This window comes from Pithys albifrons, chromosome 2, assembly GCF_047495875.1.
Source record: "Pithys albifrons albifrons isolate INPA30051 chromosome 2, PitAlb_v1, whole genome shotgun sequence".
NCBI classification, from domain to species: Eukaryota; Metazoa; Chordata; class Aves; order Passeriformes; family Thamnophilidae; genus Pithys; species Pithys albifrons.
The window spans coordinates 68,331,431-68,395,255 of record NC_092459.1 but is presented as its reverse complement, the minus strand read 5'-3'; the positions used below and the strand labels follow the sequence as shown (position 1 = coordinate 68,395,255).

At 40.8% G+C, this 63,825-nt stretch overlaps 2 protein-coding genes across 4 annotated transcripts; both read left to right on the top strand.

The window, feature by feature from the left end:
• Window positions 1–7,345: 7,345 nt before the first annotated feature.
• WTAP (WT1 associated protein) lies at window positions 7,346–34,290 on the top strand. Of its 3 annotated transcripts, none has more exons than XR_011697157.1 (8): window positions 7,346–7,608; window positions 11,558–11,595; window positions 11,678–11,733; window positions 18,268–18,326; window positions 19,947–20,074; window positions 26,139–26,317; window positions 26,530–26,874; window positions 31,049–31,138. XR_011697157.1 is itself a non-coding variant. In XM_071549393.1 (8 exons), the coding sequence occupies exons 2-8, from the start codon at window positions 11,566–11,568 to the stop codon at window positions 33,639–33,641; spliced, it is 1,191 nt and encodes a 396-aa protein (XP_071405494.1). In that variant the 5' UTR covers window positions 7,348–7,608; window positions 11,558–11,565; the 3' UTR covers window positions 33,642–34,290. The 3 variants fall into 3 exon arrangements, 1 of the variants encoding a protein (XP_071405494.1); XM_071549393.1 differs by lacking the exon at window positions 26,530–26,874 and adding an exon at window positions 33,058–34,290 and having other exon boundaries at window positions 7,348–7,608; window positions 31,049–31,203; XR_011697158.1 differs by having other exon boundaries at window positions 7,347–7,608; window positions 26,139–26,874.
• Window positions 34,291–37,553: 3,263 nt separating this feature from the next.
• SOD2 (superoxide dismutase 2) lies at window positions 37,554–45,109 on the top strand. Its single transcript, XM_071549392.1, has 5 exons — window positions 37,554–37,645; window positions 38,990–39,192; window positions 42,960–43,076; window positions 43,676–43,855; window positions 44,865–45,109. The coding sequence occupies exons 1-5, from the start codon at window positions 37,617–37,619 to the stop codon at window positions 45,008–45,010; spliced, it is 675 nt and encodes a 224-aa protein (XP_071405493.1). The 5' UTR covers window positions 37,554–37,616; the 3' UTR covers window positions 45,011–45,109.
• The last annotated feature ends 18,716 nt before the right edge of the window (window positions 45,110–63,825 follow it).

The following is a 63,825-nucleotide window of genomic DNA, read 5'->3' as shown; positions in this document are numbered from 1 at the left end:
TAAGTAATACATGTGTATATATATGTGTGTATTTTTATATGTATATATATATGTATAAAACGCATGTGTGTGTGTATATATATTTATATACACGTGTCTATAGGTATGCATATATATATACACACGTGTGTATAGATATGCAAATAGATAGATAGATAGATAGATAGATAGATAGATAGATAGATAGATAGATATGCATGGAGATATAGATATACAAGCTGCACCTGTCTGACCTGCCCAGAGGCAAGTAGGGAGCTGCTCCCAGGTGAAAGCCGAGGCAGCAGGGAAGGATGTGGTGCTGGCAGGAGCTCCTGGCATCCAGGGAGCTGCAAGGAGAAGAAGGGGCTGCATCAGGGCTCATTGGTAAGCAGTTAATAGATCTACTATACATGCAAAACTCAGGAATCTATCATTTTAAGCAATACAGAATGATTGTTTTAGAAAAATATTGTATAGTTCCTGAGCAACCCTGTATGACTGAAGGTAGCCACTGCATGTTTTCAAAATTCATTAGAAAGTGAGTAATATAGACATATAAGGGCAGGTCACATACTGCAATGTCATTCTTAATGCAACATTTGGCTGATTACAACTCAAAGTTGTCAATGCAAATTCAAAATCAATGAGATGAGCTCAGATGAGCACTAAATGTTAGCAGGTATTCAAAGTCCAGAACCAACAATACACCTGAAGAAAATCTGGCAAACAGCATTTGCTTATATTTAAAACTTTACAAATATCACCATAAATACTCAACCGGACAAAATCTGAGGCTTCAGCCCTTTTCCTCCCCCCATTTCACTAGCAGAGAGAAAGAGTTCTACTGTGAAGCAGCCCAGGCACTGCAGGCCAGCTCACCCCAGCAAGACCTGCTGCACCTTTGCCCTCATCCCCAAACAGCAGAACTATTTTGTAACTTGACCCTAGTGACGAACCAGGCTGTGCTTTGGGCCACCCTAAAACAACAGAGATGAATTTTATCTTGGTATGTTAGTCAGATTTGCAGTATCCTATTTAACTCTGCTTGGATGGTGTCCAGGATTGAGATCGAAACGGATAAGAGGAGCATGTAACGGAACAAAATAACGTAACAATTGCACAAAGGCAAATAATTATGAAACATGGATGGTAGAGATCAAAGTTAAGTTATTTAAATGCAATAAAACTCCTCTACTAAATGTGACTAGGCAGCTCTGCTTTTAAATTCAGTGTAGTTAATGAGCAGCATAATATATAATAGCAAACTACTGTCCTATGCTGGTACATTTTGCTGTTTCTTGGAAAACTAAGCGCTGGGAAACTAAGTCTGTATAATTAGGACATCAATTCAGAACAGAATGCTTACTTGTTATCTGTGAAAGAGTACTGCTACGTTGCACAAAGTTTATTTACTACCTTGCTGTAAACACAATGAAATTTCTGTGAAATACTCAGAGTGCAAATATTTTGGCATTTTTATTTGGTAATAGTGGCTCAGTCTTATTAGAAATAGGCTAAACTTTGGATAATTTCAGTGTTTACAGATTTACTCTTCTGCTAAATAATTTTTTTCTAAATTTCACCTTTACAAAGATCAATTTTGCTGCCAAAATGTGAAACCCTTGCTTTTTACCATAAATCTGACACTCTGCTGGTGAATATTTAAAAACAGTTTTGTTGGGGAGGTGAATTTGATAAAAAATAAGCTGCACCTTTTACAGGAACAAAAAGACAAATAACAATTACTTTAAATTAATAAATCTTGATATGAGATAATTCTATAACTTTTATAAAAAATTAATTTTACCATTTTCCTGTAATAGTAAATTCTCTAGTCTTTAAAACCTTATCAACAAATAACGGCGCCACTATCTGCTTAGGGCACTCAGGCTTGCAGGACACCTTTAGTACCTTAAGGCCCTTTCTCATGTCTAGAAAAACAATTCATTCTTTTTCCAGATTTTCTTAGCAGTGGACTGCCACTCAGTTTTCCATGGTTAGGTTCGGCACATAAGGATACCTCAAAGAACACACTGTTTTCCCACTGGACATGAGATCTACATTTTCTAAAATCTCCAATCTGGTTGCCTGTGTCCTTGCAAATCAAGTTCCTGATAGGCAAAAAATGTCCTTGGTGGTGTTAAAAGCAAGCTGTGTTTTCCTTTAATCTATTTTTGTCATGGAAAGCTCATAATCTAATGGGTGTTTAATTAAAAGATGCTGTCTTCTCCTCAGACAGGAAAACATTTACACTATTAAAACTATCTGGGCCTTTCTATGGTAAAAAAAAGTATAGTAAACATATTGGTTTATATCCTTAGCAACTATACGCACACCTGTACTCCAGATGCAAGCTGCAGTATTTATCAAGGCTCTGGAGTTCACTCACTGGTGTGGTCAAGCCTCTAAGAGGAACAAAATTCCTGACTGCTGTGTAGAACACACCAATTCACAGGTGTGTGGGAGCATTGCAAGTGCTGCCATCTGGGAGACAAGAGCTGCAAGTCAAACTGGGTCTGTGCAGCTGTACATCATCGTACTGCTGATTTTATATGCCTTCCTGGGGTCACACAGACACACACACACAAGACACACACAGGCACAGATGCACACGCACACACACAGACACACAAATTAATAAAACATACTGGCAATCAAAACAGAAATCCTTGTGAGAGGTTTCTGAAGAAGTTTAGTTACTTCTTGGTATAAACATGTAAGAAAAAATGTGATAATTGCACTAAGACCTTTAAAAGCATGTTATCAGGGGATATAAAGACAGCATTATGCCTGCAGCAGGAAGCTTGTCTAAGAGATGGGGAGTTCACCGATGTCAAATTTGGGCTTTCTGATACCCATATCTTTAGCACGTAGTTTCCCAAAGGACCTGTCTGCATCACTTTCTTCTCAGTGCACCAATCGTACATTTTATCTTTCCCCCACACCTGTAGGCTACAGCAGCCTTTTCCAGTGTGCCCAAGAGCTCATTCTCTGCTCTAGCAGATGCACTGCAGTTTTGCTTTGCTCTGTCTCCTCTCCTTGCAAGTCAAGGACAGCCTTTGTAAGAGCCAATTGGCCTTTCCTTAGCTTCTGACACTTCAAAGTACTTTAAAATGCTGAGAAATGTACATACAGTACTCCAAATGTGAGGTTTTTACTTTTGAAAAATGCTTTATGTAACTTTTCCCTTAATTCCTTGATTTCCTGACCTGCAGACTAATTTTTATGGGCGTTTCACACAAGGAAGTGGTTCCCTCAGAGCCTGCCTTTCCCAAGCTATGGCGTGTCACCTGCCTCTGCCCACGGTGTGGGAACAGCCCGGCATGCTCCTGTGGAGAGTCTGAGGCTGCTGCACACTCAGGGCCGCATATCGTTCCCCCTGTGGCCATCACTGGGGGCTGGGGAGCAGCCCATGTGGAGGTATAATGGAATGTGGGCAGAAAAATGAGCCAAAAAAAAGAAGGGACAAACAGCATCCCTCTGAGCTAAGAAGTGTTGTGGTGTTTGCGCGCTTCCAACTAGCTTCTGTCTGTAACTAAAGTGTGAAGAAGAAACCCAGAACCAAGCAGGTGAAACCAAGGAGCAGTCCGATTAATGTGATTAACTTAACGAGCAACACACTGTCACTTGAGGAACCTAAAACCCAGCTAGCTGTCCTGCCCATGCACTTGTAATCTTGTTCCTATTCTATCTTGTCATTATAGGTGAATGAATGTATGAATTTTGCTTTTGTTTTGCTGCTTGTACAGGTCATGACTATGTCCTCTCATCTGAGGGCTGGTAATGCTGCTGAGGGTTATGTACCACCAATTACTTGAAAACTTGACAAATTAGAGGACTGGGCAAATCACCAGCTATATGGAATTCAATAAGGGAAAGTGCCGGATTCTGCACCAGGGATGGGACAGCCCTGGCTCTTTGTACAGAATGGGGAATGAGATGCTGGAAAGCAGTGCTGCGGAAAGGGACCTGGAGGTCCTGGTCAGTAGCAAGTTGAACATGAGTCAGCAGTGCTCTGACAGCCAGGAGGGCCAACCGTGTCCTGGGGGGCATCAGGCACAGCATCACCAGCCAGTCGAGGGAGGGGATTGTCCTGCTCTGCTCTGCACTGGTGTGGCCTCACCTTGGATATTGTGTGCAGTTTTGGGCATCACAATGTAAAGAAGACATTAAACACTTAGAGAGCATCCAAAGAAGGGCAATGAGGATGTTGAAGGGCCTTGAGGGGAAGCCGTATGAGGAGCAGCTGAGGGCACTTGGTCTGTTCAGCCTGGAGAAGAGGAGGCTGAGGGGAGACCTCATTGCAGTTACAACTTCTTTGTGAGGGGAAGAGGAGGGGCAGGCACTGATCTCTTCACTGTGGTGACCAGTGACAGAACCTGAGGGAACGTCCTGAAGTTGTGTCAGGGAAGTTTTAGATTGGATATTAGAAGAATGTTCTTCCCCCAGAGGGTGGTTGGGCACTGGAACAGGCTCCCCAGGGAAGTGGTCACAGCACCAAGCCTGATAGAGTTCAAGAAGTGTTTGGACAATGCTCTCAGGCAGATGGTGTGACTCTTGGGGATGGTCCTATGCAGGGCTAAGAGAGACTTGATGATCCTTGTGGGTCTCTTTCAACTCAACATAATCTGTAACTCTGTGAAAAGCAAATTTACTCCGGTTACCAAGCTGTAAACATAACCCAATGCAGGTGTCAATATGTTTGTTCCAGTAGCACTAAAAAGTCCCAGGTTAGTTCTCAGCATTATGTGAGGCACAAACAGAACAAAAGAGTATTTCAGTTAAATGTTCTCTTCCCAAATGTATCAGTGGACTAGTTACCAAATCTCTGCCCTTATTTTCCTAAATGAAAATAATAGGTGTAGCCTGATAATACATATTTTGATTTGAAGGTACAGAAGGAAGCCAGCCCAGAATATAAAGCTCTCAAGGCTGATTCCACTATTTCTCTTGCTCAGCGAGTATATTTCCCACAAATGCAATCTACACTTGTAAAAATAAATTTAAAAGAACTACATGCTGACAAGGGGTAAAAAGTGCAGGAACATTTTCTACATGCTTGTGAACACAAACAATGGTGGAAGGTTTACCATCCCACACCTTGCAATGTATCTGACCCAGGTCTTCATCTGTACTACTAAAAAGACACAAAGGAGGCTTTGTTTGTAAACGTAACAAAAAGTAGCTAATCTCCAGACAAAATATTGGAAATCTTGTGTTTAAATTACTACTGATACACAGAAAATATTGGGTAATTTATATACAGAATACACAGAATAGAAGGAGCCCCCAAGTGTATCCCTGCATATATTTTACGCAGAAAAAGCGTCAATTTCTTGTCCTGCATGGCTTATATGCATTTTTCGTATTGTAATGTTTATATTTGCACACAGGGAAATCCAGTCCATTTGCTCCATTAAAGTTCCTATTAAGGCCTACTAATATTTTAGCATCTCTTCCATGCCACCATATCTCCTGTGATGGTTTCATCTGTTAATTGTTATCTTGAACAATTCAAATACCTGCAAGGAAAGGAGATGCAGGGGCAGGTTGCACAGAATATTGTGAGTTGGAAGGGATCTGCAAGGATCATCAGAAGTCCAAGTCTTATGTGAATGGCCCATACAGGGATTGAACCAACAAGCCTTGGTGTTGTTAGTACCATGCTCTAACCAACTGAGCTAATCTCAGTTAACTGAGATGACTGTGCAGTCATCACAGTGTATCCTTTGACTAGAAAAAAGAGGTAAGACTTAAAAGGAATTTATTCAGGTCTTTTTACCTCGTGGTCACCTTACCACCTTACCTGTGGTAGCTATGTCAAATCACTTGTAGCATGACTTGGGTTTCTAAACAGTTTAAGTTCTCACTGAAATATCAATGTATTCACACACACATATCTGGATGCCAGGAAATGTACATTGGATTCTATTCTGGAGTGACTGTATTCTCTCTGCTACCAGCAATTCCTGGAGTATCATCAGCAGCGATGTAGCGAGTGACAACCAATTTCACCTGCGTACCTCAGGATACAGACTGATTTAGGCTGCAGCAGCTTTATGACTTTGCCGGCAAAAGGGAGAAGTATTTACCTGTCCTAATAGCATTGCTTGAGAAATCACGGAGAGGAAGTGTGAGAAACAGAGTCTCAATCTCGTAGGTTTTCAATTAAAGTTTATCATATGATAAATGCAATTTCAGCATGCTGGGTTTGATGGACACAAGCATTGCTCGCCCTCGCACCCCGAACACAGTGTAACTATAACATTTATTTAGTCTCTACATGCATATTAATTCGACTCATTCATAAACATTCTAAGTACATTGTTAAGCAGTTTAACATATACTATTATAGCTATGTCACTTTTACTACCCTAGTGATAACCCCACCATAAATTCTGTTCCCCTTAGATGTGGGAAAGTTTTAACTCTTCAACCTTCCTGTTACAATTCCTGTGGTCCTTGACAAAGTTATAGAAAATAAAGTGATTTAACACTATCCTGTTTATCTCTCCATGTGGGTGTAAGTTGGAATTTTTGTTTAATTGGCTGGCCATATGTTTTTTCTCATGTCACTATAGGAGCCACAATAACCCATTCTTTTTTACCGACACGAATTACACTCATACTTACCACAGTAAGTCAGAAAGATAAACTTTAAAATAGACTCTAAAGTAGCAACTCAGTACTAAACTGCAATGAAGGGCGACCAGTGTGCTTGACTGTTTATTATTCCCAAACTCGGTAACTGATGTTTAATTCCTTTGGAAGCAGCTGGCATTTAAGTCCTTTATTAGCTCATTAACGCCTGACGAGATGGCGGGCAGGCACAGCCCCGGCGCCCATCTTGCAGTTTAGTTAAACTGCTACGCGAGGTTGCCCTTCCCAGTGCTCCCCCGTTCCCCGCCAGCCTTCGCGGCCGGCTTTGCCAGGCGGCTTTGCCAGGCGGCCGCGGGTTCCCGGGCTGCATTGGCGGGCTTGGCTCGCTCCGTCCCGCGGGGCAACAGCGCCCCCGCCGGCAGGAGGCCGCGCGGCTCCCTGGGGAGGGCCTGGGCGGGCGGGCGCAGCGCGGCCCTCTCGGCTCACGGGCTTTACATCGGCGCTCTGAGCACCGCCGGGCGCCGCCACACGAGATCGGCTGCCAGGCGGGGCGGGCGGCGCTTCCCCACGGCCGGGCCGGCCCGGGCCGGGCTCCCCGCGCCACAGCCACAGCCACAGCCCCAGCCCCAGCCCCAGCCCCAGCCCCAGCCCGCGCCACAGCCCCAGCCCCGGCCCCGGCCCCGGCCCCGGCCCCGCTGCGGCGCCTCCCGCCGCCGCCGCTGCCACCGCCCCGCGCTGGGTGCGCGCGCAGCTGCCGCCCGCGGGGCGGGGCGGGCGCTCATTTCCTCCCTGGGCGCCATTTTGTAGCGCAGAGAACCCGCAAATAAAGAGCGGGCGGGAGCGGCGTGCGGGGTAGCCCGGGCAGAGCGGCCTGGCTCGGCGGTCCTGGCTGCGGAGCGGCGGCGCCCGCGGAGCCGGCGACGGCAGGCGCAGAGCCGGCGGCGTTTCGCCACGCGTCGATGTGAGGAGGAGCGCGGCCTAGGCAAGCGGCGTGCGGGGGGCGCGGGGCCTCCGCGCCGCAGGCGGGAGGTGAGTGAGTGGCCGCGCCAGCGCTCCGCCCCGGCCCCGGCGGGACAGACGGACGGATCGGGCACCCCGTGGGCCCTGGGCGCCGAACTCCCGGCGGCGCCCCCGTACTTGAGCTCGACCGCGAGGGGAGGAGCGGAAGCATTTAGAGCCATTTTGTGTGAGGCCCCGAGCGCGGCCTGGCTGCGCGGCCGCGATCCTCGTCCCGCCCCTGCCTTCGGCAGTCGCCGCGCCCTCCGGCTGCGGGAGACGCGCTTGGCGCTTCCCTCGTTCAAGGCGAGCGAGGGCGGCGGGGCGGGCAGTGCCGCGAACGGGGGCGGTGGCAGCGGGGTCTGTCAGACACCTGCGCCTCCCCTGCCGGGGAGGGCGGCTGGATCCCCGCTGCTGCCGAGGCCAGCGGGAGGGTGGGCCAGTTGGTGTTACTGTGAGGCTTTCCTTTTTAAACATAAAAAGGAAAAGACTGAGCGTCTTGTAGAAGCCCACGAAGATGAATGGGGGTCTCGAGCATCTCTCTTATGAGGAGGAACTGTGGGAGGTGGGCCTGTTTAGTCTAGAGAGGACTGAGAGGGGATCTCATTAGTGCATATAAATATCTCAAAGCCAGGTGTCAAAAGAGGACGGTGCCAGATTCTTCAGTGGTGCCCAGTGACGGGACAAGGAGCAATGACTATAAGCTAAAAACAGAAGAAGCTCCACCTCAACAAGAGGAAGAACTTTAAACTGACAGTGGCAGAGCACTGGAACGGGGTGCTCAGGGAGGTTGTGGAGTCTCTCTCTGGACACATTCCTGTGTCACCTGCTCTAGGTGACTCTGCCTTGGCAGGAAGGTTGGACTGGATGATCTCCAGAGGTCCCTTCCAACCCTAACAATTCTGTTTCTATGAATTCTCTGTCATAGATATATGTATACACACATACAGGCTTTGGGAGCCAAAAGCCCATACTGGGGCTTTCCCCACAGAACTCTTTTTTTCATATTGTTAAAATAACTCAGTTACTTGAGGTATAGCTAGTAAAGCATCATACCTGATATTATTCGATTACTTTTGATCTTTAAATCCTGTGTATTCTAAACGTCATAGGAAAAAGTGTGCAGGCTCGTACCAGAGTTCTTAAAATTAAAATGCACTTCCCCATTTTGTATCTTTTTGTGTTGAAACTGCCCTAAAAGCCTAAAACATTGTGAGATTTCGTAAAAAGTCTGTTATTGTCTATGACGATGTTTTTTAAAGTATGGAGCGTGCTTTGATGTTGCTTGTTGCTAGGAGAAGATACAGAGGGAGCAGTGTGTGGCAGCCACCATTTCTGCAAAATCATGGAAGTACTTAGGATAGTACAGTTAAGTTGGTCATAATATAAATCACAGAATGTAATCGTATTAATTCCAGTCAGTTATGCAGGAATGTTGTTTACACTGATTGTTTTTATTGTAAAAAGTAGCACTTAATGATGCTCTTGGAAGATATTTCCGTAGGTGAGAGATCACCTCTTTCAGAGGAGAGCTGAGCGACAAGAAGCACCTCTTGATGCACAGTGATTGAAAAGTTACTGTATTACATTCAAAGAGTGAACATTTCTATTGCAGTGTTGTTGTCTGTAACATACAAATTCACCTGTTTATTAACAGAAAACGAAGGCAAATCACTGTGGCAAGTGCTGTAGTCAGCCTGATGCTTCTAATGTTTCTGAAAAACACTGAGCACAGTGATAGCAATGTCTAGCAGTAATAAACGTGTAAGCTTCTGGTGAGTTACTGTAGGGGCCCAGAAAGCTGTTTCAGGGAAGCAGTGAGGTGAAATACATATGTACAGAAAGAGTACTAAGTGTTTACTTGTAGATAGTAATCAACCTAAGTGTTCCACAGTAACCTATAGAATATTTTTGCCACAGTGTTTTTAGTTTTTTAGTGTGCAGCTCTATCTCTGTTAGTAATGCTAGATAGTAACTTCTATAATATGATGGCCAGTAACTTCAGTCTTCACTTTTATACTCTTGTCTGAAAGCAAAGAGATGGTTTTGTAACTGGTGATGTGCCGGGCATAGAGGTTGGAGTAGCTTGGTCTGGTGCTGCTGTGGAGAGCTCAGTGCTGGAATTCTGTGTGAAGTCTGGAGATACAGAGTAGATACCTGTAGATGGAGCATCAGCCATTGATTTCTTGCAGTCATGACTGACAGATGTTTGTAACTGTAGTGTGCTGCATCATGGTTCACCAGCCAAGTCTTTGGGGAACCTCACCATTTTTGATATTTGTGTGCTCCTGGTACTTTTTGAGGAACACACACACATAACGACCTGACATAATCTGTGCAATTTAAGCAATGTTAGCTGAAGTTGTGTGGAACATCTGAAAAGCACGTTTCTCTCCGTTGGGAACTTAACACTTGCTGAGATCTTCAAGACTACTTCCAAACTCCAAAGGACTTAAAGATTTTAAATATCTTTAGAAAAAATACAGTGGGAGAGGTAAGGTCTAAATACAGGGTAGCAAGCATTCCCTCTGTGATCTCCAGTCACTCTGTATAAGCTGGGCTCTGGCAATTTGTGTTAATAGCCTCTTATGCTTTTATTTTTTATTTAAGGTATGTTTTTGGTAAAGCAATCTCAAATACGGAACTGCAGCCAGAAGTTCAAGCAAAATGCTTGATTAACTTGTGTGCAGGAGGGAAGGGGCGGGAGTGCAGGGAAACTTCTTAGTGTAGGCAAGCACTTAAGTGCCTGTGTGTTACTAAGCCTAGCAACAGGAAGCTGCCATTCATTAGTGAGATTCTTCTACTGAATGTTCTCCTGTGGGTTCTAATGTCAGTATTTATTATAGGACCGTGTGTGTTGGTGGTTTTGTTTGTTGTTAACTTGGGCCTTGTTTGGTACGATACTGTGTAGTTGTCGATGGTTAGTGCAGATTCAAGAGGCTTTACTTCATTGGCAGGTATTTGCTTGTCCTAGCAACAGTTTTAGGATTTGTCTTATTTGGCATAGTTAGTTCCTTGGGTGTCATTGTGAAAATACTACGGTAATGTGTGAAAGTCTTTGTGAAAACAAAATATTTACTACTTAAGAGGATTGCTTCTTTGAAGCAAAGTGTTCGCAGCCAAGGAGTTGATATGTCCTTTCTCTGGTGTATGTGCATTGTAGCAGCTTTACAAGTTTGTTGACTCTTAATATGATATGCAACTTTACTGTTGTAAAGCATGTTGCAGAGATGCGTGACTAGCAAATCTTGGATTTATTGTTATTTGTATACTTATAAGATTTGCAAACTCAGTGATTTTTATATAATTGTAGTTGTTGAGAATACTATGTATAGTATTATCCTTCTGAGATACAGAAATGTCCCGTAACTCAGGGCAATGGGAATGTTTAACCTGGCATGATGTAGGCCTGTTGTGCTGCATGTGCACAAGAGGAATTGAATTTGATAGTGTATCCAAGCCATTTATTTTACATCTTACCTTTCCTAAAGTATTTAAAAATAACATTACTTAGTGTTTATTAAAATCTTATTCTAAGTACTTGGAGAAACATGTTACTTTGACATAACTCAAACGTTAGTGGTAATGATTCTCTTTCATTCCAGATTGATTCTAAAGTAGTAGAAATTGCTTTCCTCGGACCCTGATTATCCTTTAACTTGTAAAATGCTAAATAGATGTAGAGACATAGGAAATGTCTGTGTGATATCAGGTTATGTGGTTTTACTCAGTCGGCTTTTTAGGCATAAATACAAATTTTTGGTTAACTTAAAGAAAATGCATCTATGTATCTAGATTACAGCAGCAAACTTCTGTTGTTTATACTCTGGCTCTGCATTGCGTGGAACAAATATTTCAGTAGTCTAATATTGCAAATTAAAAAATTTAAGGCTTAGAAGTACAAACTTCTGACTTGTTCAGTATTTTTTGTACTCTAGAAACTACGCTGAATAAAACTCCTTATTTTTTTCTCTCCCTTCAGAGTTCACAATGACGAATGAAGAACCTCTCCCAAAGAAGGTATGTGTAAGATTACCTATGACTTCACTGTCCCAGGTAATCATGACAGCTTGACAAGTTATGCTTTTCCTTTGCTCCATAGGTTCGCCTTAGTGAAGCAGACTTTAAGGTTTTACCTAGAGATGAGCTCATCCTAAGGTAAAGTAAAAAGTGTTTTTTTCCATCTTAACTTTTTAATGAACTTGTAAGATGTGTGAATTTACTCTTCAGTTGTTTTTCAGCATCCTTGTTCTGAAAAACTGTTTTGTCCGTTTCATGGTACGTCTCTTCTGTAAAGTTCTCATATTGTCTCAAATACTTTTATTTGTAATTTGGGACAGAACCTTTTTTCCAAAGAGGTAAAATCCTGAATAATATTTTGTAATACATGAACAGGAGTGGTTTTTTTTTTCACTTGTATCTGTAGAAGATACAATTGCTTACATTCCTTGCTAGATAGCAGGTTATTTTGAACATCAAGAAAATGTCAACTCCTTACTCCTACAGCAGGTTTATATTTTCTTTAGTCCATGCTTTCATTTTCTCAGCATGTTCAGATATTCACAGTAAAATGTTACAACGAAGTTTTCATTGCCCGGAACTTGCATAAGGAAGAGCCTGGCCATCTTGTTCACCTTTTGGAAATATAAGCGTCACCATGGAAACAGTAATAGACAGTCTTGTTGCACAGATCACCTGCCTAGAGAAGCTGACCCAAGCCACTTATCTCTGTGTGCCTGAATTTCTTGATTTGTAAACAAGGAGTTAACTAAACTAGACATCTGTGGGTCATCTCTTTATCTTCTGGAACAGTTTGTGCATCTTGGTGAAATTTAGTTCTTGACTTTTTGTGCATTGTAAGTTGTTGGCATTGCTAGGGTGTCAAGGTCAGTTTTGCTCTTTCATAGAACAAAGACTAAATTGTGTTGAAGTGTGGGGATACATGGGCAACACATTGTATAGGGTGATCATCTACTCTCCTTCCTTTCTGGGTAAACTATCCTGTCAGCTCCTTTTGGGTGGCAGTTCTTCCCAGGGAATAAACAGTCTAGCTCCTTAAGTTTAAAATTGGTTTATGGCTTACTCTGAGTATGTAGTCTGGGTAGTAAAGAGTAATGTATTTAAACAGCAAGGAAAAATCATTCTCTGATAAGTGGTTTTGGCCTTGTGATCCTTTTTTTATAGCAATTTCTGTACTTGAGGTTATCCCTGGGAATAGTGAAACTCCTAAGTCAAAGTAAGCTATGCCCTTACTTCCAGCTATAAAATCCATGCAAAAGTACCAAAGCCCAGGTCCTGTGCCACCTGCCTGCTGATAGTGGGAGAACAAAGGCTCTCTGTTGTAATAAGGTTCTGTAACTTGCAATGATTAGTTTCAACTGTAGAAGATGTGAGTTCCCAGCATATATTCAGGTGAGAATGTGATGAAGTACGCCTAGGAGGTAAAGCCTGTCAGCAGCTAAGCTGTGCTAATGAAGAGGCTGAAGGAAATTTGCCAATGACAGCTGTGTTGCTGTTGAATGGTCTTCTTAGCATATAGAAAAAGTGACTTATGCTCTCAAAAAGGGCATTGATGGATTTAAGAAGAATAACTGCTATACCCGAAAGTGGACATTTAAATGCGTTTTTAGCTGTGTCTGCTCTGTTAGTTTGCATTGAGCAGTCCTCTGCAAACACTGTCCTTGTTTGTATGGAGTGCATATTATAGATTTATAGCAAGTTCATCTCTAATTGTGATTTCACATAAAACTAGCAATTATTACAGTGGCTGTAATTTGTAGGTTAGAATAAAATTATATTGCTATTATACATATCATATTTTAGTCAATGGCATCTCAATTAGTTTGAGACAGAAAAGCAAGTGTTGACTGTTAGTGTCTGAAGATTTGCAGTGTATTTTTTTGGTCCATACTTTGGTGAGGCAAATGCTTTTTAAGACAGGCATGTGTCACACCTTTTGGCCTTTCAGGTTGCAGCAACATCATTGTTGCTGTACAATTGCAGTGATAAAACATACATAGAAAAGATTAATGTTTTTTGTCAGTTTCTGTGCTATGAATAGCAATTTCACTGCTCTTTGCCATGAAGTACGTAATTCAGTTTTGCTCACTTTAACTTTTGTTGACTAAGCATGAGGAGGATCATCACAGACCCTTTAGATCTGGCCTTCTGGAAATTTCTGCTTGTCTCACAACTTGTTGCTGTGGACTCATCTTCATCTTTCCCCTCTTTAATGCAGCTTGACCGTGTAGGAGCTTCTGAGGGAAAGAAGAGCCAGGAACACTATAACAAAATACTCTGTGCCTTAGCCAAAATTCTCGTCAGTGTTGCTCAGGTCCTTTAGCCCAGTGGTTAGTCAGAAAGACACTGAAGCACCCCAGTTTACACAAGCAGTTCTGAGGAAATACAGTGCTTTGACTGAACTTCAGTCAACAGGCACTCAGAGGCAGCCCCTTTCGGAACAGCCTGGGGGCACTGCTGTGTGCACCTTACCCCCAAGTGCTTTTTATCATGAACCCCAAAGCTCAGCATAAAAAGTGGGTACTCTAAGAAAAAGTGGTATTTAAGACTCAACAGCTTCAAATTACAACGTCTGCTTAAAATTTTTAGAAAAGGAAGGGAATTAAGTAATTGATGTAATGCTGCTCAGTTACCTTCCAGTTCTTGTGAGACTGTAAGTGACCCCTTGAATGTAAATTGGATTCAGGACTGTCCTCCCAGTTCTGTGAGTGCATTTGCAAGTAGCATTTTTGAGACTCTATAGATTGTCAGTATCAAACCATCAGATTACTGACATAAATTACTGAACAGATCAAGAAGCCAGGATTGAGTGAAAATCAAACTGATGGGAGAGAGAAAGCTGGCTGTTAGCCTTTGTCTTTTTTGCCCACTCAAGTTCACTGATGAGCTGCCTTAGTCCATGACAGATATATTGGAAGGGTTAACAAGAGGCAGGGAGGGCAAGGCAACTCTCACGTTTACTTAAACCAGTGCATCTCTTAGTCCTCCTCTTTGCATGTGTAATCTATTTATTTTTTCGTATCTTGGAAAGAAAGGCTTCAGGCTTAAGGTCTGGCCAGCAAGTTTCTACAAATCACTGGTTTATTTAAAGAAGCTTTTGTGCAAATTTTTAAATAGTTTAACTGAAAACTGGATTTTGATGTCCATGTAAGTGTTGTTTTTACCTGTGTCTATTAAATAAATTAATGCAGCTACATGTAGATGAAATCTGGTAAAAGGATATATCATCCTCAAGTAAGGAGAAAAAATTTCCCATAGGGAAATGCTTTCCTCTTGTAGTTAAAGCTATACTAGTAGTAATCGTCACATTTCAATTCCAGCATAATTTGTGGGAGGGGCAGAATATTTCTGCTTGTAGTACTGTTTTTTTTTTTTAACATATTTCTACTTTAGATTAGAAATGAACTTTAGTGTATTTAGGGACAAAGTCTTTTCACAGGAGAGCCTATAAAGTGAGATAGCTGGAAAAGTATGTAATTTTTAGAAATGCTATTTGTATGAAGACTTCCTTAATTTATTCTGTCTTCTGAGGAAATTTTCTGGTTTTATGCAGAGAATTGCAGTATTTCTGGATACAGGTTTTGTTAGTTTCTAGCTGGATCTGAAATAAAGACCTGCTATGTCATATGTGAATTGACTTTGTCTAACAATTTCCTGATAGTGGAGCCTGATGGAGACTTCAGATCATACTTGCTTTTTTTGCCCTTTTTTCAAATGGCATTGCAGGTTTTTTCATAACTTACAGCTCTGAACTCTTGGTTTATACTAGAGCTGTACTTGGTAGCTGGGATTTCTAGGTGATACTACATCCACTGCTAGGTTAGTCTCAGTTTTTGCTGTCTAGTTTCAACATGGCTTGGCATCACTGAGCAAGAGCATCATTGCAACGTTCCACAAACTTGCCGTCTTTGTCACCCCTTTCAGCCTCTCTGTGAAACCTTGGCATGCGAGATTCGTGTAATGCTAATGCAGGCTCCCTTCAGCCACGCATGTCAGCAGCTGGGAGGCCACAGAACTGAAAAAAATCAAAGAAGCAAAACTGTTGTGCGTGGAGATTCAGCTGTATGATGCCAGACCAAAACTGTACATCTGGAAATACTGCCCTTTCATTGTTCAGGTTTTCTGTGACAACTGTTCATTAATAGAACAGTGTTAGAGACCCAAGTACCATTCATACAGTCATTGGAGACCTGGAAATACAGAGTTTCCACCTGTCCTGTTTGAGCTACTGTCATCTGGTCTGCTCTACCTGTGTAGACAAAAGAATCAGAGAAGAAGGAATGAAGAGGTAAGTGTTAGGAGTTAACAGGGCTGGAGCACTGAAAATACTGTTAGTGATCTTCAGTATCTTCATCTTTTTTTTGAAACTACTTATAGTGTCAAAGTTCCTTGTTTTCCTTTTTATTTTCATTAGTATTAACTTTAGAAGCTACAACTTTAACTTCAGCTTTTCAAGGATCATAATTCTACTGTGCTACTGCTATAAACAAGGGAGAACAATCAGTGAAATAAGCTGGAAAGACTATATTTAGTAAAACAGATTATTTAGGGAACTGAAAGGCACAAGAAAGGATGGAAAGAAATTTGTTGGTCGCACTAACAGCAGTTTAATCAAGCAAAAGCAAAGGCTGCGTGTGGAAGCAAAGCGTAAAAACCAGGATTGATTCTCTGCTTGGCAGAGAATTGATTCTATGTCTGGCCTCTTCCTGGGAAGTGGGGCTTCATACACACCCTCCTGATCAGACATCCTGTGGAGAACGGCACTTTGGTCAGACTGGGTCTGGCTGTGTTCCCTCCCAAGATCTTGCACATCCCCAGCCCACTGGTGAGTGGCGAGCGTTGGTGAAACAGCCCTGATGTTGTATGAGCACTTCTGAGAAGTGGCCAAAACACAGGTGTGTTACCAGTACCTTTTAGCTACCACTGCAGAGCACAGCACTGTGAGAGCTGCTGTGGGGAAAACTAACTGCACCTCAGCCAGATCCAATAAAAGCTGCTGGAACTGCAGGTTGTCACCAGGTTTTAGACATGCCATGTCTGAAGAGTGACATGAGTCACATGAGTGTTTTCTAAAAGAATTTGCAGGCATAAAAACCCTTAAAATCCATGATGTGATGTAGTGCCATTTGGGTTTTCTTTTACAGGATTTTGGCTGTTGACTTAGAGTTATTATCTCTAGCATTCTTCGTGACCAGAGGCTACATGATTTGTTTGTGGGTGGGTATTTGAGGGCTTCTCCTCTTTTTTTTCAGGTAGTGGTCTGTCAACACAATCTGACTTGTGTTTCAGGTCCTTGTTTACTTGCTCTTTGTATCTCTCCTGTTACGGGAATGTGTGTGTGTCACGATTTTTTCTAGTTTGGGGCTGTGGAGTGTAACATGGAAAGCAAGTACTCCAGTATATTTGAGAACAGACTATTCAATGCATACAATTCTTCTATGCAAAATGAGGTTATTTTTTTCTGAGTCAGCTGTTAGTAGACCTTTCCAGTTTTGCTTTTGGGGGATTGAAATCTCCTGAACTGACATGGAATTTTTAGTGGTCAAATGGTGAAACTTCTTAGCATGGTAAGTAGGAATACAGCTCAGCTGCTCTCCTCTGCAGAGCGTAAGAGAGTTAATTCGTGCTGTTTTTGGGTTTGCTTGAAGGAAATCTTGTGCTTCCTTTTGCTTTTCCCAGTGGTGTGATCTCAGTTGCTGTTACAGATGACTTTTTTTTTTGAGAGTAAATGGTCAAAAATTACCTAGAATTAGATTTTGCAGTTTCAGTTGCGTTAATGGTGTAGGTTAGAGTTCAGATAGAGCAGTTATGATGAGTCTGGCACAAAATAGCTGTTAGGGAGAAAGGGCATTTGGGAGAAGGGAACAGAAATCTGTAGTAGTAGGCTGTTAGATGAATTTGCTTGATGTGGAATTGTACCATCATGACAAACACACACAGTGAAGTGTGGGGGACTTTAAAAACAAAACAAATCCCAAACCACCACCCTGTGAACTTTGTTCATAAGGCACTTCATGCTTAACTTTACTGCAGACTTTATTTGCTACCAGTTTAATGGTTTGTATCAGATGCAATGCTTTTAAGAGTGATGTTTTTTGGGCGAATTGCCTAAATAACATACCTTCAAGGAGTTGTTAAACTGTTTATCTTCTGGGTGATGAATATAATCAGAGAATGATCTTGATTTGAATGACCTGTTACAACTGCTTAACCTGGACTGCCATTTCTAGTGTATTATAATACACTTCTGCTTGTTGTGTTCAGTTGGTAAGAGACTTAATGTTGTATTTGTATCACAGTTTCTGTTACATGATTTTGTCTGAATTGTTCTGCGATGAGAATGAGATGCATATTGGGTACTTTACAAAGATTACAATTAGGGTTTGATCCCATTGTTTGTCTAAAATATTACAGTAACTTTTAATTTGTCAATTTTAAATGTTGTAATGCACAGCTACCTTTTAATTCTTTTGAGGTGCAAAGTGGATTAACCATTTCCATTATTAAAAGCCTCTTTTAAAACTGGAATTGTCTTTTATGCAATGATCTGATTCCCTCTTGACATTTTCTGGTTATGGTATCAGTGTATATTTGAAAGCTTAGGCATGAGATGTCTTGATTTAATAAATTGAGCTTCAGAAAACTTTTTCTTTTTCTGTTTACATGCAATAGGTGGAAACAGTATGAAGCGTACGTGCAAGCTCTGGAGGGCAAGTACACAGACCTTAATTGTAAGTCAGCCAATTTTCAAAATGGTACAAGTTACCTGAATGTTTGTATAAAGCTGAGTGGTCAAGTAATATCTGTGCTTTTTAAAAGTGCAAGAAATAGGAGGTGGTTATTATGTCAGTTACTTGTCAGAATAAAAGCCACTGTTTTTTCTAATGTAAGTTTTCAGCTGCTCCCAATTTTCTCATCAACTTATCTTCTGTTGAAAATTTATCACAGCATCTAAAAGTATTTTTGCATAACCCCATAAACAGGTGTATTTTCAGAACTACACCATTAGAAATGAAACCTCATATACCGAAATACTCCATGAATGTCTGTGGTTTTAGTAGTCTTACAGGATTGTAAGATTGGGAGGGGGAATAGTTTTTAAAGGTAGATGTCTGAAATGAGTCCCCAAGTAATATTTGATCTGATTGGGTGAATTTGATTGTCATTATTACATGGTTGTTAAAACTTGGTCTTTTGGAAGAGAATAGGGGGAAAAGCATCCTACACTGAAATGAGAAAATATGAATAAATTCTGGGCGTGACTGGATAGCCAATCCTTACATCACCTTTAAAAATTCTGTTGGCAGCTAGACAGAGTACGTTTCCTGTTTTCCACTCACCTTTTCAGTTTAAATACTTTAGGTATAGCACCATTAAGTTTGAAGGGTACTTTTCTGTCAGTCCAAAGAGGTGTCCTCTGTTTTTGCTGTAGTTACATCATTCTTTTATTGTCATCCTGTAATGTTTGAGTTCTGGAGATACTTCAGATACAGCAAATGGAAGCAGTTGATTTCATTCACGTCTCAAACTATCTTAACGTAGACAAGTTGTTTCAACATTCCCAGTTTTTTTTTATTTTGGGAACAATGCAGGCCGTAGTAATCACTATTATTGAATTATCTGCAAAGAATTATTGAGAAATAATTGTCACGATGCAAATGTTCTTAGTGCCATTTACACCTGATTAATTAGAAAAAAATAAATGGTTCAGACTTCTCGTTGTTTTATGCCTGACAGGTAGTAGAGTGAATGTATACAGTTGGTATTGGGTTGCTTGCATGTGTTCTTGTTTGAGTAGTTTGGAAACGAGCTGTCTCTTCTCCTGTTTTGTATATAAGTTTTCCTAAACGTTCATGGATCAGAAGAATTCCAGTTGTGACTGAACTGCCATTCCCGAAGTTCTTGAATGTCATTTTCTCATGGAGTGTTGAGACCAGTTTGAGGATTGTTCACAAATGGCTGTTTTACAGACTCTGGATTGCTTTTTGCCAGAGTACAGACTTCCCTCCTCTACTGCACTTCCAACTTGCCAAGTTTCAAACTGCAAGTTGTAGTAATAGTTAATCAAGCAGGTTAAAAGTTATTTCCCATGTAAACACCTTCAAAATTGTAGTAAGTCTTAAGGAAGGACCAGAAAAGTGGGTTTAAAGCCCTCTGTTTTAAAGATTTTCTGATACTTAATAATTTTAGTATTTTGATTTTTATTTATGCTTGTTTTATGGTTTTTACAGTCATGCTTATTTATGACTTCTGCTTATGAATTTGGTTTTTAGATTCTTTTAGTGGTCTTTTAAAACCTTTTCACGACAGGATACTATAAAATGTACTTTTCGTGTTGTTGCTTGTATTAGCTAATGATGTGACGGGGTTGAGAGAATCTGAAGAGAAGCTGAAACAACAGCAGCAAGAGTCTGCCCGAAGAGAAAATATTCTGGTGATGAGGCTGGCAACTAAGGAACAGGAGATGCAAGAGTGTACTGTAAGTATTTATAAAGAATAAAGGTATTCAAACTGTTGCAGGAATATTAGCTTTTGAGCAGTACTCATGTGGCTGTCCTTCTTGTGTGTCTATCATGCTTTCTGTGTTCAAAGAAATGGCAGGGCACTTAAGCTGTCATTGAATTAGTAAAGATCGCTGCTTACAGTTTGAGGGCATTTAATATTAGTTATTTCAGTTGATTTTTCAGCAGCAGTTGTGATTTGAGTAACTCTTACTTCAAACCAAGCTAATTCTTACATGTGCCATGCTTGCTTCTAGCATTTACCAACTCTGCATATGTACCAAATGTTACTCTGACTGCTATTGGAGTCAGGAGCAAATTGAAGCATAAGGATAAGATTGAGTTTACTGGATTTCATTTAGAAGGTTTTAGGCTGATTTTTACATTAGATTTGTGTAACAGGTATCTGTAAGCCTTTGTATCTGTTGGATTAGGTAGGTGGAAGAGTTACTTTTGAAATTAGGCAGATCTGCTCCTTGGTTTCTAATGTTTGTTCTAAATACATTTTTTTGTTGATTCTCTCCCTTATTTCTGGGCATCTTCTGTGACGTTTTCTTCTGAATTAAGTTTTGCTTTCTTGAAATTATCTTCTTTTGATCTGGTTTTGGTTTACCTCCTTAAAATAATTTTCATCTGCTTGAACAGGGCTGTTCCTGAGGGAAGATTATAAAAAACTTCTCATTGCTTTTAATACACCTTTCAGAACTTCTCTTACGAGAAATACAAGCTCTGTCAAACTAATAACTAGTATTTAAGCTTTCCTCTGTTTGTCTTTCTTTTTTCCTGAAGGCTTTCAGAGCTATCAGGTATAGTAGTATGCCACTTAACTCTGGACACAGTATTTTCACTGCTCTTAAGACCCTAAGATCACTTCAGTTCATAGTAAGTAGTGTTAAAAACAGGAAGAAAAAAAAGAGGGTAGAGCTTACTTTCACAGTGGCAAAAAATCCCAGAATCAGTGAGGCTGGAAGAGACCTTCAGTTTGTCTAATGCAGCCTGCCTGCGCAGAACAGGGTCCCTGGGACCAGGTTACTCAGGACTGTACACCATTGGGTTTTGAGCATCTCCTAAAATGGATGACACTTTTGGTCACACTCAAGGGTGACTTGTTGGCACAGCAAAATGTGTTTTCTTATGTCTAAGTGGAATTTTCTGCACATCAGTTTGTGCTCATGGCGTTCTGTGCTTTTGATGGGCACCACTGGCTCTGCTGCTCCCCCATCAGGTATTTATGCACATTGGTAAGATCTCTCTGAGCCTTCTCTTCATGTTGAGCAGTCCTAACACTCTCACAGCCTCTGCTTGTATGTCACATGTTCCAACCCCTTAATCATCCTCAGGGTCCTTCATTGGCCTCACCCAAATATGTCTGTCTCTCTTGTACTGGGGAGTCCAGAACTGGACTCAGCACTGCCCGTGCCTCACCAGTGCCGAGGGCAGAGAAAGAATCACCTCCCTCGAGCTGTTGGCAGCACACATTGCTAATGAACATCTTTTCTGTTCTGCAACACTTACGTAGTAGTAAGACTACCGTATTGATCCTACTTGTTAGTTTTACTGATAAATTCTGCTATAACAGTGGTTTTTTATTCTTTTGGACTCCTGAGCATATAGCTAAAACAATAAATACTAACAAAAAATAAATATCTCTATAAAAAAAAGTAATGTAAGTTTTTCACTAAAACCAAACTTGTGTTTACCTTTCTTCCTATATCTAAAACAGTGTGTTAAAAGTATTAAATGCTGTGAATTTTGACAAAATCCTGAAGACTTAGAGGATTTTTGGCTTCACTTAGGTAGTTAGATGTTTATAGCTGCAGTCTTTCCAGAACATTTGTTTAGAAGACCTTCTGAAGTGCTTTTACTTTCAGTGTACTTTAAAAAGAACAAAGGGGAGGGGAACAACCTACCAAAAAGAAACAAAAAACAGACATATGGCCACACAATCACGCACCTTACATTTTTTCCTGCTGTTGACTTATGAATTATAACATCAAGGATGTAACCTCCACAGTGTATGGAGGTAGGAAGATGCATCCTTGAAGAGGTTTAAAAGCTGTAATGGAGACACGGCACCTTTAGGTGTTTTCAGGTTTAAATGCACATAGTTTGAAGAAGATCTGAAGGACTACTTGGCTTTGTATTACTAGAGAGTATTTTTTCCAGTGAAGTGACACTAGGAAAATAGACCGTGTTGGATGAATTGCTAAGCTATAGGCTAAATCATTTAAGAGACAAACTATTCATATGATGCTATTTGACATGTCTAATCTTTAATTCACAAAATAGCTTTCTCTATTTTTAGCATAGTTAACAATTCTTTATAATCCATATTTACCTGTACATTAAACCAGTTGCAGTGCTGTTTTTGAAGGTATTAGCTGAGCGCGTAAGTCCATTCGTTCTTGTGCTCTGTGCTGAGTCCAGCATATGGATTTCTTCAGAGCCAGCACGTTAATAAGAGTCTGAGACTGGAGCTGCGAAGTTAACTCTGCAGAGTTTAGGGTGGCTGATTAAGGGCTACATGAATTTCAGGTGTTTAACACCTCATGTGCCCTGTGGGCAGCAGCAGCCTTGAGCTGCCTTCCTCTTAGCAGGAACAATGTCCTAAAAGAGGTTGCTGCTGTTAGAGAAGCCTGGGTAAGGTCTTGGCTGTGGTTCATACATAAAGCTGTATTACTAGCAGAGGTGGTGATGAAGTTACTGCTACTTCAGGGAAAGGCCTTAGCCCCCTTCCAGGCTACTGCACAGTTACTGTAGGTACTGTAGCAGATAGACATTTGGAAATACTTTCTTCTCAGATACGTTTTCCATGGAAGAGATAACAATGAATGGAACTTCCTGTGGGTGCAGTTGGATCGTAGCACCTAGTTAATTATTACTCTTGTGGTTTAGGTTAAAGCTCTGTTGTGCTTTTTCTCTTCTTAGTTAAGCAATATTTTCCCCTCCTGCTCCTTCCTTATAAGGATATATAGTTGTACTTAGATTTTTGTTAAGCACCTGTGTTCTGTTTTGTTAAATTCTTAATGTTGGAGAGTCTGTACTTTGTGGTGTCTTTAGATGACTTTAGCTGAAAGGATGCAGCTGTTTTCAAGAATATGTGAGAACCAGAGAGATTGACACAAAACCCCACACAGCCTGATGTCCTCTGTGTAGACTATTTCCAGTGTTGTTCTGTCTTGGGTTAGAACTGAGAGAAAACTGATAACAAGGTTTTTATTCTGTTTGTGAAAATTATCCCTACTTGTCCATCTGATGGGCTTTTGAAAAATACTGGCTTATGTGTGTTTTCATGTTTGGGAATGTGAACAGTCAGTAGGCATTTCAGGGGTTAGAGCCCATTTCAAGGGCATCCTCTGGGGTCTGGCACTGGACATGACTATGCCTGTACGTTCAGCTGTAGCCTGTCCTGACTGCAGGCAAACCCTCCTGCTCCCTAACCCTTACTACCTGGAATATCAACAGGAGGCGACTGGTACCAGAAAGTGGTTACAGGGAGCAGGAATGTGAGGTTTGGACTGGCTAAGCAGGAAGATGAATGGAATTAGGAAATAGGCAGAAGAGAGGTTTGGGCTTCCTCTGAGAGCAGGTAATAATTGGGACTAGGTTGCTAGGTCTCTATGGATGGCAAGTTTGGCAGATGAGAACTCTGGAGTTAAAACTGGAGAAAACACTTGTGCATGGATGGAAAAAAATGAGTTTGAAAGCTGGAAGAACAAATGGTCTTTAAGTTTGGTGAGAGAATGAACAAGGGTGGTTCATCTTAATAAGTTCTTTCTACATGACTGTTTTAGGAATGATGGTTGATTTGGAGCCCATGTAGGTGCCATCTTCTGGGCCCAGGAGTGTGGGATGGGGAGACTCCAGTGAGACTGTCAGCTGACACTGGATAGCATGAGCTGGGGCTTCTGCAGTGTTTTAATGCATTTCTGGCATAAGTGAGGAGCAGTGGCAGCAATTCTGTGTGCGGTCAGTCGAAGGAGTCTTGTAGTTCTAAGGCTGGCAGCGGAAGAGGGAGGGACCTGGGCATAGGTAAGACAAGGAAAATGGCCTTTTTTGCCCCCTCAGTGATGCCTCTCTAAAACCAGGTTGGGAACAATATTGCTGTATTATAATTATATTTCTGAAATATGTTGCCAGTGAACTCATGTATGTGCAGCTTTTTCACCCTCTATTAGGTATGGCTATCACAAAGAATTGATAGGTTATTCAAATATTTTAGTAGTGGAAGAATCAGAAAGCTGAGTGGATAGGAAAGAGACATCAATAACAATAAATAAAATAGATCTTTATTCAGTGAGCAACATATTTTGCAAAGGACTCCTGGGGATAAAATGCCATCCAAGAAATGTTAGGATAACCTTAATTTGGACTACCTGTTTCTATGTAATGTTTGTAGGTGGGTTCTTGAGTTGCTTTATTTCCTGGAAGTATTTATATGTAGTGCTTTATTCCCCTTATGTTTCTTTTTAGACACATGAAAGTTCATCTGTTTAAAATATGATTTCAGGTTTAAGTAGCTAAATATTTTTATTTTGATAATAACAATGTGTCAGTGGAAATACTCAAGTTTTTTCAGTACCTTTGAAATCACTTTTTTGAAATAAAATCCGAGACTGGTTGCTACTTAGCAATACATGAACTAAAACATATGTTATCCTCAGTCTAGAAGTGACTGAGATTGCTACTGCATATTGAACATAAATAGGATCTTTTGTACTTTCTCTTCCACCATTGCTGTGTAAAGACCCCATAACAGAGTAACTGTATATACAGGGAAAGTGGTTAAACTGTCAGTGCTTTTGGCTGTGCTGTGTGTCCCAAGTAAAGCAAAGTGTGGAGGGACACACTTGCCCTTTGCTGCCCTTTGGCCAGGGAAATTCTGTTGCAAGACTGTGCAGCAGGAAGCAAAACACCTGACTTTCAGTTAATGTGTTTGAACATCATGAATTTTGTTCACCCTTTGCTGATGAATAAACAAATGTGTGATCCAGGGAGCATAATAAATAGATTTTAGAATTAACACACTGTAGGCTGCTTGTGATATTGGTGGTGACCTGGACTCTAAACACTTACTGATAGTACGATTTAAGATAAGTCTTTTGTGATGGGATTAAAATTAAGAAACTTTGAAAACAAGTTATGCCTATTTTAATACATGCAAGTTTGGACTAATACTGTATTTAAAAGAAAACCTCTCCATTACTACTTCTGAAATCTTGGCTATATAAAATTTATTTATTTTAATGTTCTAAATATATGAAATAGTAAACTTTTGGTTTGTGGTTGTTGCAAGAGAATAAAATCCAACCAAAATCTGTTTTAATTGCTGTTTCTAATTTTATGTTTCTTAGTTATTTTGTTCAAAAATTCCCAATCCTGCATCCTGAGTGACTGTTGCATTTGCAGAAAACCTTAGACGTTTGTAAAAACCTTTTTATTACTTGCTTATAAATATTTCATGTCAATTTTAGCTGTAACCTTCCTTAATAACTTTCACTGAACTGAAGTGGAAATTAACTCTTTTAAACACATAATTCTTTCTGTATGCTTTTTGTTGACCCCAAAGGAGTGCAGCCTGAGATTAGCTCAGTTGGTTAGAACTTGGTTGTAACCAAGGTCATGGTCATGGGTTCAATCCCCTATGTGGGCCATTGACTTAAGAGTTGGACTCGATGATCCTTGTGGGTCCCTTACAGCTCAGAATTGTTTGTGATTCTGATTCTGTGAAAAGAAGGGGAGCATTCTAAGGTTCCAGATACTACTTTGACAAATGTAAACTGGTATATTGAAAATCTTGGCTGTAGAGGGGGATTTGCCCTGGGAAGTTACGGATGGGGGATTGGGTGAACATGCACATTGATAGGGTGCCAAGGTCATTTTTAGTAATTTTTATCCTGCATTTTTTAGATTATGGTGTTGAGAGAAGGCAGGCTACCTTGATGTTATTCTTGGAGTAGCTATTTTCATTTGCATCTAAGTGACTTTGAATTTTTATTTGATGCTGTATAAATAACGGTCCTTTTTCCTTGTTTTATGCAGAATCAGATTCAGTACCTCAAGCAAGTCCAGCAGCCGAGTGTTGCCCAACTACGATCAACAATGGTGGACCCAGCCATCAACTTGTTTTTCCTAAAAATGAAAGGTGAACTGGAACAGACTAAAGACAAACTGGAACAAGCCCAAAATGAACTGAGTGCCTGGAAATTTACGCCTGATAGGTAAACAAAACAAATACTCCCCAGTCAAGACTTCCCTGACAGTCCCACTACGAGAATGCTATGGTGGGACAGCCAAGTACTCGTTTCCACACCAAGACTCAGACGTTTTGAGGCAAAGGCCACATTCTTATACTGTCCAGCTTGTAATACTTAATGTAAAACTTACCAGATGAACCTTGTGTTTCAGCTTTTTTTCTCCCCCTTTGCTTCAGAGGCCTGACAGCGTCGGACTATTCTGAAGAAATGGCCATCTTCGAAAAAAATCTTTTCTAGAACATGTAGACATTTGCAAAATTGTTCTATTTGAAGAAAATAGAGGGAGAAACAGAAGTCTTAAGTCTGTGGCACACTGTGTCTACAGACAGTTTGGAAGAGAGAGAACCTAGAGATCATAAATCATGAATTGAACATGTAAAATTTCTGTAAAATGTAGAAGTGGAATATGCTTCGCTCTTAACCTTGAGCCTAGTGACTTAGAGACACTGTAAGTCAGTTTTGCCAATAAGACTGTGGACTTCCTGCTTGTTCACTGAACTGCTGGGTCAAAACTCAATGAGGTGAATTTTGCGTTAAAGAGTTTACTTGCTAACCAGTTTTGAATAGCCACAAGAGTGCTATTTGCTATCACAACAGTGATAGTGTATGCATTTGACTGTTTAGCCTTTGGCTCTCTAGCACTTGACACAGCTTTAAGTCACTGTTGCTAAATAATGAACTGTTTTCTGGATGGTTGGTAATACTGTGGACGTCTCAAAATTAGGACTGTACGGAAATGCACATTTTATCTAATTGCAGATTTAAAATTGTTGGAAGCAGTACATATATTTGGTCACAACTGGCATGTATAAGGAAAACTGGTTGTGATAAGTATTTCTACTGCATGTTTTCATGCAGAAATGAGAATTTTGATCTTCCACACTAAGAACTGATCTGAAATGCTGAATACAGAAGGCACATGATGGCAGCTGTCTTCAGTATTGATGGGGTGTTTTATTCTGTTGTACATCTGGGGTTTTTTTGTATTGCGCTTCTATATAAAATGTGCCTTGAAATAGTTGTAATTTATAGTTCAAGGAACACTCCTGGTTATACTGTTGTATGTGAAACTCCTGGGATGAACGAGAATTGAACAGGTTGTTATTTCTGCATTGTCTCGTTCTCTGAAAACAAAGTCAGTATTTTAAAAAACAAAAAAAATGCCTGCATTTTTCTTGGTGGAATCAGTGAAGGAGTCTTTGCTACTCTATTGATGCCTCTGTTCTGTTGTCCCAAGTTACTTGTAAGTAGCAGTCTGGGACAGTTGGGAGTGCACGGCTGAGGTGTGTAAAGCAAAATGTAGCTTCGATATAGCATTTGTGTGTTTGGTTTTTTCCTTAGAAAATAGAGTTCCATTTAGCCATCTGTGGTTTCGATTTTTTTAAAACAGTTGGGCAATATTTTATGACTCAGTCTGATCCTAGAAAATTCAGTTTTAAAGTAAAAAAAAACATTCAGCTGTCACAGAAGGTGATGTATTCTAACTGTTCTGATGATTTTTATTAAGATGCCACTACATAATTTTGACTCAGAAGTATCTTTTACTGTTTGTGCTTCATTGATTAATATGGGATCAAAGCATAGTATACTTACTCAGGGTTATTTTTTTGCATGAGTAATGAGTTAACAGCAAAAGAAAAATTACACAAAAATTTTACCTTTTAAAAAGTGATACATCTGGAATGATTTTGCTATAGCAGTACCTAAGATTTTAATGATCTAGCATCAAACCAGAGGTAAGACTTACATTAATAAATTGTTCATGTGTTACCAAGCCATTTGTAAAGCTCACTACGATGGGTTGAAAGAGGCATGCCATGCATACGGCTTGTTTAACTTGGAATTGAGAAAATTACTTAATACTTATAGATACAGGTTGATTGGTTTCCTAAGTTCTCAGGCTCTAAATAGGTATTTACCACTGAGGAGAGACAAGTAATTTTTCACTTCCTTTCAAACCAAAATATCAAAAGAAAATAGTATTTCTGTAGCTACAACATACCCTAATTTGCATCATATAGTTTTGAGTCAGTGATGTGAATGTGCGTAATTCATACATGCTCTGGCTGGAATATAGAAAGTTAGTTATTTTCTGGTAAATAATTGAGGTTGTCTTCATTTACTGGGTTAAGATTTCACTGGTTTTTATTTCTGGAAAGGTAAAAAAAAAAGATGACTCATGTAAAATACTTAAAGGTTTCTTCAATCTCCTTGCATCTTGCCCCCCTCCTTAATTGCTTTAATTGTCCACCGTTAAATACAGCTTCTCTTAATTCATGGCATCTGACCTAGTTTTTTAAAAAGGCAATGGTCCTATTCAGAACCTGAACTGATGTTCTTAGTGTGGGTAACGTGTTGTAACTGCAGCCCTAAGCAGAGCCAGTTCTGGACCTTAACTGTAGGTAAGGCATAATTATTGCTGGTGTCTGGAGGGGAAAATAAAAGGGCATGTAATCAAGGGAATGGCTGTGCTGAGCCATTTCAGCCATCATTAAACAGAGTATACACTTGGAATAAAAATTGGTAGTAAAGTCATTTGCAGTAAACTTAGTACAACAAACTGCAGTCTTCTGAAATTTAACCACTTATATTCTTACAGGTTTTGTTGCATGTATGTTCAAGAGGATTTGTGAAAACAATGCTGAATTTAGTTTTACAGCTAATAGCATTTATTTTAATAGTTACTGGATTTTGTGTTCTTGAATGTGTTTTCTTTTTTGTAAATTGCAAGGGGAGGTTACTTGGTGCCCCACTAGTTCTGAACATCTGGAAAAATTTTGATGGGGAGAAATAGCATTATAGGTAACTATGCAAATTTCTATACAGGTAATAAATATTTTACATTTTGGCAGGAATTAACATGAAGAAGTTGATGGGATTCTAAAATTGTCCCAGTTCCAAGGTGTAACTGGTACTTGCTAATTTTACAGTTGACATTGGTTTGTGAAGAGAAAAGCACTAAATGACTTAAGCATTGTAAACTTTTTCTACTTGTAGTGGTGATGAATACAGGAACAGGAATTTGCAAATGGCTAAAAATCATGTCTGCCTAATAACTTTTGGGATCTGTCACATTGGTTATCTCCAAAGTGGTCCTGCCTTACACAGAATGAACATCTCTAAGGAAACTTGCATCTTAAGTGTGCGACTTGGACTGTATTAGGTCAGCACAATTTAAACTTCAAGGAGCTGGCATTGGACATCACATCAAGAAAGAAAACAGGCTGCTGCCTTTAGCAGAGTTTCAGGCCTCCAGGACTTTACACAGCCAGATTCCTTCTGGAGCAGCCCATCTGAAAGATTTGGGAAAGTCAGTCGGAAAATGTTAAATGGGGCATAGTTGGCAGAGCTTAAAAGTTGTCTAAGGCTTGGATGCTCATAAGGTAGTTGATAAGGAAATTGTTTTAAGTTCTTTTGGTTGGGTGTTTTTGTTGCAGGAGAGAACTGTGGCTGTGACTGTAGCAGAAATTTCCTGTTCTACTACTTTAATCCTCAATTTTTTTTCAATATTTGTCACTTGTTTAAAAGCAAATGAAAATTTAAATGACCTTCTTGGTCTTGTAAAGTAATGCAAGTCTTGCCATTGAATTCACAGTGTTCAAGTTTGGGTTGTTTATTGGCAGAGCTTACATTTCTTTAGAAGAGGGGACAGCTTCATTATGGTGCTGAGCATGTTAAAAGGAGATCTGTTTGAGAATGGTATCCTAACTTGGCAGACTAGGAGTCCTAAAGGACTTTTTTTTTCTTTTATAGAGTCAGCTGTATTGCCTATATATTAATTTGCATACTACTTCCTATAATGCTTTACAATGTGATTTTTATCATGAAGATTAAAGATGTGTCATGTTACCAATTTAGTAAAGAAAATCTTGTCAGTTGAAAATAATTTTTTCTGCCTGTTTTACATTTCTTTCAGAAAGTGAACATCCTAATAATGATCATTATTTATGATATGAAATCTGTCATTCACACGGAAGTGGATAAATACTCCTTCCTTAATGTCCTGCCAGTGTTGAGCTACTTTTTCATTCCTCCTCACCATACAAGATGTACTTAAGAAATGCTAACTAGAGAAATCATGAAACAGACTATGCACATAACTGTCCAGCATGAAAGTTCAGTTGAAAAATAGACATCTAATGTTTTAAATGAGTATCTGGACAGCATTCAAAAGAATATTTAAGCCTCTTAAAAATGGAGGTCACAAGGAAAAATTAACATGGGATTTATTATTTCCCCCAAGCAACTTTCTTTTCTTCACCCAAATTTAATTATTAAATTTTATCAGTACAGTAAATGGGGAAGGTTTTTGCTTATGTCATTTTTATACAGTACTTGGTCTTTTGAATTGCAAAGCACATCTTTAATCAAATACGTACCTCTATTGAGAACTAGCACAATATTGTGCATACTGATAATCCAGATGTTGGTATCACAGAACAATATGCTTATTCATATTTTCAGTACTAAAACTTGCCTTCCACTTTATGGGACAGCGGCAGAAGATCAAGTGGCGTTGGAACAGCACGTGGTAACTATAGGGAGACTTTCTGCTATGACAATTATGTTGAGGCATAATGTTCCTTGAATTGTGACATGCAGAAATTGCATCTCCTTTTTGTCTGTAATTGTGATTGAGGAAGATTACTGAAGGTTTTGTATTCATGTTGTGATAGATGGCTCTTTCCTTTGCAGCCAAACAGGGAAAAAGTTAATGGCGAAGTGTCGAATGCTTATCCAGGAGAATCAAGAGCTTGGAAGGCAGCTGTCCCAAGGACGTATTGCACAGCTTGAGGCAGAGTTGGCTTTGCAGAAGAAATATAGTGAGGAACTTAAAAGCAGTCAGGATGGTAAGGGATTTTTTTAAAGAAAATGGAAGTTGCCTTCTACTTCTGCTAGTTTAATTTCCTGATGATACTCATAATGTAAAACCATCTTTGACAGAATGAAAGGGCAGTATCAAGTGAAATAGGACAATTTTAAGTCTTCACTGATAGGCTTAATTAAAGGCAAACAAAATCCTTAACTTTTGGGGAACTGGTGGGATTTGCAGTCCAGTAATGCAGCATTTGAAACTGAGATTTTTGTGCTGTAGGTCTTGCTGTTTAATAGAATGTTTAGATTGCATGCATTGTTGCTGAATTGACAAGGTGAAAGCTGATAAAACTACATGAAGCCCAGGCATGCACTGGGAACAGAAAGCTTCTTGTTAATTCTGACTCCTTTTGAATTTACTTTAAAAAAATCAGTAACTTTCTAACAATGTGTAAGAATTTTTTTTTCCTTAGGCAACTTAAGATGAGTGAGAATAACTCTTCATTATGTTCACAGTCTAAATTTTACAGCACTGTAAACCTAAATTGAAATTCCATATAAACTCTGACCTCTTGCATAAATTAAATGACGGGGAAAATGCAGATTAAAAGTCTTGTCTTGAGCTGTTCATAGGATCAGTGGTTCTTAATAGAATGTTAGTTGGTTATCTGAAGTTTTGGGATACAACCTGTTTAGACATCACATAAACCTAAATATCTTTTTGTTTGCTTGTTTTACATCTGAAATCTGTAAGATAGCATAGACTTGGATTTGACAGTAGATGTAACTCTGAGATATTCTTTACTTTTAAGGATAGATCTTCCCCTGGTCAGTTTCATGTTTTTGAGAAAGAAGCAATATAAAATTAGAATTGTTAAGGTAAATGTTTCAGTAATGTAATTTTGTTTGAATAGTTACCCTTTTGCTTTGTAACTACTATTCTGATAATGTACTTCATTAATTGAGTACATAATTGATGCAAGTGTAGACATTCTTTAAATGTAGGCATTCTTGAATGCAGGAATCTCCAGAATTGAGATGTGTTCCTCCACACATATTGCTTCTTCCCTATGAGTCAAGATGACAATAATCCTGCAAGAACAGTTTTCCTAATGATTGTTTTCCGTAGCACACACGAATTTTTACAATATTTAACAGTTTGCATTTTATTTGCTCTGTCATATTGGTAATGCAGAATGGAAGACTGAGGGAGTCAGTATTTCTTTTACTGTTTTGAGGTCAGATTCATTTTGCTCCACAATGCAGTCCTAATTGTAAAAACCTTTTTCTGGCACATAAATATTAAAACATCCAGTGGAATTATTTAACAGCCTTGTTGGTAAAAAAGTATTTTTGTGTCCTGTTTTGAAGGATCGAAAGATCCTTAAACAGAGAAATAACTGAAACTTCCTTGAAATATAAAAACTTTTTTGTGTGTGTTGTGGTTACTGAATAGGCTTTTGCAGTTATCTGCAAATAATTTGCAGTTATTCAGATCTGTTACATATGGATGTGATTCATTGTCCTTTTTTTACTTTTGCAGTATTTCTGCTAAGGTTTTATACTTGAGTAAAAGTGGATACACTAGGACCTACTTGCAAAATACCAGTTATTGGAATTGAACTTTTTTATAAGTATCTTCTTACCCAGAAATTAATTTTTCTCACGTATTTTGAATAACAGTATAGAAAATAAGCAGATAAGACAATTAAGCATTTTCTCCTTCAGAGGCAGAGTATCAAAATCAGTGCATACCTGATGGCTGAAAAAGTACTTCTTGAAAAATATCAGCATAAAATACTGAGTTACAGGATTTTAATTTCTTGTCTGAAATTCAAGCTATATATGGGCTATTAAGTGTTTGCAACAAATGTGTTTTCTTTACGTAGAATTGAATGACTTCATCATCCAGCTTGATGAGGAGGTAGAGGGTATGCAGAGTACCATTCTAGTTCTTCAGCAGCAGTTGAAGGAGACCCGCCAGCAGCTGTCCCAGTACCAGCAGCAGCAGTCCCAGGCCTCCAGCGCAGGCACCAGCAGGACTCCATCTTCTGAGCCTACGGAGCAGGGAGAGGCTGTGGGCAAAGACTGCAGCCGCCTGGCAAATGGACCAAGCAATGGCAGCTCCTCCCACCAGCGGACCTCTGGGCCTGGATTTTATAGGGAGGGTAGCAGCACAGAAGATGACTTCCCGGCTTCTCCAGGGAATGGTAATAAGCTGTCCAACCACTCTGAAGATAGAACTGGTAGAGGAAGTGGTAGCTACATAAACCAGCTCAGTACTGGGTATGAAAGTGTAGACTCTCCCACTGGCAGTGAAAACTCTCTCACTCACCACTCAAATGACACAGACTCCAATCATGATCCTCAAGAGGAGAAAACAGTGAGCATGAAAGGTAACAGAACTGTGGGTTCTCGTCATGTCCAGAATGGTTTGGACTCCAGTGTAAATGTGCAGGGTTCAGTTTTGTAACATTTTTCTGCAAAATTTTTATACAGTGTCATTGAAATTGGGAGAGGATACTGTCCAGAAGCCGTTTAAATTAGTGCATACTTGTCACAATTTTGCCTTTTTGTGGGTTTCTTTTTGCTTCAATACCTCTGCCACTTTGGAAATTTTAACAGTTAATTACGTTGAATGTTGCTAAAAGAACGTTTGTGTAGCTCAAGTTATTTTTATATGAGTTAATGTGAAGTTGAAATGGAAATTATTTCCATAAAGTATAACATAAATGATGTCTGTACAAATCTGTGTATATCTAGAACCTGTGCTGTGTAAGGGCATTCTTACTCATACTGTTATACTTACACCACCTTCAAAATTTGTCATAATAGCTGTGGGTTTATGACTGCCAAGTTTGCCCAGTACAGTAGTTTTATCACTAAAAAGAGGGACTTGCTGAAGGAGTCCCGTAGTAGTTTCAGTGTTAATTACAGTTTTTCCCACCATACATCTGTGCATTTTCTCCTTAGGTGACCGAATGTTTATGAATTGTGTGCATAGTTACTCAGTTTTTAAGAACTGTTGTATCCTGTTGATGCATATTGCTCTGTGACTCCAATATTATCTTACCTGTACTGACCAAACCTAAATAAAACCTTTTAATAATGTAATTTCCTCATTGTTCTGCATTGGCTTACGTGTCTTATTTTTATGCAGTGTATTTACAGTACTGGCTTTTTTATTTGATTTTGTTTCTGTGTCATCTGATACAGCGTGTGCCACATATACGAAGTTACAGATGTGTAGGAATACTCATTTCAGGACAGCCTGATAGTGCTTGTTCTGCAGGTTGTCTCCTTAATGGCAGAAAACGGGAATGGGGGAAAGGAAACTTGATGAAAATAAATTTTAGAGTTGGAATTTGAGATTAATAAGGATTAAAAAAACCAAACCAAAAAAGGCAACCACAAAATCTAAAAGGATCTAACAGGTAAATATACAAATTAAAGTGCAAAAAATTAACATGTTGGTAATTCAGCCTTTTAAAACAACTGTCTGAGGAAACAGATTTCTTAACATGTACAGACAATGTAAAAATTACCTTTATTGTTCAGTAGTAATGAGCTGTGAACATATCAGAACCTGGATTTCTGATGATTTTCTGTCTACTAGTTTAGTGATGGTGGCACATAAGCAAGGAGATTAAAAAGCACTGGGGTTTAAGCACTGTTCAAAGGTAACACAAAAGTACTTAGCGGTACATTTTAAGGTAGACTTAAGTCCAGTTTCAACATTTTTTCTTCTTGAGAATCTTGTAGTTACCAGGTAACTAATAACATTATTGCATATGTAGCCACTGAAATAATAGGAAATAGCCTATTGCTTTGCAATTCACTGTGGAAGCAGTGAGACTTATTTGAAAGCAGTATTTCTCCAAAGTTCTAGAGCATATTTCAATTTGTTAATTTTACAGTTAGAATAAATTCCTAATTATAAAAGGGCTTCTGTGGTAGCATTTTCAAGGGGCATATAACAATTAGCACCTGCACCAATACTGTTCAAGACAAATGTAATTAAAATGCTACCAGCTACTGGTGTCTTAGAGGCATGCAAGTCCATGTACTGCTGTTTTAATTTTACAGGGCTCACATCAGTGTTTTAAAACCACATTGTAATTGTCACTGGAAGTGTAAATTCCATTGGTGTTACCTGGTTACTTTTTGAGTGTTACTTCAGTCCTCATTGCCTGAAAAGCAGCAGTTAATAGTTGAATGCATGAAAGGGAAATTACAAATACCTACACAAAACTATAGGCATTTGGAATTTCTAATTCAAAGAAAGCTCTGGTGGTGATTTGTATTTGATCTTAGTATTGTATTCCTTGCATATCTGTAGCATGTACATCCTGGAACCTGTACATGGCAGAATAGAATATTTTTAAGAAGCTTTAAATGCTCATAGCAGATTATAATAATGGCTTTATCTCATCAGATAGGTTGTAAATAGCCTTGTGAGGAAATCTGATAATTAAAAAAATGCATAGCTTTCAAGTGATGATGACTTGCTACTTAAACCTGCAGTTAGTATAGGACATTCATGTTTTAAAACCTCATATAAAGATGATTTTAAAGAATGTGTGGTACCTAATTATTAAATAGTAAAAAAAAAAGCTAAATAGCTTAAAAAAACAGAAAGATAAATGACACTCTTAGACTAGAAGTCAGCTTTACTTGTTGAAGAAAAACAATTTTAAGGTAAGCCATTCCCCTTGTTATCCTCTGCTTAGCGGGTCTCTTCTAAATGCTTGGGTTAGGGGGTGCTTTGTTTGATTTCCCATTTCCCCAATGAAAGCAACCAGCAACTGCACCAGATAATAATAAAATGCATCATATAATTTACTTGCTTTTATGGAACTCTTCCTACAAGCAGTAGTTAACTGCAGTGTAATATTATGTATGCAAATGCTAAAGCCTGTAATAGTCACATTAGTGCCTCAATGTCAGTGCCTATAATGTGACATTTCATAATTATGAATGTAGTTGGTTAATTTTCACAAACAATGACATTTCATTGGTCACCAATAAATAAAACATCCCTCTTAAAAATTAGGTAGTGCCTGTATCTTGCAAGCTGTTTGTACTTTGAGCATTCATGGCAGAAAAAACACTTAATTTTGGACAATTGACCTTTTATCTTGGCTACTGATAAAGCAGGAATTTTTACTCTTTGGATTTTTGCAAATTACCACTGGCTGATCAGAGAAATTAAATGACTGTGGGTTTGTAGGGTGCCTCAGGAAGCGGGGGCATGGATACACTACTGCACTGAGATTCCTGGTGGGGGTCTTTCCAGGTGGATTTCCTAGGAAATTGGCGAGATGTGGTTATTTATTTTGCAGCAACATTGTTCAGGTGTAACCCCCACTGAATTTTTGTAACTTGAGGTTTTTAGTCTGGTAAATGTGTAGTAAGATCTTAGAATATACATGTTTATTTAAAAAGACAAAGTGCAAAGATTGAAGGTTTTGGGGGTAGCAAAGATGACTTCCATACAGTTTAAATTTTACCTGATGTTTGTCTTGTCTGCAGAGTGCCCCCTAACTTGGGGGATAAGCTCTCCTCACTGTTCTCTCCGGGGAACCAAGGTTTAATTGGACTGTGAACTGATTTGCACTAACCCTACCGATTATTTCAGCTGATGGATTTAAGGTACTTGAATGGAGGCTTTTCATGAGCTGCTACGGGGGTAAAGAACAGAAATAAACCAACAACCGTATGTATGGCCAGACTTCGCAAATGAAGATTTGGGCAGGGCTCTCCCCACGTGCCCTTCCAGCCTGCGCAGTGGATTTTTTAGGTGAGGCACAGTTTGCACTGAACTGGCCCCACCCTTTAAGTCCTGAGGTCCATCTGCCACGGCCGAACGAGCTTGGACAGTGACAGTGAAGTCCTCGGGACTGTCACAGCACCCGGTACTAACCGGGGCTGACCCTGCTGAGCATCCGAGATGTGACAGGATGGGATGGCAGGGAGGCATTGAACTGCCAGGGGACGGTCCCACTGAGACTGGGAACTCAGGTCCTTGGGATTCAGAGTCCAGAGTGCTCTCCATTAGTACGGGACCGTAAGTCGTGGATAAAATAGCTGAGAAGGTATGTTAGTGCGGCTGGTTCTGCCCCTGAACTGCGATAAACGTGTCTTTGCCAGGCGGGTTTGCAAATCTTAGCGGGGCGCTGCCCTCGGGTGTCAGCAGCCCTCAATGGGCACAGGCGCCCTGCGCGCCTCCTGCTGTTGCGCGGGGGCCCTGGGCAGGCTCGCCGTGCCTGAGCTTTAAGATAAGGGCTCTAAGCAGCGGTTCTGCCGATAGCGATGTTTATTTACGGGCCGGTGTTTCCGCGCCGTGGAAAGCGCGGTGTGTGGGGCGGGGCCGCGGCGGCCGCGGGGCCGCTGGGGCGGGCGGGAACGCGGCTGCGCCCTGCGAGTCGCGCCCGGCTCCGGCGCCGCCATGTTGTGCCGCTTCGCCTCTGCGCGCAGGTGAGAGCCGCGGGCGGGCAGCGCCTCTGGGGCACAGCCTGTGGGGCACAGCCTGTGGGGCGGCCGCGCCGCCCTCGGCCTCCGCCGCCCAGCCGCGGGGGAGAGGGAAAAGCGGCGGAGGAGGCGGCGGGAGGGTCCTCTCCTCGCCCCACGGTATCCCCCCGCGCCATTTCGCGCGGAGGAGGTCGCGCCGCCGCCGCCTGCCCAACCGGCCCGGGCGGGGGCTGCTGGCCCTCGGCCTTGCGATCCCCGCCTTGGGTTCTGCGCTCGCCCTCTGTCCACAGGCCCTGGTGGGCCGGCATGGTGCTCCAGACCCTCTCCTCTTTGCTGCCCGGAGCCTGTCGCAGAGCCACACACCGCCGCTCTCCGCGGACCCGCGGGGTTTGCCCGTGTTGTGTCCCACGGTTGTGTCAAGGTCACCAGCGATACGGCGAAGGGCCTCAGGAGCAGACCGGCCCAGGCAGTCAGCAATAGGACAAGGGGGCACGGGCTTAAGCTCTGCCAGGGGAAATTTAAGTTGGATGTCAGAGAAAAAAAATTCTTTACAGAAAGAGTAATCAGGCATTGGAATGGCCTGCTCAGAGAGGTGGTGGATTCCCCATCCCTGGAGGTTTCTAAACTGAGATTGGACGTGGCGCTGAGTGCCATGATCTAGTAAACGGACTGGAGCTGGACCAAGGGTTGGACTTGATGATCTTGGAGGTCTTTTCCAACCCAATCGATTCTGTGATGCCTTTCGTCGTGGCCCCTTGACATGTCTCATGACAAGTGGGAAGTGTTAAAATGGGGAAGGGTAGCACAGGCTGCGTGGTTTGCTGCCCCGTCTGGGTTCCCTGTGCCCGCCCTGCGGACAGGGGGGCGCATGTTGTCGATGTTAATGCTTGACAGGTTCAGTCCTGGAAATGCGGTGACTTTGCAGGGTTTTTTAACCGTTATTTCCAAGTGCAGGGACCTTGTGGATAGCGAGGGAAGGGCACTTCAGTGACATCTTTGCTTCTATTTTTAATCAATAAAGATAAGGCAAAGGTTTGAATGTCAGCGTGTTACTACTGTCTTTCCAATCCTATCCCTGCTTTTCACTCTCTTGCATGTTTGGGAGGGTGTGTGAGTCTTTGCAGTGGTCTGAGGTCTTGTGCAAAGCCCCATCTTTTGAGTCAATTCATCTTTGCATCTAAGCTACAGAGTATGCTTGCTTTGAGCCCTTGAAAAATGGAAATTTGACTTCTTTACCTAGGATATTACTCCAGTACTTAAAGCAGCTAATCATAACAGTGATGGTTTCAGTCTGTTTCACTGATAATGCCCAAGTCTTACTGTTCCCCTCTGGTATTTTTTCTCTTTCAGAAGCAGCGCTAAGTTGGTAGCACCATTGGGTTGCTTGGTTTCTAGGCAAAAGCACACTCTTCCTGACTTGCCATATGACTATGCTGCTCTGGAACCTCATATTAATGCAGAGATCATGCAGCTGCACCACAGCAAACATCATGCTGCCTACGTGAACAACCTGAATGTTGCAGAGGAGAAATACAAAGAGGCACTGGCAAAAGGTTTGTATATCCGCAGTCAACAGGTGAGAGGGAAGTTTATTGGCACAGATGATACAGGAGAGAAAACAAAGGGAAGTAGTTCCTTTTAAAAGTTTTAGATTATGTAATCGAAGTGCTGTTAGGTAAAGTCTTTCATTGTAAGCTTCAGTGGTGCTGATATTTGGAAATGAAATGTAACTAAAAAGTGTTAATTCTGTTCTCTGTAGTAATGTAAAACTAGAAGAAATGTATTGATTTTTGTGGGTTTAGTCCATATTTACATTAGTAACTTGAACCAAAGAAAGTTTGAATCAGTAGGAAATTACAGTAATTTTACTGAACAAGTACTTTGTAATAAAAAGTTAGTAGCAAAGTTACGTAATGTGAAGTTTGTGTGCCTTGATGGTTTTCACATCAGGTGCTCTACTTAGTCTTGGTAAATAATTTTAGTTGCCTGCAAGTGGAGTAAGATGTTAATATACCTAACACACAATGAAGAGACCTGAATTTAAGTATCAGTTATGTTACTGGGTCATATTAAGGGGTCATCATGTAGTTTGCAAGTCTGTGTGAGACACTAAAATATGCAGCAAGCCATCATGCAACTTTGTAGTTGTAGCAGAGCTACACTGAAACACGAGATGGTTCTTTATTCCAAAACTTCGTTCAGTTGGATTGATGAAAATGTCTGAAATAACATATATATCTTTTTAAGAAGGGTGAATATTTTTTTCCCCTGTTGTGTTGATCTTCCTAAGGGATGTCAGTTTGCCTCAATGAAGTGATTACTGTGTAGGTTCACTTCTGTCTGCTTGCCAGGTGACTTCACAGTGTAATTTAACTGCTGGGGCTCAGGTGAAAGTGAGAGTTGTCAATATCTGTGTAAGTTGAATCTTGCATCCCTTGATAATTAATTGCCAGTGTCCTCGAATGGAGAATAGAGATTTTCAAGTGCCTAAGCAAGCCTAAAAATAACTTGTGCAGTCTAAATTAATGAACTAATGTGATTCAGTTAAGACTCAGGAGATGAAGATTGACTGCTGTCTTGCCCTGCCATTGGTGGTTCCAGGGCAGGTGTATGACCCTGAGATTACCTCAGCTGGTTAAAACTTGGTTGTAATAATGCCAAGGTCATGGGTTCAATCCCCTCTGTGGGCCATTGTCTCAGGAGTTGGACTTGATGATCCTCGTGGGTCCCTTCCAACTCAGAATAGTCTGTGATTCTGTGATTCTATTCTGGAGATTTAATTAGTGCAAGCATAACTGGGGAGGGAACCTGAGCCATAAGAAGACAGTGTGTCTGCTGCTGCTACTGATGCTGGTCGAATGACCAAGACTTCAGCCTCTAGTGGAGGCAGAATTTCTGGTTATCAGAAACATCTGCAGTGTTGTGGATCCTTTGAGATATTTTTAAATCCTGGGTTTTGATAGTATCTTATCACTTAGTGTTGAAATGTTCTACATAGAGGTAGAGATGAATTTTCCATAAGGATTTTGCAGGGATTATTTATTGGTGGTGGTCATGCACATCAAAGCAGATAAATACTTAACTGAGAGTGTATGATTTTTCTTTGCTTTTGTTTTTTTTTCTCCTTTAATTGGTATCTCAGTATACTGTGTGCAGTATTTTGGCCCTCATTAGAAAAATTTCTAAAACCAGCCTTTAGGAAAGGGCAAAGTCTGAACTGCCATCTCATTCTGTCAGTATTGTCATTCTTTTAAAACTGAGCATGATCAAAAATGATGCCGCACTCTCTATCAGTGTCTGGTTACATACCACATCTGATCATCATCTTAATAGCTCTTCTCGACAACAGAAACTTTTTCAGCAACAGAAAGTGAAGTATTCTTCAGATTATCTTTAACATGTTCTTCACCTATCTATATCTGCATAGAAAACTCAAGTAAAAGCTGTCCTGGTGGCTCATGTTGTCAGCTTACTTGAAAATGAGTATGTGCTTCTGTGATAGGGTGCAATACAGGACTTTGTTTCAGCATAAACTAGTTCTGATTACTGGTCCATCAAAATGTGAGATTTGCTAATTGAAGGATATTCACGTGAAACCTGGTGAAAATTTTTGACTACCACAGTTTCCCTGCTCTTCTCTGACCATCAAGTGACCTGTGCTGCACCATTGCAAGGAAACAAATGAAAAAGGGAAAAAAGAAAAGAAAAAGCTGATCTGACTACTCTCCTAAGCACCTCTAAGCAAGCTTTCTGTCTTGGTTTACTGAATTGTCCATGAACCAGTTGTCCATTGGTGTACCAATAAATTCCAGTATACTTTCACTGTAACTTAGGGGCACATTACTTTTTATTTTAATACTGGTTTTTCTTTTCCCAGTGCAAAGTTCAGCAGCACAAATACTGTTTTAAGGGCAATGTTCAAATGCCATCTATGGTTCCCAGTGGCCCTGAGGAGCAAGTTGTTCTAAGGAATGTTGAAAGAAAGAGTGAACACATTAAAGACATTTTAAGTTTGTTTTTTTTCTGGCTTACAATATGTCGTATGCTCTGGATGAACTTGAAAGTGTCATTTAGGCCTGCAAAATTCACAGAAAATGTCCCAAAGATGCCATTTGAATGGCCACAAGAGATCACAGAATCAGACTGAGTTGGAAGGGACCCACAAGGATCATCAAGTCCAACTCTTAGGTCAATGGCCCACACAGGGGATTGAACCCATGACCTTGGCATTATTACAACCAAGTGTTAACCAACTGAGCTGATCTCACGTCTTGATATCTGAATTCAGCGTTTTTGCAAACTGCATTGAATGCTTTGTTTCAGTCCTGTACCCATCTGTAGTTTGTGAAGGGTACGAGGAGAAGTTGATAACATGGAATCCTGAATTAAAACTTCAGTATCAGGTGTGCTACTGCTTTGAGGCTTGGCTTCATGTCTGTGTTGAGGTCACTCATTTGTTGCTATAGGAAGAGTTCTACCACTCATTTCTGAAAAAGTGTGGAGGAAACAGCTGCCCTCTGATTGGTTATGAAAGGATGTATTGAAATGGTGAAAAAAGCTCTAAAAACCTTTGAAAAGCTCCACTGCTTTTAAAAACCAAAATACATTCAAAACACTTGTGTTGAAGGGGTGCAACACTTTTTAGAGGCACAGGGCACCAGTGAATTCCTTAAGGAATATAGCATTTTTTGGAGGGTGAGAAAGTACAGAGCTGTCTGATCTTGATTTCAGATGCAGGGTTCTGTTGTGTGGAGTAAATGATGTAGGTCACTCTTCCTGCAAGTACCTGGCCTCAAAAAAAACCAACCAACCCAAAATGAAACAAAAGATAGGCAGGAGAAGAACATTTTGTTTGTGCTAACTGTGTTCATTGACTTTCTTGTTTTTGCCCTGTAAATTGCTTTAAGAAGTTTAAAAATTCTTTGTTTGCAGGTCAGTGAGCTGATGGGTGAGTCGTGATTATGTCTTGTGTTGATACTGATCAGTTTTCAGTGCTGGGTCCTCAAAGAGTTCTCTGCCTGTATTACTTGCTCTTTATGCTCCTGTAGACTGGCAGTAGGTCTTTTGTGTGTGGTATGGTCTGCCTGCTTCATAGTTGCAATATTGGCAGATCACCTATTACACCATAAGAAAAGATCAAAGGTAAAGAAATCTTTAATACAGTTTCTGTGACTATCTAAAATAGGAATAACAGTCAAAAACCTTATGTTTTCCAAAAATATTTTACGGGCTAGTGGGAGGATTTTGGAGATAAGCAGAGGCCTTGTGGTGATGATAATGGTTTTATTTATCTATGTATTTTTATATTCTACACCTTTAGGTGATGTTACAACTCAGGTGTCACTTCAGCCTGCACTGAAGTTCAACGGTGGGGGTCATATCAATCACACCATCTTCTGGACAAACCTTTCTCCTAATGGAGGAGGGGAGCCTAAAGGTTAGTGCTTGCTACAGTGGTGTATTGCATCAGTTTTAATTAACAAGTAGAATTGATGATCTTTTGCTTTGAAAGAGTCTAAAGGATCTTTATTTTTCAGAGTTAGTTCACCTTTCTGTGTGACAGTTACTACAATTCTGAGGAATTCAAGGGTTTTTTTGGATGAAAGCGAAGAGTATAAACAGCTATCCCTATGCAGAGTATCTTTAATTTCTAAAGCTGATTACGTATACACTGCAAAATACTTGGTTATTGCTATATATTGTCCTTACCGTTTTTATAAGAGAAAATAGTTTTGCAAAGCTGTGCTAAGTAAATTGCCACAGGTACTTGGTTCACAGAAAGGGAAGAAATGTGCTGCAGACCCACCCAGCTTAGTGGCTGAAGTTGTGGTCCAGTTTGAACAGGGTTAGGTTAGCAGATAAAGCCTAAAGAAAGAAATCCCCTTGAGGAGGTTAAGAGTGCTGACTGTCTGCAAGTGACCTGCAATTAAAGGTAAAGGCCCTATAAAACAGATCTCAAGAAGGCTGTTACGATAAACTTGAGGGGTTTTGAATGATGTTTATATGCCTTTGATCTTTCTGTACTTTTTTTAAAAGGAGAATTGATGGAAGCCATCAAGCGTGACTTTGGTTCCTTTGCAAACTTCAAGGAGAAGCTGACAGCCCTGTCAGTTGGTGTTCAAGGATCAGGCTGGGGGTGGCTTGGCTATAACAAAGAGCAGGGGCGCCTACAAATAGCAGCTTGTGCAAATCAAGACCCTTTGCAAGGAACAACAGGTCAGATTTCTGTCCTTTCCCGTCTGATTCTGTTCTTGGTAGATTTCACAGGCAGGTGTATGGGATCTGAAAAGGGGTTTGTGGACAATGCAGAGAAGAAATTGCTGGATAAATAGGTCTGGAAAACAAAGTAGCTCTACCAATAGAAGGGAAAACACTTGCACTTCTAGAATAGCATTTGTAAAGCAGGACTTAAAAACACTGAAGAGCACAGGGTTAAAAGTCTCTCTAGTCCAAGGGAAAATAGATGACTACATTGTGAAAGTCTTTGTTGCTTAGCCAATAATTTTAATTTAGGCTTCTTTGGGTAATTTTTGAGTAACTGGAGTAACTTGCCTGTATCAAACAAGATTAAGCCTCCTGCCTTCATAATTTTTTGTCTCTGGCAGAGGAGATATTCACAGAACCATCAGTGTAGCCAAACAACAGGAGAGGGGAAGTTGTACCTAATAACTTGTTATATGTAGGCTGGGTTATATAAATGGATGCTTATAATTCGCTTCCTCAATATTGGCAAAGAGTAATGTGTGTCAATTAAATCATCCTAGGATGTGGATAAATCTTACAGCTAGGCAAGCATGATAGTACTGGCACTGATCGCCTTTGAAGATATTTTTACTTGCTTAGAGAGACATGAAAGTGGTAGTGGCAGGTTGGACACCCTTCACGGAGGGAAGAGGTTATGACTAGTGAGAATCCTACCTGCTTGCATAACTGTGCAAAAGATACAAACCTTTCAAAATTACTTCATCTGGTTTCAGCGATTTCTTCAAGGCAGTTGTAGAATATTTATAGATGTGTTTACCTGAATCAGCTCTTTCAGTTTATCAGTATGTGTGTGAGCACACTGTTCTGTAAAAGTTGCAGTAAACACCCGTGTGCTGCAGAGCTCTTTGTCTTCCTGCAGAGTAAGACTCAGAAATTGGGTACAGCTTGGGAATGCAACATAACACTTTACATATAAAGTGTATTTTGTTAGATATGCAAAATTTATTCTCTTTTTTCACAGGTCTCATTCCTTTGCTAGGAATTGATGTATGGGAACATGCTTATTATCTTCAGTATAAAAATGTTCGACCTGATTATTTGAAGGCCATCTGGAACGTGATCAACTGGGAAAATGTATCTTCAAGATATGCAACTTGCAAAAAGTAGAGTGGAATTCTTGCACAGACTACTAAAATGTCACAACTTCTACTCTGATACCACTCTTGTAGTAGTGCCTGTGGCTTACAAATGAATTGTTCTACTGCAGAAAACACTTCACTCATCCAACAAAAGCATTTCATAATCAAGCAAAGTGTTCGCTTGTTTAATTCAGTGAGGTATTTACTTAGAGTTTTGAAGCTTTAAGCTGTTGTGCAACAAAGGGAGACACTTTATCTTTTCCATCGCGTATAAAACCATAGGTCACTTTGCTGAAGCTTAATGAGGTAATGGATTTCCTTGTTGTACTAAAATACCTAAGTGGAAATATGTGTTGATGTTGCTATAAACAAATAAATCTCAAAAGAAGAATCTTCTGTAACTTCTAGAAGAGACTCTTTTTTTATTAATAGCTGGTCTAGTTACTGATGTAAAAATGATTGGAAGAGAAAAAATGCCTTTTGTACATGGTTGTATTACAGGCTTACAGATTGAAAATGTCGATGAAAGGGGAAAGGTGTTGCTGTGCCTGCCTGTATTGACTGTATTCAGTCATCCTACCCCTTCCTACATCTCTTACATGAGCTCTTCATGTATCACACTGGTGCACAAGCTTTTGATGTGTTACCTTGGGCAAGGGCTCACAGTACTGTGTCAGGGGAAGTTGTTTACACAGGACCGCAATGACAATGTGGGATACTTATTCATACTAACTCCTCAAGTATATCATAGAACATCCTTTAACTGAAGAGACTAATTACATGCATATATCAAGTATGAGTTGTCTCTGCACAGCTGTGTTCATGGAGAAGTAATGAAGTACTGTCTGGTGTTGGAGCTTGCCCAGGTGGTCTTGAAAAATATAAGAAATGGTTGACACACGTTTACCATGGTGTCTGCTTGAAGGTGAAGAAAACAGCGGAGGTTTTTGTCTGTTCCTTATTGAAGTCTGTATGATACGGTGAAATATCACCTAGCAGGGATTGAAAAACAAACTAGTGGAGTGCTGCTCCTCATAGTGATTGCTGAGGCTTTGTTATTGAGTGCCATAAAGTGTATGCATCTTCTTGGCACTGCATGCTCTAAAAGAACGGAGAGGTAAACATCCTTCCAGGCTGGTGCTGTGGAAAGGAGGAGTTGCAGAATTGCATCCTGACAGTCCCTTGGGCCTACTTTGTCAGTCCTTGCTTTGCTGTGTCGCTGCTCAGGATACTGTGTTTTTTGACACAGTTAATTTGTGTGTAGGCCACAGGATGTTAAAATAAGAACTCTGAATAAAGAGGGGAATGGAATGAAGTGCAGTACCTAACTGAAATCCTGAAAAGTGATTGTGTTATGAGTCAGAAGAACAGGGTGCATCAGGGTGGTCACATAAGCAAGAAATACTTGCCAGTGGCAAAGCTGCTGCACACAGGGACACTGATTTGCAGGTTGCAGATTTTGGCAGCTGAAGTTCTTTTCAGAAACAGATGCAGTCAGGTCTGAAAGGGCAGTATGCTGCTGTGAAATGCAAGTGCACATCTGTGATTTTTTGCCAACCTTCAAAAAGATATTTAGAGGCTAACGTGAGTCCCAAAGCATGTTGTCTCAATCTGCATTAGAACAGATTAATTCAAGGTCACCTAAACAAAGCTCTTGCAGCCTTTTCACTGCTCCTCCACAGCAGGCTGTGGGGATGATGCCATGGCCAGCCCCAGTGAGCCTGGAGGATGACACCTTCATCCTGTTGTGATGGGAGAGGCCTGTGGGTGTCTTTACTTAATGTGCAGAAATGTAAATAGATCAAAGAGACTTTTTCCCTTCAGCTTCTACTTTCCACTTCACAATTTATTTCACCTTTATCTACCGCATGTATTAAAGACTGCCCAAGTTAATAAACCCCCAAACTGTCTCCAAAAAATACTGGCAGTGACTTAAACTTGTGAGCTGGTGCATTCTTCCAGATATTGAAGCCTCTCTGTTTACTGAAGACATGTCTTTGTTTTGCATTCAGGAATTCAGTTCTCTCTAGTGTGACAAAATAGGTTTAAATTACTGCTGTGCCACTCTTCTAATATTTTACATGACTGTTGCATTGACCTTGCAGTAGTTAATCATTACATGAGTATAAAGCAAAACAATTGTTTGCAGTCTTGTCTAACACTGAGCAGATAGAATACTGGTAACTTAGGAGGCTTAACCTGCCTTTTCCTTCTGCTTAATGATTAAAAGTAGTGCTCTCAGATTTCATCATATCTGCTATGACCCCATTGACTGAAAAAGCAAAGTTGCTCTGGGGTCGGTGGTAAGGAGTGTGTGTGACTGCAGAGCTGAAGTGGCTCCTGTCCCCGATTGCCAGAGCTGTGCAATCCCCACTAGGTGGGAGTGTATGTCTGTCTTACTCAGTTGTTGTAGGGCTTCTGAGTTGAATTTCCAAGAGACAGGTTAGCAAGCTTGGCTTGGTGTTCTCACTGCACAGAAGGGAAAGTGGTTTGACTTCCACTTTCTAAGTAAACAAGATGACCCTTCTCAGTAAACAGTATGTGGTAAGGAGACTGCTGCTGTGAAGACAGTTTATGGTAATACATACAGTCAAACAGAATTTATTATAACTAGAACCAGACAGGCAAAGGCCAGAGAGAGGTACTCCAGATTAAAAAGACACTTCTAAGGTTCCCATCTCATTACCTCATCAGTCTCTAACTGCATCTGTGTAGGGACACATGGTACATGACATCCTGAATGGTCTCTCAAGTCCAGAGACTACAGATTTAATTGCAGGGCATGAAGTCTGTTCCATTGCTATAATTAAGGCCAAGTCTGCAGAGAGCACAGAGGTTTGCAGTTAAAACTGTGCTGCTATGTAGGGCTCTTTTGGGCTTGCTTTTTCACTGGATCTTCTCACCTAAGGAGGTGGACAAATTAGCACAGGGACAAGTTGTCAAACCTGCTGCCTGGACCTGCCAGAGCCGGTGGTGGGCCTAGCTAGCCTTGTGACAACACTGAAGCAGCTTTGACATACATGTCCCACAGCAATGTTCTAAAACATGTCTGGGTTGATGACAAATCCCTGGAACACCAAGAACTCCCTGCTGTACAGCACTTGGGTAGTCTTGACATCAGGGTTATGTGAAACTACTGAGAGTCCCCGTAGTTGTGGGGTCCTGTTGCACATGAATTTGCAGAAGAAATGACAGTTTTCTGGAAGTACTAATTTCTGCAGAACTCTGGGAGAAGATGCAAAGAGTGCTGGTTACTGCACTGGGTATTTGCAGACAGTTTGGAGGCTTTCAGAATCTGACTTCCTCTGTGGGATTTTTGTCCTGTTAGGGAAGGTAAAAGCTTTTAAAAGTCCTGGTCTATCTATGATTTCTTAGTCCTTTCTTGTTTTCACCACCTTCTTTCTGGGGATGAACCAAGTCTATACTTCCCTGTCTTCTCCCTACCTCTGCTGAGATCCCTTACGGGGCTCCACTTCCTTCAGGGTGAGCTCTGCAGTTCTGTTCCTTGCAGCTGTGTTCCTTCTCACCAGCTGCTCTGTAGTCTATGCTGCTGGCAGTAGAGCTGTAGCTCTAAACAGTCAGATCTAGAAGCAAGTAGCATGGTAATTCAGGTATTTTTGTCCATAAGGTTTTTAACACTGACAGTAGCAGAAGATGACTGCATAGGAATTTCAGTTTTACCTGGTTTTTATAAGAGAAAGTTAAAAGTTTTGACACTGCTACTGTGAGAAATACCACTGACACATCAGAGGTCTGCAAGCCAGAAGGTATGGAGAAGGAACATTTGTTAAGTATCATGATTTTAAGGTAATTCAGTTGTGAAAGGGGCTAATTTGTGCTATTTCAATATTTGAAATTGACAGGAAATGGTGATGTTGCAACCCTTGTTACGCCTCTAGAAATTCAGACCTGAGGTAGCTAAAAGCAAGGCCTTCCAGTTTTCAGGAATTTTGAAATTTGGCTGTGGTCAAAACTGGACAGGATTGAAAACTTGTCAGTATTTCCAGGAATCCAGAAGCTCCCCAGGCCCTACAGCTGCTGGGGAAGTCTGGTGTTCTTTTCTGTCAGGGCAGCTGTTGCAGGCTTCAAGCCTTAGGCCTCTCTCAAAAGCCCTTCAGGGAGAACTGTTTCAAAGAAAGCATTTTGAGCTCACAAAGGTAGTCTTTAAGAAAGTTCTCTGTCTCTGTGTATCTGCCTTCTGACTAAATGCTTCACTGGACTATTTCCAGCCACTCTTATCCCTCTGGCAGAATTGTGTTAAGAGACTGCAGGGGTGAGGGGAAAGGCACTTTCAAAGGATACGCCATTCAGCTGCCATTGTTTTCTCCCTCCCATAAAAGATGCGTGTGAACCTGGCCAGCCTGCCAGGAGAAGAGCTTGACTGTTTCGTTCTTTGGGTGTTTGAATTCAGGTCCCAAGTCACTGAGAGGAACTTGTGTCAGAGTGACTTAACCCTTTTCTTCCATCTGGACTCCCTTGCCTCTCTTTGGGTTTAATTGTAATAAGCTGTACTGGTATTTACAAGGAAGAAATGCTCATGAATTTCTGCTTATTTGGTTTTTTTATGAAAGAATAAGGATCACAAAACTAAAACTCTCACCTGGGTTTTTTGAGGATAGAGGGATATTTACGAAAGCTTAAGTGTAGGGCTTGGTGTTTGTGTAACTAAATAAAATGGGAACAATCAACTGGAATTAGCATGTCTGAGGGTCAAAAGCTCCAATGGGAGTTTTTCATTTGCCTTTATGAGATCCAAGTCAGTTAAAAGCAGTTTAGAGCCAAAATTGTTGCTTTTCTGTATTATCTAGCTGGGAATTGGAGTTGTGTCTGGATTTTGTTTTATCTAAAATCTAAGTCATAGCAGTTAACTGGTGGTTGTGCATCTGCTGATTCTCACTGCTGTCCTAAATGCATTCTCTCCAGCTGGTGTGAGCCTGTGCAACGCACATGGTGTGTGTGTGTGAGGGGCAAACCCATGTCTTGTGTAGGAGAAAGCACAGGATATTAAATGGAACTAAATGTTTTTGTTCCAGATGTGGCTGTCTGGCATAGACACTAGAATGGATAGAGGTGGTGGGCTGGTGATGAGGGTTCATGCTTGAAACTGGTCCTTGAAGGGAACATCTGCACCTACTGATTCTGAGCTGACCTGCCCAGATTTCTCTCCAGCAAGCTCCAATGTCAGCTTCATTAGAAAGTAGCATGTTTCTGTGGCCTCAGAAAAGTACCCAAGCACCTGGGTCACGCTGGGAGCTTTCCTTTGCCTGACCACTTTGCATCAGCAGCCAGTGTGTCACAACAGTGCACTGGTCTTCCTGCTGTATTTTTTCTTCCAAATGCCAAAGACTTCACTGTAGCACAGTAAAAAGAGCGAAGCTGTCCATGGGTATCTGAGAAGCTGTGCCCATGTACTGCAGCTGGGAGCATGCTTTGCGTCAGCTGCAAAGGGATTCTGGGGACTGCACCCTTGAGCTGGTCCTAATATCAAGGCAGCTGGTCTGGCTTTTACTCACTTGGAGCTTTTTGCAGAGTCTGATCTGGACCTGACATCTGAAAACCCTAGCCATATTGTCCGATTATGGATCCTTAGGGATTACAGTTTTGAAGAGGCTAAGGTGTATGTGTCTAAATGTTCATATATGAACATAAACTTATCTCTATGTGTGTCATTCTGTTAACCTCGTTTTAATGTTTGGAAAAAAAATGTGGCAGAAAAAACATCTGGTTACGCTCACTCTTGCAACCCAACATCTGGCTACCAGACTTGTGAATCTGTCTAATCTCTGCTCATGTGGTTTCCATGCATTGATTCCCCACTATGATTGAGCACTGGAGAGGAACTCTCCCCTTGAGTGTGAGCTGACAACGTGTTGGAAGACAGAAGGGTCCACCATTAGACCTTGTTTACATGGAAGCATTTCCAGGTTAATCCAAGTGTCAGTATATGTGTGTGGTTCCCATATTGCTTCACCACTAAAGCCTTGGCCTTAAAAAGCTATTGCTTGGGCTGGAACTGTGCTTCCAGTTACCCAGATGTATTGTAGAGGTGAAATGTCAGTCTTGCACTAGGAATGTCAGAAAAAATAAATGCTTTATATTAGCCTCTGAACTGAAATTCAGGAAAAAGAGGTTTTAGTTTCCTTACACACCACACCCCCCCACCCCCATCCACCTCCACAAGAAAATGAGACCTTGTGTCTTCCCTCATTTATTTCTGGATGAATGAAAAAGGGTGGGATAGCAGTATGGGTCATGTGAAGAGGAGAACATAGGTGCTGCAGTGTAGCCTCTGCTGTCTGGGGGGTGATTTGTACACTCCTTGAAAACACAGGGGAGCATCATTGAATTCTTCCTCTACTAACATGGACCTGAATGTCCAGGGTGTGGACATATCTCCCACCAGCATGCCCTGTCTGCCACGCCATTTTGAGCATTTTTAGTTCCTACAACCAAGATGACAAATTCTCGTTAGCCAGGGTAGTCAGGTGGAGGTGACCCCCTCCAGATCAGGGCCCAAGGTGTCCACAAAATAAGGAGACTCAGGATATTAAAAAACAAAAATACCTTGGACAGAATCATGACTGCTCAAGGGCAGAAGTCTGCCCACAGCATGATCTCATTCCACTAATTGAGCCCCACATCATCTTTCCAGCCTCAAGCATTTGGTGACTTCGCATGAATTGGCGAGACACTTTGAATCAGTCAACACCCTATATTCCATAAATAAGTTATTTGCTTCTCCCAGTCTTGCCCAAAGCATTTTTCAGCTCCATGAAACTATTTTCTATTGGCTTGAAAGGGGAACAGGAATGAAATAAATTTGTTGACTGAGTCAGAGAACATGTAACAGCAGCTAAACAAAAACTCTGATTTACAGATTTTTGTCACAATCAAATTTAGACTCCATCTTCTGCAGATATTTAGGCTGTGGAATGGTTTTTTTCCAAAGGAATTCACAATGAATGTGTTCATCTCAAGTCAGAATGATGGTCTTCGTGTCAGCTGGCAGTGACATTTGGGTTATGTTAATGAGAACAAAATTAAATATAGAGCAAAATTAAATTTAGCACAAAGTAGGAATCAGCAACATGAAAAAAGAGAGAACTACCCATAAAACTGCAGATCAAGGGGAGAGAATTCCTGGAAATTATTGGAGTTTTTTATAGTTTGTGGTTTTTTTCAAGGGAAAAAAAAGACTATAGGCTGAAAATTGGGATAATCACATTCTTTTTTAAAACAACACAACTTCACCTTCTGTTGCAGAAATACTCAGGTTTTATCTTTTCCCTTGACCAGAAAAATAAATGCAGTGGAAGAGACAGAGAGAGGAGGGAGTCTCTGGGTTTGTCTTCCGTACTAATTTGTATGCTATTCTTGATAATAGTGAGAAATTTGTAACATTTTTGAGGGGGATACAAAGAAAAGCCCAAGCCAAGGAATCAGGAAAAGAACATAAGTGGAGAACAACAAAAAACCCTGTTCTTATTGAAAGCCAGTTACTTGTTTATCTGTTACAGTATATTTTTGGAGAAAGTTAAAAGCTTCTTACAGAAGTTAGTTGTATCACCACCATCCACTCCAAACAACCCATCCCCTCCATTGCCATCATCTCTCAGGTTCTCAGGTTGCAGTCAAGGATTATCAAGCACATCCAAGCCTTGTTAACAGTAATCTTTAAGAATAATGTGTCAAATAAAGGACAGGCCCCACATAGACCAGAAAATATCTTATTGCCACATTAACCTTCACTCTCAAATTGAACTAACATTAAACTAGGCAGCATTAATGTTTCTATGGACCCTCTGCTGTCCTAGAGGTAGCTACTCCGTGTCATCAAAGGAAATGCTCCCAGAAGAGCCTATAGCGGCTTGGGGGGTTATTGCCTGATGTGCCAACAGTCCAGCTTCAAACATCCACCTTTCCAGAGTGAGCACAGATCATCATGACTCATGCAGAACAGGCAGCTGGATGAACCCATCAGACAGCTGTTTGTTAAGCCATGACTTACACAGGTAAGGAAGAGCACTTCCAGCAGAAAATGGTATTTTTCCGTAAGAACATAATAATCCATTTTATGTCACTTTCTTTGTGATGTGGTAATAAAAAGACGAGAACAGACAATGACAACCCCTGTCTGCTTCTTGTGCTCTCTAAAACTATGCAGGTGATACCCTGCAAATTAAAAATAGTTTATGAACAAAAAGTAATTTTCATTTTTTCTTCCAGGAAATGCCTGCTATTATTTTTGTTATGCCATCAATTCAAATAGAAGAAGGAACAAGAACTGTTATGCTGAAATGACCTGTTTTCATTTCATCCTTCTTGAAGTTCCAGCCTTTCATTGCTGTAGTAGGCAGACTTTACTGCTTTCCTATAACCTTTGGGTGGACTATTTTCTGCTTTTCATCATATGTCTTTAACTGGGATTGTGCTTTTTAATGAGATCAAATGAAATAAAATTCAATTTTTTCATTAACCAAAGGTATGCTCAGCCATATTGGGTCATGTAGGCGTCTCACAGTACTGTGCTTCATGTATCATTCAAAGTGGCTGAAAATGCCAACAAAATTGACTGTAACAGTTTCTTGTGCTCTTCCTAATAGGATGAAGTATCCCAACATAATACACAGTGGAAGTGGTTCTTGATACAGCCCTGTGGTACTTATGGGAAAATGGCATTATACAGAAAACAATGGGAAATTTTCCCTGAAATATATATTCTGCATTTAGAAGGATTGATTTGTATGTTATCTTTCCTTTGAAAAATGTATTTTTTTGTGGAGAGACAGGTGAATTTTTCCTTCAGATTTGGCATGTCATCTTTCTTCTCTAAACTTGGTTTTGAGTTTCAAACTTTGATTCCATTTACTATGAATGATTAATGAACTTAATTTGGATTGGAAGTAAACCAATAAAGACATTGTAATTAAAAACTTAAACTGTTTTTTCAGGTGAAAAGTTCTTGATGCAAGTGAAACATTTGATAAAAATGAGTTAAGGAAACAGGTGAATTTGGGGTATCAGTATGTAAAGGTCTAAATTCTGAACGAATGCATTCATCTCTGATTTATGCTAAATTGTTCACATGTGGTACTAATGGCAAAGAGTGTCATGGAGTAAAAAGCCTGCTGCATTTCAGTGACATCTCTATCAGGGAAATCTCAACACTTTTCTAAAGCTGCAGAAGTCCATGCGGTCATGACTGCTGGTCTTGTTTGCATCCTCAGCATGTAAAATTTTAATGCTTCAGAAGTCCTCCAGGAAATTTCAATTGCAATATCCTTAAGACACATATTGATACTTTGCGAGGAACAAAAGCAGCAGAGACCAGAAAAAATGCAGCTGCTCTCTGAAAAGGATGTTTGTATGGACTGAGGAATGAGATGCTGGACAGCAGTGCCACAGAAAGGGACCTGGGGGTCCTGGTCGATGGCAAGTTGAATATGAGTCAGCAGTGCCCTGGCAGCCAGGAGGGCCAACCATGTCCTGGGGTCATCAGGCACTGCATTGCCAGCCAGGTGAGGGAGGGGATTGTCCCACTCTGGTGCAGCCTCACCTTGAATACTGTGTGCAGTTTTGGGTGCCACAACATCAGAAAGACATAAAGCTCTCCGAAATTGTCCATAGGAGGGCAATGAAGATGTTGAAGGGCCTTGAGGGGTTGCCATATGAGAAGGGGAGAAGAGGCTGAAGTCACTTGGTCTGTTCAGCCTGGAGAAGAGGAAACTGAGGGGAGATCTCATTGCAGTTACAACTTCCTCGTGAGGGGAAGAGAAGGAGCAGGCACTGATCTCTTCTCTGTGGTGACCAGTGACAGAACCTGAGAGAATGTCCTGGAGTTGTGTCAGGGGAGGTTTAGGTTGGATATTATTAAAATGTTCTCCACCCAGAGGGTGGTTGGGCACTGGAACAGGCTCCCCAGGGCAGTGCTCATAGCACCAAGCCTGACAGAGTTCAAGAGGTGTTTGGACAATACTCTCAAGCACATGGTGTGACTCTTGGGGATGGTCCTGTGCAGGGCTAAGGGCTGGACTTGATGATCCTTGTGAGTCCCTTCCAACTCAGCATATTCTGTGATTCTGTGAAAACACATCAGATTTGTATGTATTCAGAGAAAGTTTGAGTATCTCGAGAACTGAAAGAATCCTTGGGAACCCAATCAGCATGACAATGTCGGTGAGTGATCAATAATGCTGGATTGGAACAGCTATGACCAAACTGGCTGCTCACTCTTCCCTCAGTACCGTTTAACAGATTAAGGTTATGAAATTTCACGTGGCATAACCTTCTGTCCAGGCAATTACTGCTGAGGCTGTGGTGGTGTGTAGAAAGTCATTGCCTGAACTCTTGGCCTGAGATAAAATTAGTATTAAAAGAACACTCTCTATGAGTAAGGGCCCAGGAACGGCTGTCTGTGTGTGGGTTGGATGAGGCTATCTGCTTGCTCCCCTAGGGCAGAGCCATAAATATTACTGTGGTAATGAGAGCTTGCAGAAAAATCTGAGACAGTTCTTCCTCTGAGGGATGCTGACTTAGAAGTAGTTTGAATAGCAATATCTGTTCTCTAACAAAGAGGTCTGGAAAATCCCATACTCATCTGAGAGCCCCTAGTGAATGCATTGACCATGTCTGAGGTATTTTTGCACAAGAATTCACATCCAGTGTCTGGAACAGGGTATAGAAATGTATTCCCAAAAAGAGAATGGGTGATGCTAGTAAAATATTGCTATATTAGCATACAAGTAAGCATTCTTTTTCTGAAGGTACCTGTAATTACAGCTGTAGAGGAACTAACCATCTATTTGTTTGGAGGTAATCAATCATGTCATGACCTGACTTATGCAGGAATTTATACAAAATGGATGATCACAATGTCTCTTTGTGTTTTAAAGCCAGTAAATTTAGTGTCTTTTTCATTCTCATTGCTCACATGATTAACTTTACTCTTTCTGTCTTTCTTCTTGATGAGATGATGAGTTCTTTCTTCCTCCAGAAGCTGAAAGCTTCAGTCAAATCCTTGCCTTCCTCTTACCTTGTAGAGTAGTAGAATGTCTGTGGTTAGTCTAAGGCTCTGCACTAAAGTGTATGGAATAACCAGGTTTTCCAAGGCCAACCAATTTTTTATGATACAAGAGAGCACCAAAAAGAAATTTTGATCTCTTGTTTTAGAGACAGCAGTAACTAATATCTCTCTGGATCACACTGAAATAATATAATCAATTTTTTTTCTGGTGGAATAAGGAGTTCGAGTAGGCAACTTTCATGGGAAAACTAAGGAGCTGTACTACTGATGTACTCAGGAGACTCAGGTGGCCAAAAAGATAGATTATACATGGCAGGCAATAGTTTTTTCTATGCAGTAAAAACTTAAGATGTTCACGAGCCAGTTTCATGTTCCTGTGCTTTGCTTTATATAACTGAGCTGACAAAAGACCTCTCCTACACATGGTCAATCCCCAATCACATGAACATGGACTCCAACCCAAGATAAGATTTTTCTTGTAGCTGATCTATGAACCTGCTTCATTTTTCAGCATCCCTTTGTATGAATGTTTGTCAGATTGGAAGTTACAACTCTTCTTGTCCTGCCTCCACCAGTACTGTGTGTAGAGGGTAAAAGCACCCTTGAGAGATGCTTAGTATCCTCTTGATTTAGCACAGCATCCCATTAACTTCGTGGAGAAGCTCTGGCTGTTGATTTTATAGAGAAACAACATAAAGTTGAGACAGGATGTATTGTTACCCATGAAGCCTATATACTAGATAAGAGTACAAAAGCAAGTTTTTTTGTGATCTTGGCATAACTTCAGTAATAATTGACATGAGAAGCCCAAAAGTGGACCTTTTAAAATAACAAACATTGCCTAGGAAAAAGCTCCATCTCTGTAAAGGGATATTTGTCATGACAGATGTCCTTTTGTCTCTAGTACACTGAGTTTTTTCTCTAGTATTTCTTTAGTATGCTGGGAATAGAATTCCATCTCACCAAAACACTGCCCTCCTTCACTGTAGGGCATGGGGCTGGATGTTTGCTTGCATCAGCCTGCCGTACAAGAAGTCAGGATGGAACCCCCTCCCATGCTTGATAGGTTTTTAAAATAGGGCTTTTCTTTAGGCTGTTAGGGGAGTTGCAGATGCTGCTGGTTCAGCTAGTGGCTGGGTAGGAGTCCATAGCAAGGAAGTGTGTTGGCCAACATGAAAAGCAGGATCCATCCTGAGTTCATCCTTCTGCAGATCTAAGAATTTCATTGCTGCAGTTAGCCTCCTGTTTTTGTTCCTAGAAACAAACCATTGCTCTTAAGTGAGGGCATGCAACTTACTTTGCAGCCTTTCAGGCTACTTTCTCCATGAGTTTCTGCTGTGCTGGTGACCAGACATTTCTAGCACAATAGTCTGTGTTCAGATCCTTTACAACAGCTGCCTTGCTTCAGAGTCATGGCTGTCTCTCTCCATGGACTATGAGGAGAGCCAAGGTCCGGCGGAGCAGGAGGACTTGCTGCCTTGGTCCGGTGTCCTGATGGGGTGCAGGGCAGGCACTGGGGTACCAGTTAGATCCTCCTGAAGTGCCCACTCATTCATAGACCTGGTCTGCTATTGCTGCTTCAGAGCCTTGACTCTTGCTGCAAGGCAGGGGATCAAAGGGACATCCTTCTCAGAGAGGGGGCAGCAGCCATATTTAAATTCTGTATCCACAGGGACATCTTTCCCAGCACTGTAGTGATTTTACTACTGTTATGAGGATCAAATTCCAGCCCTGTGTGTACCTTGTGAGTCTCAGATACACAGGATATGTGTGTATATGTGCTTAGACACACAGAAATCGGGGTCCTTGAATCCAGCAGCACTACGATGTCAACACAGTGCTGGAGTGGAGTGTGCTCGGAAGTAAACCATTTATCAAACTGTGTTTTGTTGACTCAAAGCCCTAGTCCAGCCAACACTTCAGCAGGTATTTGATTATAATCAAAGGAATGCTCAAAAGCTTAAATGGCAAACAACCACGAATTACCTAGCTGGGAAATGCTATAAAGAACAACAGCTGGTCAGCTGTACCCTTCAAGAGCAATGCAGGGCTCTTGGTTCAAAATTACCATTTTGGCCAACATTTTCTTATGTGTGGCACTGGTTCTTTTTGATAGCTAGACCGGACTGAAAGAAAAACTCAAGAAAAAAACAAATAAATAAAAGAGTGGGAATCTAACAAGCGTAAACCTAAATCTTTAATATTCCTGATGCAATGGCATGGCTGTCTCTAACAAACCTTGCATGAAAACTGAAATTTCTTTTTGGATTCATAAGAAGACTCCTATATTGCTGGAAAAAAAAAGAAAATAAGAGAAAATCACACTGTCTTCTGAATTGCCCAGTGATCGCACAATAGCTGCATTTATTTTATTAGCCTTCTGACCTTTCTCTTCTCTGGTGAGATTTCTTTTTCCTATTAGCTCTATTAGAGCGTCTACTGAGATGGCAACAAAACAAACACTATTATTGTTGGCTAACTTGCTCTTTTAGCAGGGAACAGAGATGCACAAACCATAAGCAGACACTTGCCTTGCACTTCAAGCCCATGGCAGGCATGGGAGCGACACCATGCCTAGGACACCAGGGCCTGGTTGGGAGCCCTCTCTACCATGCTATGGATGCTGCATCTATTTTCATAAAGTGCTTCAAGTCACATGAGACATGAAACCTGTGACTGATTTATTTGTCTTTAGTGGAGGAGTCTTATTCTGTTTTGTACCATTCATGTATTTTTGCACAGGTATTGGGGATTTTCCCGCCCTCTTATTTATACCTGCCCCACAACACATCTTTCTCTGGTGGTGATCAGTGCTGGACCATGTGGGGATTGCTAGATGCTTCCTACCCCCATGGTTTCTAGGGCAGGTTGGTTTGCTACAGAGCACTGCAGCTGCTGGAGAGACAGGTGTGATTATTGTGGCAATGCTTGCCCAAAGTCCTATGCAGCTTTTGTTTCCTTAATTTACCTAACAGTGTAACTGGCTACTCAGCATCAGTGGAACTGAGTGTTTAAAAACTTTAAACCAAGTAATAAGGGTTGACTGTAACCCTGGCATGGAGCAGAATTCTGGAATTTTTGGACTTATATGGAAGTCTGAGAAAACTTCAGAAATAATTATGGAATATGCCCAGCAGACTGCATGGTAACAGAGGAGCTCACTGAGGAATTTATAGTTGTGGGGAGAGAATAATCATCTTTTTTCTAAAGAAATTTTGATCCCAAGAGGGGAAAAAACAACGCAGAAGGCTAGTGGAGAATTTGTCAATTATCTTTTCCTTAATGGTTATCTGGCACCTATATACATAAATCATAGTAATAACACAAACACTGCTGAAATTACCAGCAGCACGATAAGCAGGAGAACTTGGGGATAGGATCTCAGCAGCTTTCCAGAATGCCAAGATTGCTGTGCTGTGTTATTCTAATATTAGTCACTTCTAGCAGATAGGATTGCATATAAACCGCAACCCATCTCCAGTTTCAGGAGGGCCAAACCAAGCCAGTTAGGAACAGTTAAATGACTAGTTCTTGAACATAAGTGGCAGGATGATAAATGTGACCTGGTTGCTGTTAACTCCAGGAAAGTGCAGCCAATTTTTCTTTGGTTTAGCCTTAGGGGGAAAAAATGTATTAAATCTTTTCATGTTGGCATTTGGAGTCTTCTCTTTTTAGAGCAATGGCACACTGCTCTAGAATTTAAGGGGGAAGGCTGAATCAATTGCTCTTTTATATTTACTCCATATAATTACTTTTTTCTCCTAATTAATTTCTCTATATTCTTTTACCAGTCAGGAGGCTTTGTTACTTGTTCTAATCCATGGCACTAGACACTGTTAATACTTACCACCCACAAGAAACCCTCACCTTTCACTCTTTCTGTGGCTGGCTAGATACTGGGAAAAAGTTTACAGTAGCTGTATTTTTTGTTGCACACAAAGTGTCTTTGAAGTATTGTGTCAGCCTGATGAAGATGGAAACATCCCTGATACCCCAACATGGGCTGTCCTTGTTTGAGAAAGAGATGAAGAAATCGCTGATTCTCCCAGCAGAGTTGTATATCTGTAAGCGAACAAATGATTAACTGTGCTATTAGAGAAGATGTTGTAAAATGGAGACACTTCAGACAGTGAGGAGAATAAAGAGGAGTACAGCCAGGGCCCATGCACTTACGGGATAGGCCCTTATGGCATGTTTTGGGGTCATGCACCACCCTCAAGGTAAAGTTATACGAAGCCCCTTGCTGAGAGTCATAACAAGATGATCTGGTACCCTAGATTCCAATGCAAACAATCAAGAATTGCAACTGTGCCTTGCAATTAAAATAATAACAGCTGCAATATCACGAGGGCTTGCTTCAGCATGAGCAGTGACGTTCACGTCTCTGCGATTTCACATTCATCCCTCCTCAGCTGCCATTTGAACACCTTTCCGGAAAGCTGCTCAAAACAGGCAGAACAGCAGAGACTGTGATGTTCTTCTTGGCCTCATGGCACAAGGTGGTTCCAAGTCAGAACGGGGGTGAGCACAGTACAAAAATACAGGTATGAACCACAAACTATCTTATAGCTTAACATCTTACTATTTTTTGCATCTTTTTTTGTACACAACTGTTCTTGCCAAATCCCATTTAAAAGGCTGAAAGGATTAATACCTGCTTCCCAGGCAGTACTTCTGCTTACCCACTTTGAGCCACAGATTATGTCAAGAATGAATACACCTATGCTCTGAGAAGATGTATGCTCCATAAGCTCTAAAGCCTTAATTGGCTCAGCTAGAAATATTTCTAAATGAATGTTGCAAAAACATTGTATGGTTTTAAACTGCACTTAGTATTTTACTATTTTTTTATCAGGGGTAGTCAGGACAATAATAGAGTCAAAGAAATTCCAACTCAATGCATTCATGGCATCATATTTAATTGCAGTGAACCGAATAGCGCAAATTACCCTAATGATCACTTTCAATTGAATAGTTGGGCTAACTCTGTACTTTTCAAATAACTGAGGTTGTAAAGTTTTCTACTTCCTAGCTAAGTTGCTTTTTGGTGTCAGTTAATGTTATGCCTTATTAAGTCAATATGGTGGTTTCCTGCCAGTTTTATTTCATGTTTAACAGACAAGTCATCTCTATAGGGTACTGTTAGAAATTATGTTATAACATTTCATGTCTATTTGCTAACCACAAACAGTCTCTCTGGTAAAACAAAATGTGTTCAACTATCTTTATTTTGCTAATTTCACTTTACCGTGAAAAGTCCCTTCTGATGTGGAGAGCACAGCTGCACAGGACAAAGCCAAGAGGAGCCCAGAGAGAAAACAGCGGTGCTGGCAGGAGCTGCTGGATGGGGACCATGCTGCTCCTGGACACCCAGCCTGTGGGAAGGTGACTCCCAGGCTCAGGCCCCATCTCCCTGTGCCTGGAGCAGAGATGTGGCTCAGCCTCTGCTGGTTTTTGCTCCTGCTGCTCTAGAGCTGCAGGCCTGTGGAAGCTCTACCACCTGCAGATGACAAGGGAAGTACATCACCAGTGGGCACCAACAAAACCCATGTTCCTTCTCCACTTTTTTTGATGATGTAGTTTGGCACAGACCTTCTCTTTGTGATGAGCCCAGGAGGCTTTCAATGCTTTCCTTTCTTGCACACAAGGATAGAGTGAACGGATTGCCCTGGGAAAGCTGGTTGCCTTGACCCTGGGGTATATATTGTTTGCAGTGTTAGGAGGCTTGTTAACGTCAAACTGTGATTATGAAGGGAGTTGTCTTCAGTTTCACTCTTTGGGATACAAGTCTTTACCAACTTCTTCTGCATTGTCCTTTAATAGAAGCCAGCTGCTTTAAATACTGTCTTTTTGAAGGTTCAAGATTACCAATATATTTTCCATATGATTATGTTTTAAACATCGAGTATGACCTTATGGTCTGAAGACTTTCTCATCTCTGCAAGCATGTGCATGTAAAATAACCCCTACAAGGTTCAAGCTCTGAGTGTTGTACAAGGTTGAATCATTTTGTTGGAAGCAGGAACAGACGAATGGAAAGAACAATTCTGAGCACATTCTGTCACTGCAAGGCGTGAAGTATGTGTTGGGTATAACTCCTATTTATACTTGTATTCTAAAGCAGTCCAAAAGCCAAGTTAAGTTTGCTCTCCTTAGTGCGGTGGAACAAAGTGCTCATCCCATATGCAGCCTAGATGCCTCAAAGGCACTCTATTACTCCAAGCAACCTTTCCAGGGAAAAGATGTCTCTCCACATCCTTGAAGGCTTGAATCTGAGGTACAAGTGCCAAATGTCAACACTGCAGTAATTCCCTCCACAGCAACCAGAGATGGGTTTGCTGGCACTCTGGTGGGGTACAGAATGACATGTTAGATTCATAGTGTTGTATCACCTCTATATATTCTCTCAAAAATTTCTGTATACAGCTGCAGCAATTTCATGGTGCTGAACAAAGCACCCCCAAGGAACTGCAAGAAAGGCCTGTTCTGCAGGTAAAATACCAGGGATTAATTAACATTGTATATTTTAACTGGTGTATCTAGATAGAAAAGTGTAAGTATAGGTTATTGGAGATAAATAGCGGCTTATTCTGAATGTTTCAAAGTATTAAAAAAAAAAATAAGCTAAGCTAAAATACAGGATTACAGCACTGAGTGCCTGTGTGTAAGCTCTCATGGGCTCAATCACACTCACTAGCTACTGTTCCAGTGTAAACTACTGTGTAGGTGAGGTCTGATACGTTTTTTCACGGAAGAAAGATCTTACAGGGGTTGTGGGAATGATCTGTCAATAATTGACCAGAATTGCCATAAAGTGCATCTACATGAACATAAGTCCAACAAAGTTGGTCAGAACAGAGGTTCACCCAGCCCAGCAAGTTGAACTCTATCATTACTCACACTGGAAACCAGGGAACACTGTTAGACCGGGACAAATGTGAAGGGATGTTTCCCCATCCTCCAGCAACTTGTGTCTGAGCTAGAAGGGAGTGCTTTTGTATATAATAGCTCTTGATTTTATTTCTGGCTCATGAGCCCATAAAGTTGTCCCTTGAACCCAAGCAGACTTTCATACCTGCAGTATCCTGTGCCAAGTGTGTTTAGGGTGGAAAAATACTGATGGTGGATGGTCATGAACAGAATTAAAATTTTTATCTACCTTTCCACAAATGTCAGCAGTGAGATCCAGAGAACTGCTCAGTCTTCTTGCAAATATTTTCTGTAACCAGATGTTCAAAGTAATCTGTAATGAAATATTTAGTAATAGTAATAATATATGCCAGGCTTCTGACACACAGTGTCTGCAGCTATGTCTGCCTTCTGAGGTCCAGGTACACCAAAAAAGCCGTATTTCCTGTTGTAGTGATTCACGCTGCATTTCTGTGCTGTGATTTTCCCATCTGGCATCCTTTATTCATAGCAGCAGCTTTTCTTCTCTTCCAAGATCCTGTTTGCTTTGACTTTGTTCTTTTTTGCTTTGAGGTTTCTCACTAGTTCAAGGAAGATAAGTGGATATGGAGACCGTGTTGCACAGGGTGAGAGGGAGCAAGCATCTGTTGTCATCAGCTTTTCTGATTTCATTGGAGATCTGGTGCTTTTCCTTAGCTGCCTTCACACAGCAAAAGCCCTGCCTAACAAGATAGCCTAAGACTCATCAGGTGTACACAGGTGTTACGCCACTGCTGATGCTGGGCTGTGCAATCTCACTTTTTTTTCCAGGATGCAATATTTTCAGGCACTGGAGGGAAAAACCTATGTGTTTTTTCCTAAAGAAGCTTTAATGTGCTGCAGCCACCTACAGCTCATAAATTCAAACGAAT

Bases quoted from the DNA above. Each gene is read 5' to 3' on its own strand.
- WTAP (XM_071549393.1), top strand. From the start codon at position 11,566: ATGACGAATGAAGAACCTCTCCCAAAGAAG. The intron at 11,596-11,677 runs GTATGTGTAAGA...TTTGCTCCATAG, and splicing joins AAGAACCTCTCCCAAAGAAG to GTTCGCCTTAGTGAAGCAGA. The intron at 31,204-33,057 runs GTAAGGGATTTT...TTCTTTACGTAG, and splicing joins ACTTAAAAGCAGTCAGGATG to AATTGAATGACTTCATCATC.
- SOD2 (XM_071549392.1), top strand. From the start codon at position 37,617: ATGTTGTGCCGCTTCGCCTCTGCGCGCAG. The intron at 39,193-42,959 runs GTTTGTATATCC...CTACACCTTTAG, and splicing joins CAAAGAGGCACTGGCAAAAG to GTGATGTTACAACTCAGGTG. The intron at 43,077-43,675 runs GTTAGTGCTTGC...TTTTTTTAAAAG, and splicing joins TGGAGGAGGGGAGCCTAAAG to GAGAATTGATGGAAGCCATC.